This window comes from Muntiacus reevesi, chromosome X (genome assembly GCF_963930625.1).
Source record: "Muntiacus reevesi chromosome X, mMunRee1.1, whole genome shotgun sequence".
Lineage (NCBI taxonomy): Eukaryota > Metazoa > Chordata > Mammalia > Artiodactyla > Cervidae > Muntiacus > Muntiacus reevesi.
Genome location: NC_089271.1, coordinates 115705607 through 115777695, shown reverse-complemented (window position 1 = coordinate 115777695; position 72089 = coordinate 115705607). Strand labels below are relative to the sequence as shown.

At 40.1% G+C, this 72089-nt stretch overlaps 2 protein-coding genes across 2 annotated transcripts; both read left to right on the top strand.

Moving 5' to 3' along the window:
• The first annotated feature begins 45132 nt into the window (after positions 1 to 45132).
• BRS3 (bombesin receptor subtype 3) lies at positions 45133 to 49447 on the top strand. The gene is made up of 3 exons (XM_065916449.1): positions 45133 to 45566; positions 47151 to 47502; positions 49034 to 49447. Exons 1-3 carry the CDS (start codon positions 45133 to 45135, stop codon positions 49445 to 49447), a joined length of 1200 nt encoding a protein of 399 aa, XP_065772521.1.
• Positions 49448 to 53963: 4516 nt separating this feature from the next.
• HTATSF1 (HIV-1 Tat specific factor 1) lies at positions 53964 to 70691 on the top strand. Its single transcript, XM_065915756.1, has 10 exons — positions 53964 to 54121; positions 54321 to 54561; positions 56287 to 56467; positions 57144 to 57191; positions 57657 to 57811; positions 59732 to 59895; positions 61071 to 61170; positions 66915 to 67004; positions 67752 to 67889; positions 68419 to 70691. Exons 2-10 carry the CDS (start codon positions 54376 to 54378, stop codon positions 69676 to 69678), a joined length of 2322 nt encoding a protein of 773 aa, XP_065771828.1. The 5' UTR covers positions 53964 to 54121; positions 54321 to 54375; the 3' UTR covers positions 69679 to 70691.
• The last annotated feature ends 1398 nt before the right edge of the window (positions 70692 to 72089 follow it).

Below are 72089 nucleotides of genomic sequence, written 5' to 3'. Positions count from 1 at the left end.
AAGGTAGAGTTTGGAGCAGGTTTCCATCTTTCTTACTTGTTTATTGTGGGGAAAGATCAGAAACTGTTTTGGACACATGGAGATGTCTATTAGAAATCCTGGTGGAGGTTATATTGAGTAGGAACACAAATCTGAAGCTCGAGGGAGAAGTCTGGGAGTCATGGCCATGAGACTAGGTGAGACTACCTGAAAAAGGGGTGGAAATAGAGAAGAGCTTTAAGGACTGAGTCCAGAGGCCCCACTGTATCAGAGATAGGACATAGCCCGCAGAGACTAAGGATTAGTGAAGCTGGAGGAAAAGCTAGACAGTGAGGTGTCCTGAAAGCTGAGGAAGGAAGCGTATCGAGGAGGGAGTGATCCACTGTCTTCAGTGCTGCTGATGGGTCAAGGACGATTATGACTGAGAAGTGACCTATGGATTGGGAATGTGAAGCTTATTGGTGACTTCACTGGAGCAGGTGTTATAAATGGTGGAGACAAGAGCCTGGTTGGAGTAGTTCTAAGGAGAAACTGGAGACAGGAAGCAGAGACAACTCAATGGTGTTTGCTGTGAGTGGGAAGAAAGAAATGGGTAGTAGATGGCAGATGATCCCTTAGCCCCCTCCTCTGTAAAAAGGGATTGATAATATCGTCTATCTCTTGGCAGGGCTTCCCCAGTGGCTCAGAAGTAAAGAATCTGCCTGCAATGCAGGAGCCACAGGAGATGCTGATTTGATCCCTGGGTCTGTAAGGTCCCCTGGAGGAGGACATAGCAACGCACTCCAGTATTCTTGCCTAGAGAATCCCATGGACAGAGGAGCCTGGAGAGCTGCAGTCCATGGGGGTCACAAAGAGTCGGACATGCCTGAAGTGACTTAGCACACACACATTTCTTAACATTAAGGACAAAATTAAAGACGATTCAATACAAATTTTTGAGTACGGCGATAGTACGTGCAACATGTCTATCACAAAATCAGCACTCAATAAAAGGTAGTTATTATTATTATATTGTTTATCCATTAAACCTTATAACATTAAAATAGAATTAAAAATATACTCCAATACCTTTTTAAATAATACAGACTTTAGTATCCTAAACCAACAGATGAGTCTTTGTGTGGGGGGAACAAACAAACAAAATCTTAGAATAAGTTTTGTTGTAATGCACATCAAACCACATCTCACAAGATGACCTCCAAAGAACACATTGGCTGAGTTTTCATCACATTTGTGTTCCCTAGGATGTGGTAATTATATGTAACTACCAGAGGCCTAGGAAAAAAGCTTCTTTCAAAAACACAATCTTCTCTCAAAATGAAACAAGCATCTCCATTAGCGAGCATATTTCTTGAATGTGACAAGGCCATAAAGTTGGCCTCCATTTTCCCTGTATATACATTATATTTTTCCTCTCTCAGCCCCTAATTGCCAAGTTAAATGTCACAGAAGTAAGCTGACATCTGAGAATTTCCTCCTGTGCAAACCAATACTCCTTCTAAAACCGTTTTAAGATAGTGAACAGACAATATTACATAAGCTACAAGTTGGGAAGCCTGAGCAGGCCCGAAGAAAATTTAACTGTGAAATAAAATAAAACTTAAAATGAAGTTGAAGGACTTCCCTGGTGGTCCAGTGGTTAAGACTCTGCACTTCCACTGCAGGGGGCACGGATTTCATCCCTGGTCGAGGAATTAAGATCCCACGTGTGTGCGCATGGTGCAACCAAAAAAAAAAAGTTAAGCTGACAAGTATGTATTAGTATACACAATAGTTAGCATGCCACATGCTAATTAGGCATAAGTGGTGAGCTATTAGCATGAGTGATTCAAATTAGTTATTCTTCTACACAGCCAAGCCTGATTACATCTTTCCTCTTAGCTAATTTCCCAGGCACTAATATTTCTATTAATGGTGAAGATGTTCTCCAAAACATTACATTCTATTCTATTGTGCTTGTTTACTTGTTAATTCCTTTCTGTTTCCATGAAAAGGTGTTCCTTTCTAAGAAACACATTTCCATCACCTCCTGAGAGATCTATCTCCAGCACCAAGGACCTGCTAATTAACTGATCTAATTACTTCCTCTCAGCCCATATCCTTTTCAACCTTTTGTAGTGTTCCAAAGTATTGATGACCCCTCCATGCTGAAATTTTGTCTTGCCTTAGCTTCCTTGGCACCATCCTGTCCTGGCCCTTTTCCCACAGGCATTCTCTCCTCAGTCTTCCCTTCTTGTGTTGTGAATTCTCCCTGAGACAGAGAATTCTCTCTATGGCTTTTGTTAGCAACAATATGCTTATAGATTTCATGTCTGTATCTCTAGCCTAAACCTCTCTATTGAACTCCAGCCCTATTTCCACTTTTCATTGAAACGAACATCTGCACCTAAATGACTCCTAGACACCAAGTCAACATGTTCATGCCCCAACTCCTCTTCACCCCATCTCCCCAAATGAGAAATCTAAGAGTCATTCTCATGTCTTGCCAATGTCTGGCCACCCACATTCAATTTGTTCCCTAGTTCTGAAATGCCTCTGGAGTCCTTACTTCCCTCTTTTTCTCCAGGTGAACCATGAACTTGATTCGGTGTCTCTGCATCTTTTACATGAATCTCTCCTCCCCCTCCCAGCCCCACCAACTCTACTGGCTTAAACCACATGGAACTACATAGCCATCCCTGAAAGTCCAATCATGTCTTGCATTAAAGAGGAGAGCCTAGCTTACTTCTATTTCTCAAGTGTATTTCTTATATTGTAGAAAATGCCATCTGTGTTCAACCTATAGTATATGCAGGCTCCAAGCCAATTATGCCGCATTACTGAATATTCAGTGCAAGGAAGCTCTGGGGCTGCTGGGCTGCGATGTGCTTTGTTGTATTAACAGGGCCCAGATGAGCCCCTTTGGGTCCCTGGCTTGCTGGCCTGAGACCCCCTCCCTCTGCACTACTCTGGCAGTATTATGCAGATTATGAAAGACTAATGACCAGATTTCATTCAGGGGACTACTACTGCCTTATTCTGTGCGGTGAAGATCTGTAAAAGGAAAATGCCCATTTTCTCACCCAAAGCAAAATGGAACCCCACGGTGAGCTGGAAAATGCCAGCCTAATTCCTGGTAGCAGCCTTTCCCCGTGCCCTCCACTCAATCCATTTGGAGAGAATGGGTTTGATTGCAGTTTGCTCAGCTCATTGTCAAGGGGCATTCAGATTTGACAAAGTGTATTTTAAGGATATCTCTGTCTCATTGTCACACTTCTCTTTCAGACAAGAAATACTAGCATAGTACGGTATTTCTTAGATCTTTCCCTCTTTTCTCCAGCCATAGCCCCTGTGCAGATCTTAATCACATTATTCCTGGGCAATTATCAGGTCTCCCCACCTCCCATGTTAGTCTACATGATTCCTCTTTCCAAAGCCATTCATTTATTTACCCAGTCTGCCTGTTGGTTCATCAGTCATTGAACAAGCATTCATTAACAGTTATGCCCTGGCCACTGTGCTAGGCCCTGAAATAAGGGAAGGGGGGGGGATGATATAAACTAAACCAGACCCCCACAGAAGGTCCATATTTCAACGCAGGAGAGAGACATCTCTGCCTGCAGAGACACCGTTCTCCTCTCTGTGTGAGTAATTAATTTTTCATGTTTCAACTCAACACTCAAATATCACAGGCAGAGGGGTTTGCTGCTCCTCTGCACTTCCCCCGGCACTTTGTTAACATCTTCACTGGCAGTGCCTGTTGCAGTGGAGTGGATATTTTCTTTTATCTTGAGACTGTGACCTCCTTGAGAACAGGGGTTATGAGCTTTAGATGAGTAGGGCTTAATGCATCAGAGATGGTTCAAATAATGCCAAAGGAAGTAGTACAAGGAGAGTTCAAGTTTTTTCCACACTGAGTTCCAAGCAGAGTGCCATCTTCTTTACTCTTTTCTTTTATCTCGAGACTGTGACCTCCTTGAGAACAGGGGTTATGAGCTTTAGATGAGTAGGGCTTAATGCATCAGAGATAGTTCAAATAATGCCAAAGGAAGTAATACAAGAAGAGTTCAAGTTTTTTCCATACTGAGTTCCAAGCAGAGTACCATCTTCTTTACTCTGAGTGCCCTCTTCTGCAACTAGACAAACCCGCTTTCCAGTCCAATGAATAAGCATTGATTGTCCTGTCTCCAACTTCAAAGAATCCTGTTCCTAGCCCGGCTCCTGTTTGTAGCCCGGTGTTTCTCAAACTCAAATGTCCACACAAATCAGTTAGACATCTTATGATAATGCAGACTCTCAGTCAGGAAGTCCAGAAGAGGGGCCTGAGATTTTGCAAGTCTAACAAGCTCCCAGGTGAAACCCATGCTGCTGGTCCAAGGACCAGACTTTGAGTAGCAAAGACTCTAGCCAGTTTTCCCTATTCTTAGACTTGCTAGTTGCTTTAATTGGGACCACTCCACATGGCTGTGTAGAAATGACCAGCATAAGGCCCCCAGTGGAGGAGGATAATGAGGGTTGAAAGCTAAACTGTGCTCATCAGACCCTGCATCCTGGCACTGGTCACATTGTTGGCAGGAAGGGGTACCCTCCACCACTTTCCCCCTTCCACTTTCCCCCTTTTTCTATTTCCCACAAAGGCTCTGTAAGCTCCGTGTACCTCCAGGACTGCATCCATCAGAAAGGAACATCTTTTTTTATAATTCACACAAAACTGCCCTATGGTCTAGCAGCCTCGGCCATGAGTGACACCGCAGCCCACCTCACCTCACCCCTGTATCTTTTGTTCCTTTCTGACTGATCACTCAAGTTGCTGATTCTGTATACAATTAGATTTTGCTCTACTCCTTTCATGGGTGCCCAGTATTTGTTGATATGTGAGAAGTGACACGATGTTAAAGAGCACTGTACTCTTCCTCACAGGACTTTGTCTCTAGCCCCAGATCCTTTTTTACTCACCTCAGACAAGGCACATAAATCTTCTGAGCCTGGGTTTCATCATCTATCAAATGATAGATCTATCAAATGATTGGTAAGACCTAGTGTACTGGCTTCTATTGGTTATTGTGAGGATAAAAAGTGATAACATAGGGGAAAGCCCTTTGTAAATTGTAAGGTTCTGTACAAATGTTAAGGATTATTATGAAGGGGTTAGGTGGCATATCTTTAAATCCCTTTGTAATTCTCCTCAGCTCAGAAGCACAATGCCTTGCACTGTGTTGGAGTCAGAGCCTACTACTGGTCCACCAGCTGACTCCAGAAGAGCGCACACTGCAGATTCTCTCTAAAAAGCCCAGAGACCTTGGCGCGTGCGCTGTGGGCCAACTTTGGAAGGCGCTGTAACTCAAGCCCATCAGCTTGCAGAGTCAGCAGGAAGATAACATCTTTCATGCAATCACATTGGTTTCACAAGAATTAGTCAGTATGGAAACACCAAAATAAAGACACCACATTCCAGAAAGTTGCTTTTAAAGGTAATCTTTCAGTGATCATTTTTTTTCAGATATGGAAGGTTGACTCACTTGTTTATATGCTAAAAAGAACCCCTTATTTTGATTTCTGAATACTTTCTCTCCTAGTAGTCAAACTTATTATGGAATAAAACATTTTGATAATTGCTTTTTAATATGATGAAAGGTTGGAACCTTTTCCAGTGACAAGGAAATGAGAGAATATAATGGAATGATGTCTTGTAATTTTTATAACTTCCAAATAGCAATGAGAGAGTCGTTCATTTATTCACTGAAGTTTCCTTCCAGAATCACAGAATTACTCCTACACAGCAATTAGGAGGGGGAGATGAATGTTTAAGCGTTAGCTGTAACTTGTCTTTCTGGGGAGGAGGGGACTAGGTTTAAGCTGTTGGCAATGGGAAAAGTTAATTAACAAATAGAAAATGTTAGTTATTACTTCCCTATGTTCTGAGAAGGTTTTCCAAATTGAGAAGTTAAATAAACCATCACTGTAATTTTCAGTGGTTTTCTTTTTAAAAAGGAACTCAAGGTAAATAATCTAAATGATCATATTTTCAGTGTTAATATTTGTTTTAAAAACATGATTCTTTGGAGGAAGCTTTCTTATCTATTACTTGTCAAAGTTCATGACTGGGTGGCTCAGTGGGAGGAGCACAGAGCACAGAGCCAACAATTCCACATGTTCAGAACCTTGTAGACCCCTCAACTTCCCTTCCCTCCTTCTCCAGGTCATAGCCAAACCTGCCACTGTGGGGTCACCACTCACAAAGGGCAATGGCTAAGAGAGTGGGAGGGTTTCAAAGAGAGCCATCCTCACTCCTGGAGAAACAGAATTGATAACTTACTCTTGGGGCCATGTTTTCTTTAGACAAAGAGAGATTTGTAACCCCTTGTGTATTATTTCCTTGACTGCCAAGAAAGCCAGCTACTGTACCTTTAATTCTACAGTATCTAAAGGTAAATTTCTACCTTTAGGTCCCAGTCCATTCTTGTTCCTCCTTTCCTGATGGAGTTGCTGATTTTTCTTCCTATCTTTCCTTAATTTATTTATTTTTAGCCATACCATGTGGGATCTTACTTCCCTGACTAGGGATCAAACTTGTGTGCTCTGCATTGGTAGCATGGAGTCTTAACCACTGGACCACCAGAGACGTCCCCTTATCTTTCCTTTTGCTTGCTTGGGAATATGTTCTCTCTCTGTCTCTGTCTCTCTGTGTCTTTCTCTCTCTCTTACAGTAAGCCTCTTTAAATCTTCTTTAGAAGTTGGTGGCTGTTAGATTTAAGGACAGCTGACTCACTTAACAGCATATCCCAGTGGGCAAAGGTTACTTCATCTTTTACCTTGAATCATTTTTTTTTTTGACACTTCTCTTCTTTGTCTCTCCTTGACATTTGTTTTCTCACCTATGTACTTTACCGGTTAGTGCTGAGAAAAGAATAACAAAAAATTAACGAGAAAGGACGTGTGTGTTAGTATCCTGTGTCTTTGAGCTCTTCTAAGAGGGTTACTGTTTTGCTAAAAGTTGTGTGCTTCTGTCAAGAGTGAAAAAGCAGAAAATGGGATTTTTGAAGATGGATTTTTATTTCTTACTGCTTTAAACCAAGAGACTAACTGCTACCACAAAAGTTGCTCACTTTCTGTTCTCTTCAGCAATGTTCTAGCTTTGTATTTGTCCTTATGTAAATATATGTGACTTTCAAGCCGTGTCAAGTCCTTTTGGGAAAAAGATGGAGTATAGATAAAATGGAGTGTCTTTTTGTTTTTGTTTTGCCTTGCCAGCTGGTTTAGTATTTTATATGCTGTAGTTTGTCTCTGGTATTCATTCATTAACTCCTCATTCATCAGTCATTCATTCATTCCATAAACACTTTGTGCCAGTTCCTTTGCCAGGCCCTGAGGACACAAAGATAAACAGGACAAAGATTAAAAACTCCCTGTCCTCAAGAAAGTAGATATAAGAAAGAAACAAAACTGCTCTCATAGAGCTTACACATTAGTGAGAGATGCAGACATGTTCACAAATAACTACAATATGACACAGAATTTATGTGCTATGAAGGGTACAAGTAAAACTGATAGCATAGAGGATGCAGTGACTAATTTTAGCTTGAGGAGGATGAGGAAGGTTTCATGGAGGAGGTGACTTTTAAGTAGATCCTTGAAAGATGAATTGATTTCTGTGAGCCAAGGTGTACAAGAAAGGTATTCCAGGCTGAGGGAACAACCTATGAGAAATCTCAGTGGTACAGAAGAACTTCTGGGATTCATATTGTTAGGTGGGGGGAGGATGGTGACAGAGGAGCCTGGAAAGAAGCGGGAGCACTCAGAATGCTAAGCTAAGGTGTTTGTAAGGACCACTCAGCACTCCTGGGCCTTCTCAACCTGCTCCCAATCTTCTTTTCATTCTGCTCTCATCCTTGTGTCCCATTTTCCACCCCACTTTTGCTTATGGGAGTATAGTGACTACACTAGTTTCCCTAGCTTGAGTCTCAGTTCTCACAAGTTGCACTGGTGCCTCTGCCTCTTCCTATTCTTGGGAGCTTTGGGTAATTCCCTGTCTTAGCCTCGAGTCCTTGGGATCCAAATCCAACCACCTTTGTCCTGGTTAATTCTTCTCCCCCAGGCCAAACTTCCCTACACTCAAAAGGAGGGCCAGGGAGCAATGTGATCAGATAGGAATTCATCTAACAGCATGGGACTGTGAGCTGATGACTAGTTTCCTATGCAGCCTAGCTAGATGCTGGGATGGGAGAGCAGGGCTGGGGAGTTCTTGCACCAAAGATCACCCTGAGAGGCAGAATAAGATTGCAATTCATTTGATATTTTAGGAAACTGAGTTTTGAAACCTCAAGATTCTAAATTTATATAAGGGCAAATATCACACCAGTGTGGCACTAGTGAGTGGTGCACAGAAAAGAAAAAAGGAAAATATGGGTGATTGAGAGGAAGTAAAGATGACCTTATTTTCACCTGAAATATAGCTATTTCCTGGGTTTTTCAATTATATTTGGGGTGGGAGAAAGTTTGGAGAAACATTATTGATATCTTCAGGCATTTTCATGTAATAGTTTGTATTCATCCACTGCTGTTTTCCTTCACTTTCTTTTCTTTTTTCCCAGGTTAGCAGAGTGAACAGCCTGTAGTGTGGGTTTAGGAAAGGAAATCTGTATTTGAATTCAGGCTTTGCCACATTTTAGATGTGTGACCGCAATCAAGCCATTTAATCTCTTGGAGCCTTAATTTCTTCTTCTATAATATGGAAATAACAAATAGTACTTATTTTATAGGGATGTTGTGAATAAGATAATAAATTAAATAAGGTAATGTATATAAGGCATTCAGCAACAATGCCTGACAGATAGAAAGTATTCAGTAAATATTTATTTTTGTTGTTGCTATTGTCATCATTATCCTTGAGTAAGAAGAGTTGGGCTACAGCTTGCAAGAACCTGGGTTTGGTCTTCATTGAAAGAAGGAGATAGTCTTCATTGTATCAGGAAAAAGGAGAGGGCATGTACAGATGAAGGCAGAATTGTGGATTTGGTGATGAGACCATTCATTCACTGAACACACACCAGGCACTGTTCTGGGCTCTATCTCAGGAAAATGTGAAAAAGACAAAGTCCCTCCTTTCCTGTCATGGAATTTTTGTTCTAAGGGAGAAGACATATAATGAAAAATTAAAAGCACAGAATATATAATAGAATTTCAGAAAAAGATAACTGTTAGGAGGAAGCATAAAATAGGTTAAGAGGTCACTGAGTGGTTGTGTGTGAGGGGGAATTGAAGTAGTTATTTTTCCAAGTTAGCCTCAAAAATGTCCTTTGTGAGGAGAAGAGACCTAAAAGAATGTGAGAAAGTTTCAGAGAAATGGAACAATGAGCAAAAAAACCCTGGGGGAGAAACATGCTAGGAGCACTGATGAAAAAGATAGGAGTCAGAGCTGGAAAGGTGGGCATGGGAAGTTTATGATCACCCTTACAGACCTTGGTAAAGACTATGGATTATATTCTAACAGCAATGAGAAGCCTTTTCTTTGATAAAGGATCAGTTTGGCTGTTCTGTAGGTGATAGATTGCAAAAGAGCACGGGAAGAAGCAGGGAAACTAGGTAGGAAGTAGGTGAGATATGATTGTACCTTGGACTGGGATGGTGCTGTAGAAAGTGAGAAGGAGGTTGATTGGCTATGACTTGGATAGTAGAGTTGAGGGGCCTTGTTGATGGATTGAGGTGAAAGCAAGAGAGTAACCCAGGATGACTCTTCAGCTCTTGGGCTGAACAAATGGATAAATGGTGATACTATTAACTAAGATGAGAATGACTAGGAGAAGAATAGATTTTAGTAGAAAAATCTAGAGTTGTTTTTTTAATGTTAAATTCAAGGTCTATATTAGACAACCAAGTGGAAATGAAGAGACAGCAGTCAGAGAGATGAGTCTGGAGCCCAAGGGAGAAGTCATAACTGGAGACATCAATTTGGGAGTCATCAACTGATGGCTGGCACTTGAAGCTATGGGCACTGATACAACACTAGACAGAGAAGAAAAATAATCTGAGGAATGAGCTCTGGAGTACTACAAAACTTAGAAGTTGAACGGATGTGGAGGAACTAGCAAGAGAGACTGAAATGAAGGGGTTACGAAAATAGGAAGCAAACCAGAAGTGTGTGGTTTCCAGAAAGTCAAGTATATCAAGAGGGAGGGAGCCATTGTGCCAAAAATGTCTTCGATGCTAACTAAGATGAGGGCTGAGAAGTGAGCTATTAAGTCACATGAAGGTCATTGGTGAGATTATTAAGAGAGATTTTGGTGGACCAGTGGAGGTGAAATCCTGATTTAAGTGAATTCAAGAGAGAATGGGAGGAAAGTAACTGAAGACAGTGAAATTCTATAACTCTTGAGTTTTGGTGTAAAGAGAAGAGAAAAACAGTGACAGCTTGAAGGATATTTGACTTTTCTATGATGAATGATACAACACATTTTTGTATGCTGATGGTAATAATCCAGTACAAGAAGAATATTGATGATGCAGAAGGTGGGGGCGTATATGTGGAGCTGTATTCTCCAGTAGACAAGGGAGGATGGGATCCAGTGTACAGGTAGAGAGCTTGGCCTCTTGTTTATGTGTAACTTAATTACAAGGGTAGAGGTAGGTAAGTTGGTAGATTTGGTGGTAGAAACAAATAAAACTTTTTATCATATCTATTTTCTCATGAAATAAAAAGAAAAGTTATCTTTCAAGAGGTAAATAAGTAAAGAGAGTTTTGGAGGTTTAAGAGGAGAAGCTGTGAAATAATCGCCTGAGAGAGTAGAAGAATGGCTTGACTAGAGACATGTATACAATAAGACAGACAGCCAGAACTAAGGGCCCACGTGAGGTCTTGGCAAAAATATTAAGTGAGACCAGTTAATATGGTTGCATACTTTTCTCCAGACAGCTTTAGCTGCTCAGGAACCAGCTCAGAAAAGGTGGAAAATTGGGTTTAACACTGAGGTTTTGACAGGCAAGAATGATGGTGGGAGAAAGGCATCAGTCCTTTGAGGATATATGCAAGGGGGTAATCATAGTATTGAATTGCAGAGTCTAAGCTGGAGAGTGAAGCCATGAGAGTTTCAGTTGGTTGGTGAAAAAGTGGTAGGGTTAATAGATTAGAGGTCTAGATAAGAGTCAAAGAATGGTTGGCATGGGGCACTAGAAAAAGTGAGCTGGAAGGGTTGGAGATGGCAATCAGAGAGATGCTTGCATTTGGTGAATATTTGGATAATGACAAAAGTCAAATGACAAAAGGTTGAAGTGGAATGGAGGGAAAGATCACAAAAAGAGAAAGGAGGTCATGGATCTGAGCAGCAGCTAGAGGGTTGGAGGGATCCTATACTTAGATGCTGAAGTCACCACAAATATCAAGAGTTTGGGCTGAGGGGATGTAATTCAGGTACTGAAGTCTTCAGTGAAAGACTAGGTATTGCAAGGAGTGGGTAAAGACTGATAACTGCAAGAAATAGGGGATTCCTGTATGGGGGTTTCTATTATCTCAGTGAAATATAAAGTGAGGTTATCTGTTGAGAATGAGGAGTACAGCAAGTTTGAGGAGAGAGGAGAGATGTGAAATCAATATTTTGAAGAGTGATAAAATGAATTTATCAGGAAAATGTACCAGAACTGCCTAATGGTATTAATTGCCTTTTGATACTGGGCTTCCCTGATAGCTCAGTTGGTAGAGAATCCGCCTGCAATGCAGGAGACCCCAGTTCAATCCCTGGGACGGGAAGATCCGCTGGAGAAGGGGTAGGCTACCTACTCTAGTATTCTTGAGCTTCCCTTGTGGCTCAGCTGGTAAAGAATCCACCTGCAATGCAGGAGACCTGGGTTTGATCCCTGGGTTGGGAACATCCCCTGGAGAAGGGAAAGGCTACTCACTCAAGTATTCTGGCCTGGAGAATTCCATGGACTGTATAGTCTGTGGGGTCCCAGAAACTTGGACACGACAGCGACTTGCACTGCTTTCACTGGTGATCGTGAACTGAAAGTGAAGGCAAGTCTCCCAGTTCTGTGATTATCTCCAAACACATTTAGTGGCTCTGGTGCTGAGTTCAATCAGAGTTGGATTTTTGACAGGGAAATACTATCGGGGAGGAGACGGGGAGAAAAGGTAGAGAGATAGAGAAACCAGAGAGTTGAAAAGAAGTGATTATAATAGTGGTTCATGGAACCTAAGCTAGACAAGGAAGGGATGATGGGAGGAGTAAAGAACTGAGAGAAAGTGATGGCACGATAGAGTGGAGAGCTCAGTGAAGTTACAGAATTTAGCATGTCTGAATCCTAACTTTGATTCAAACCTGAATGACTCTACCCCACCACACACACACACACACACACACACACACACACACACACACACACACACACACACACACACACTATTAACTGAGCCAAATCCTTGGACCTATCCAGACAATTGGATCCATTATGTTGCAATTGATTATAAGACATTTGTATAATGGCTGATATAGTGGAATATTTTTAATTCATTGAATAGTTATATAGCTGTTGATTTTAGCTATATAATCGCAAGTACTAAGGACCCAAAGACCTTCTGGAGTCTACTGAGGAATGGTCGAATCCATTCAGATTTTGCAAATATTGTTCCCTAAGTTCCCACCAAACTTTAGGACATGCACAAAATTTGGCTCTGAATCCTGGTAGTACACAGGTGTGCTACCAAAATTGCGTGAGTTAACTCCCTGCTTGGCAGTACACTTTGTAGAGTTAGAAGTTCTTTTAGGATCTGCACTAGAGAGCTTTTGATTGAGACCACTCTGGGTCCACATGCATTCTTGGATGACTTCAAAGTTGAGACCAAAGACACAAGAATATTCTCTCTCTCTCTCTCCCTTCTACCCTTCCTTCCCTTCTTTTTCCTCTCTTCTTCCTTAGAGTGTGAGTCCTCCATCATCGTGGGGACTACTTGACTCCCCAGCCAGAGGTTAGGGCACCCTTTGCCTTCTACTTTGTCCCAGAATTTTAATCCTTGTAAAGGAAATGCAATCTCTAAATTCCTTTTGTGATTCCTCTCAAGAGGCCCAGTGGTCACTGTAGAAATAGGAATCCTTATGTTCTAGCTGATCAGCTCAGAGTTTCTGATGTGCCTTTGCAGATTAAGTTCCTACCATTATTCTTGCTTTACTTTTTTAAAAATTGATCAAAATACCAAGAGATTCTTTTTAAGCCAGTTCACTATAACTGTATCTTAGAAAGTTCATCGGTTAGAAAGTCCTTATAAGGAAATTAATGCAACAACAGTTAACACATGAACTTTGCGAATAGAATGAACCAGGCTCTGCCACTTACTAGGTGTGACCTTTGGTGAGTACCTCACCTCTCCAAGTTTCAGTTTTCTCATCTCTACCATAGGGCTCATGACCACTGCAAAGAGTACCACATAATTACAGAGCATGTCAGGCACACTGTAATTGCTCTACAAATGTTTTTCATTGTTATTATGGCACTCTATAAAATGCAAGTACTAGAAGAGCAGGAAATTTTTTTTTTTCTGTTTTGTTCACCGCTGTGTCTCTAGTGCCTGGAATACAGTTTGGTATATAGTAGACATACATTAATTATATATTGAGTGAATGAGTAATATGTGTATTACTTTGGTAATTCCCACAGTGTTAGGTACATGTAAATGTCTATTAGCAAGAATCTTGAAATATTATAGCCATTAAAAATCTGAGAGAATCAAAACCAACATTTTTATCTTACAGAAGAGGAGACTGAGGTTCAGGGAGATTGAGTGAGTTGTCCAAAGTCATAGAATCAGTTAAAGGCAGTGTGGGTGGCTAACAGCTCAGACTTCAAAGTCAAACCACGTAAGTTCAAATACCTACTCCCACTTACAAGCCGTCTGAATTGGGCAAGTTACTTTACCTCTCTGTACCTCAGTTTTCTCATGTGTAAAGTGAGGATAATGAGTAAAATCCCCAACACATAGAGGTTTTATCAGCATTAGACAAGTTAATATACATGCCTGTGTGTGTGTATGCTTAGCCACTCATATGTGTCTTACTCTTTGTGACCTCACTGAATGTAGCCCCCCAGGCTCCTCTGTCCATGGAATTCTGCATGCAAGAAGACTGGAGTGGGGAACCATTCCCTTCTATGAGGGATCTTCTCGACCCAAGGATCAAACCCAGGTCTCCTGCATTGCAGGCGGATTCTTTACTGTCCGAGCCACCAGGAAAGCCCATAGATATGCCTCAGTTCAATTCAGTTCAGTTCAGTCACTCAGTCGTGTCCGACTCTTTGCGACCCCCTGGATCGCATCACACCAGGCCTCCCTGTCCATCACCAACTCCCAGAGTTTACTCAAACTCATGTCCATTGAGTCAGTGATGCCATCCAACCATCTCATCCTTTGTCGTCCCCTTCTCCTCCCACCTTCAATCTTTCCCAGCATCAGGGTCTTTCCAAATAGATATGCCTGGCATATGATAAATGCTTTGTGTATTAGCTATTATCATTTATTAGTTATAGAGCTAGAAGTCTTCCTACTTTCAGTCCAAGGGGTTTTCTAATACATTGGTTGGTTGAGTTAGGTATTTCTCTGCTGGAATGAATTTCTCCAGGTTTCTAGAAAGTGTATAATTGCTTCTGTGAAAGGCAAAGCAGATTAACCTGCCTCAGAGCTTCATCCTGTCTGGTGGCTTTTCACTGTAACATTTAGATTGCAAATGCACCATTGTTTACCTTGTCATCTGGAATGGGAATATGTACTTTTCTTGGTGCTGAAAGTGTGTCTTGTACAAACATTATTCAGGGTCTTCATCATCTTTTAATTCCTAGTGTCTGGCACATATTCAAGTTTGGTTAAATATTAGTTATATGTTGAAGCAATGTACCCTCCTTTAAATCTTTTGTCATATGATCATGCAGAAATAGCAGGAGTCAGAGAAGTTTTCTCTAACGGACCAAATAGTAAATAATTGGGGCTTGAGGGTCATACAGTCTCTGCCATAATTACTCAACTTTGCTGTGAAAGCAGCCAGAGGCATAAACAAGCAGGTGTCTCTGTGTTCTCATAAAGCATTATTTACAAAAACAAGTGACTGGTCTTGGGCCGTAGTTTGCCAGCTCCTGGTTTCTAGAGTAGCAAGAGATTTAGAGACCAAAATGGATAAAAGTGATGAATCTGTTGCAAGCATGTACTCAGATAAAATTTAAGCATTTAATTTTCATTAAACAAGTGAACAGAGGTTTAAACCATAAGCAAATTCATTTGAATTCTAAGCTTTTCTATTGGATGTTGTCTGGACCTGTTTTATCCCTGTTGGTAAGTGAACCAGCTAACAAAGACCAAAATAAAATTAACAAGGTACAAATTAGTATGGGGGCCACGAGTGAACTTGAGCAAACTCTGGGAGATAGTGGAGGACAGGGAAGCCTAGCATGCTGCAGTCCTTGGGGTCACAAAGAGTCAGACACGATTTAGTGACCGAACAAGAACAACAACACGAGTACAGTGACTCAAAGTTGGGGTTTCTATTCTTCGGGGTTCTTATGCTTGATTCTTTTTGAGAACCAGTAGTTGTCGACCATATGACTTAGGGCATGGTTGGTCAGGGGCTCAGAGGGATAGTAAAACACGACTGAGGAGTCCTGTTCATCCTCTGCCTGTTACTTCGACTCCAAAACTTGCACACCAAAGTCTCTACTCTAGCTTTTTAAAATGTGGCCGACCACAATAGGGAGAGGGGACTTAGTCATTCATTTGACAACCTACTGGACGTCTATTCTATGACAATGCTTATGAGAATCTACAGAAGGAAGCTAAAAAGATGAAAAGATACATGATTCCAGCCTTTACAGTGCTCCCAAGCCAGTGGGGGAGACAGAACCACCAATAAGCAATAACACTTGAACTAGAGTGTGATATTGTTAGTGTCATTGGAAAGCATTGACTACTCCAAGAGTTTTAAAATCATAGTATGTTATTTGGATTCTAAAGATTTACATGGGACTTTGAGGATGTTCAGACCCAGTAGTTAGTATAAGCAAAATTAATTGCTGTTATAACACTTAATTTTATAAGCATATGGATGAACTTTCAATCAAATCTCATCCCTAGAAACAATACACTCAGAGAAGAAAGAATTTTTCTCATTTGGTTACTTTATGAAGTGACCATTAAAAAATCCCAATTTGTTTGACATTTGTCTGGAAAGATAACAAACCAAAACAGACCCGAAGAGAAACAGAGTCCTTCATTGTCTCATGATCAATACTAGACTGCATAGAACAGGGTGCAGAAAATAAGGAAGAAATACCCCTCATTATAAATATGTCATGACTAAATCCTATCTGACATATTTGGCATTGGAGAATAATTAGAAATTCTATTTATGGTCCTATTTACACTTCTATTGTCAAAATTAATGATTCACTATAAGTGAGAAGTTTTGCCTATATTCATCACCATCAGTGCCTGTGACTAAATTAAAATGTGTATATATTTCCACAAACCTTGATTTTCATTGCAAAGTCCCAGACTCAAATTTTACCATTCATGACCAATGGCCTCAAAAGTCTTCCCTAAATTGACAAATCCTTACCTTTCAAAATAAACATTCATTTTTGATAAGTTTTATTAACTACTGAACAGATAGAAATGTCTAGCATAGGTCTAAGGAATGACAATGAAACAAACCCTGAATATCCACCATCAAGAAACAAGAAATGGATACATTTTAAAAAATTAAATTTTCCTTTGTATAAGTAATGCATTACATGCTATAAATTCAGAATTTACAAGAGGGTATACATACATTGATAATTCTATCATTTTCATTTTTGTAAAGTCCTTCCTTATTCTTTTTATGACTGCAGAGTATTCTATTTATAGGTGTAGTATCATTTATTTACCCAGTCACCTATTGATTTGTATTTTGCTTGTTTCTAATATGCTGCTTTTATTTTAAAAATGCTGTGATGACTAACCTTGTGTGTAAATCATTTAACACATATATGAGTATATCTGCAGAATAAATTCCTAGAAGTGAAACAATTTGGTCAAAAGGTATACATATTTTATTTTCTGTTTTTTAAGGCACTATTATTTTTATACAGAGAAAATGTATGCTTCTATCAGCAATGCACAAGAGTGCTTATTTCCCCGCACTTTTAAGAATGAACTGTGTCATTAAGCTTTGTCAGTGTTACAGGTGGCAAAAATTATATCATGGTGTTTACATTTGCATTTCTCTTATTATTACTGAAGCTGAGCATCTTCTTTTTTTCTATATGATTCCATTTATATGAAGTTCTCCAAGAGGTGAAACTAATCCATGATGATAGAAATCAAAATAAAGGTCTGGGGCAGAGATAGACTGGAAAGAAGTATAAGAAGTATAAGAAATTTTTCCAGGGCAATGAAAATATTCTCTATTTTGATAGGTGGTGGGTATGAATGCTACTTCAATTTAAGGGAAAAAAAGATAAGCACTTAAGTACTGTGCACAGTGTCTGCTTTGTAGCAGGTGCGTGTTAAGGACTGCTGAATGAAATGCCAATGCCCTGAGCAATGAAGATGAGGGAGGATGGATTCATGCTGAACTTCTCACAGGTTCCACTGCCTCCCAAGGGCAAGATCTGGCCATGACCCAGGGTTGCACTTAGGACCCCTCTGAGTATCTTTTCATATGCCAATAGCCATTTTTATTTGCTCTTCTGTAAACTGTGCATTCATCTTCACCTATTTTTCTAAGGCTTGTTGGTCTTTTTTCCATTGATTTGTGAAAGCTATTCATTTGGGGAACTTTGCTCTTTATCTGATATCAATTCTTCTCCCCAGTTCATTTATCTCTTAACTTCGTTTAGGTGGTTTTGCCATACATAAATTCTTTATTATTGTGTAGTCTAATGTATCCATCTTTTTTATGGTTGGGGGTTTTCTGAGAAAGTCTATATTGAGAAAGTCCTCTCCAAGAGTGAAAAACAACAAATACTGAAAGAGAACTATAATTCTTGACTCTTCCTGCTATCCATTGCAAATGCTATTTTACCTGTAGCATCTCTACAACTGACCTCAAGCACTGAAATGGAATGGCTTGGGTATAAAGAATTCTGCATGATGACACTTCAGAAACCCAGGTGCTATGGAAATTTGATCCAGTTCTGTTGTTTAAAAAACACTCATCAATTGTCTATTATGAGTAAAACACTGTGCCAGGCAACTTGTGGGATACAAAGAGGGAAAAAAATGGGTCCTTCCCTACAAAAACTTGTGATACAGTGTGGGAGATAGATTTGGTTAGAAATATGAATCATCAATGTTCTTCTTTTTAAAATTTATTTTATTGAAGTATAGTTGTTTCACAATGCTGTGTTAATTTCTGCTGTGTAGCAAAGTGATTTAGTTATACATTCTTTTTCATATTCCTCTCCATTATGGTTCCCTGTGCTATACAGTAGGACCTGGTTGTTTATCCATCCTACATATAATAGTTTGCATCTGTTAATCCCAAACTCCCGATCTATCCCTCCTCCATCACCACCCGCCCCTTGGCAACTACAAGTCTGCTGTCTATGTCTGTGAGTCTGTTCCTGTTTTGAAAATAAGTTTATCTGGGATGATTGATATTCTTGTTATGTAGAGCAGGGGTCAGCAAACTTCATTTGTAAAGGGCCAGGTAGGAAATACTTTCAGTTTACAACTATTCAATTCTGTCTGAACAATGAGAGTATCTGCGTTCCAATGAAAGTCTATTTATGGATACTGAAGTGTGAATTTCATGTAATTTTTATGTTGTGAAATATTATTCTATTATTTTTTACTTTTTATTCAAGCTATAAAAAAAGTAAAGTGAGTGAGTGAAGTCACTCAGTTGTGTCTGACTCTTTGCGACACCATGGGCTATAGCCTACCACGCTCCTCCATCTATAGGATTCTCCAGGCAAGAGTACTGGAGTGGGTTGCCATTTCCTTCTCCAGAGGACCTTCTCGACCCAGGGACTGAACCTGGGTGTACTGCATTGTAGGCTGACACTTTACAGTCTGAGCCACCAGGGAAGTCCTGAAAAAAGTAAAGACAAAAACACTTAGCTCAAGGACCATACGAAAACAAATGGGAGGCCATATTCTACTCACTGGTCATAGTGAACCAACCCCTGATGTAGAGGGACAACTGTGAAATTCTATACTAGGAGGAAAGATGCTTTGGGGGAAACCTATCAATTATTGAAACCCTCAAAAATAACTCTATGTGGTACAAACCATTAGGTATAATGGGTTTCCCAGATGGCGTTAGTGGTAAAGAATCCACCTGCCAATGCAGAAGACATAAAGACACCTGGGTTCGATCCCTGGGTCAGGAAGGTCCCCTGGAGAAGGGCATGGAAACCCACTCCAGTATTCTTGCCTAGAGAATCCCATGGACAGAGGAACCTGGCAGGCTATGGTCCATAGGAACACAAAGAATCGGGCACGACTGAAGTGACTTAGCATGCATGCATGCATTAGTTTAAGGTATAATATAAGCTACAGGGATAGATTGTACAACACAAGGAATATAGCCAATATTTTATAGTAACTATAAATGAAGTATAATAGCTAAAAATTGTGAGTCACTATGTTGTACACCTCTAACCTATATAATGTTGTACAGCAATTATAATTCAATAAAATAATAATCATTTTTAAAACTCTAAGTTCATCCCTTTAAGCTTTGCAAAAGGAATCTGGAAGCAATGAATGGAGAAACAGTGGATATGTGACCTGCTACTCAGCTAAACTCTGCTTCAAGCTGGAGAGGATGGAGTTCTCTGAATCGAATTCACCGATTCCTTCCGTTAAACTGCCTTTCACCTAATATTTCTGTCAGAGAGTCTAGAAACTATGGTGATTGATGCCATAGAAACACACACCGAGAGAGCAGGGTGATGAGCTTGTGGATTGTGGCACGGCTGAGAGGCAAAAAGCTTTTTAGCTGCCAATCTCTAGGTAAAGTAATAGAATAAAATACAATGCAGCTAGCATCAGAGGAGTTTTGTTGTTTACAAAGCACTCTTCATGTATATTATCACCTTTAATTTTACACAAAATTCACAATAACCCTGTGAGGTCATTATTTTGATGATTTTTACAGATGAGAATCTGACTTCTTTCTTATGGCCCTATTCACATTGCCCTAAGCATAAGGACCAGATGTTTCTCAATACTAAAGGTAAGACCACAATTAGTAAATACGTATTTTCCTCCATTTACAATGGGGTTGCATCCCGATAAGCCCATTATCAGTTCAAAACAAATCAGTGAGTCCAAAATGCACTTAATGCACCTAAACTACAGAGCATCATAGCCTAGCCTACCTTAAACATGCTCAGAACATTTATGTTAGCCTGCAGATGGGCAAAATCATCTAACACAAAGCCTCTTTTATAATAAAATGTGGAGTATTTCCTGTAATTCATTGAATTCTAGGAACTCTGCACTTTCACAGCCGAGGGTGCAGATTCAATTCCTGGTTGGGGAACTATGATCTCATAAGCTACTCGATGTGGTGTCCCGTAAAAAATAATTAAATGATTTTTTCAAATGTATTGAATACTACCTGAAAGTGAAAAACAGAATGGTTGTCGGGGTACAGAGTGGCTGTAAGTATATTGGTTGTTTACCCTCCTGATCATGTGGCTAGAGAGGAGATGTGGGGGCTGCCCCTGCTCAGCATCACAGAGAGTCTCCTGCCACATATCCCTAATCCGGGAAGAGATTGAACTCCAAATTGGAAGTAAGATTTCTACTGAATGCACATCGCTTTTGCACCTTCCTAAAGTTGAACCATTGTAAGTTGGGGGTCATCTGTGATGGTGAAGATGATGATAGTCAAAGCCTGCAGATCATGGGATGTTGGTTGTGTTCCAGACATTAAGGCAACTGACATATGTCTCATTTTGGCCCCACAACTGACATATGCTTCATTTTGGCGTCATTATGGCATTGTGCTTTTCATCACACACATTTGGAGTCAGATAGATCCATATTCAAGCCTTTGTTCTGCCACTTAAAGCCCTGTGACCTGGGGCAAGTTACAGGATTTCTCCAATTTTCAGTTTCCTGAACTATAAAAGGTAGGTGACATGATGCTACCCATTTCTTCTGGCTAGAGCATGAATCAAATCGGATAATGAATGTAAAATGCTTAGCACAGTAGCTCACACATACTAAGTGCTTGATAAATTTTTATTATTACTACACAGAGCTTATAATAACTCTGATGATCCTGCAAAGATGATGAAGATAATTTAATGGAATCCACACACCTGGTATTCAGACGATTAACAAAGCTTTGAAATCATTATAGACTCACAGGAAGTTGCCAAAATAGTAGAAAGATCTGCACATGCTGCCCTCAGCTTCCCCCAACAGCAACATCTTATATAACTGTAGTACAATATCAAAATCAGAAAATTGACACTGGTATAACATTGTTAACTAAAGACTTTATTCATTTTCCACAATTTTTAAAACTGCATTCACTTATGTGTGTATAGCTCTATGTAATTTTATCCGAGTATAGTTTGTATAACCACCACCACAATCAAGACACAGAACTGTTTCCATTACCACGAAGTAACTCCCTGATGCTCTGTTTTTGGATTTGCACCTAACCCCCATCCCTCTCCCATGGCAACCACTAATCTGTTCTGTATCTCTGAAGTTTTGTCATTTTAAAGTATTGTATAAATGGAGTCATACGGTATATAACCTTTTGAGAATAATTTTTTTCACTAAGCACGATGTCATTGAGATCCATCCAAATTGTTGCATGTGTCAATAGCTCATTTTTTTCTTTCTTTCTTTTTTACTGTATTCCACCATATACCAGAGTTTGTGTAACCATCACTCACTGGAGAATATTTGAATTATTTCCAGTGTTTGGCTATTGCAAGTAAAACTGCTATGAACAGTAGTGAACACTTTTTTGTGTGGACATAAGTTTCCATTTCTTTATGCCCAAGAGTCTGATTGCTGGGTTGTATGGTAAGTGTACATTTAAAATGAAAAGACATTGCCAAACTTTTTCCCAGAGTGTCTGTACCATTTTACATTCCCACCAGTGGTACATGAGTGATACAGTTTTTCCACATCCTCACCAAGTATTATCACTAATTTTTTTACTTTTTTTTATTTTTTAATTTTTTCCCCAATTATTTTTATTAGTTGGAGGCTAATTATTTTACAATATTGTAGTGGTTTTTGCCATACATTGACATGAATCAGCCATGGATTTACATGTGTTCCCCATCCTGATCCCCCCTCCCACCTCCCTCCCCACCCCATCCCTCTGGGTCATCCCAGTGCATCAGCCCTGAGCACTTGTTTCATGCATCCAACCTGGACTGGCGATCTGTTTCACACTTGATAATATACATGTTTCGATGCTGTTCTCTCAGATCATCCCACCCTCGCCTTCTCCCATAGAGTCCAAACGTCTGTTCTATATATCTGTGTCTCTTTTTCTATCTTGCATATAGGGTTATCATTACCATCTTTCTAAATTCCATATATATGCGTTAGTATACTGTATCAGTGTTTATCTTTCTGGCTTACTTCACTCTGTATAATGGGCTCCAGTTTCATCCATCTCATTAGAACTGATTCAAATGAATTCTTTTTAATGGCTGAGTAATAGTCCATGGTGTATACGTACCACAGCTTTCTTATCCATTCATCTGCTGATGGGCATCTAGGTTGCTTCCATGTCCTGGCTATTATAAACAGTGCTGCGATGAACATTGGGGTGCACGTGTCTCTTTCAGATCTGGTTTCCTCGGTGTGTATGCCCAGCAGTGGGATTGCTGGGTCATATGGCAGTTCTATTTCCAGTTTTTAAAGGAATCTCCACACTGTTCTTCATAGCAGCTGTACTAGTTTGCATTCCCACCAACAGTGTAAGAGGGTTCCCTTTTCTCCACAGCCTCTCCAACATTTATTGCTTGTAGACTTTTGGATAGCAGCCATTCTGACTGGCGTGTAATGGTACCTCATTGAGGTTTTGATTTGCATTTCTCTGATAATGAGTGATGTTGAGCATCTTTTCATGTATCACTAATTTTTTTTTTTTTTGCAGTTTTCTTTTTTTTTTTATTTTATTAGTTGGAGGCCAATTACTTCACAACATTTCAGTGGGTTTTGTCATACATTGACACGAATCAGCCATAGAGTTATACGTATTCCCCATCCCGACCCCCCCTCCCACCTCCCTCTCCACCCGACTCCTCTGGGTCCTCCCAGCCCACCAGGCCTGAGCACTCGTCTCATGCATCTCACCTGGGCTAGTGATCTGTTTCACCATAGATAATATACATGCTGTTCTTTTGAAACATCCCACCCTCACCTTCTCATGTATCACTAATTTTTAACTGTTCTAATAGGAGTGTAGTAACAACTCTCGGTGGTTCTAATTTGCATTTCCCCAGTAGCTAATGATATTTAACATTTGTTCCTATGCTTATTTGCCACATATCTTCTCTTTGGTGAAATATCTGCTGATGTTTTTTACCTGTTTTATGATTGGATGGATTTGTGTTTTTACTGTTGTTTTGAGAGTTCTTTTTATATTATGAATACAGAGATTTTGTTGAATATATGATTTAAGTTGTAGGTTTAATTGTGTTCCCCCTGAAACCCCAGTACCTATGACAGTGAGCTTATTTGGAAATAGGATCTTTGCAGATATAATCAAGGTAAAATGAAGTCATACTGGAGGAGGACAGACTCTAATCCAATGACTGATGTCCTTATAAAAAGAGGAAAATTTGGGCACAGACACTTAAGGAGAACACCATGTGGCAAAGAAAGTTGGAATTAGAGCAATGCATCTGCAACCAAGGAACAACAAGTATTGCCAGCAGCCATGAGAAATTAGGAAGAGGCAAGGAAGAATTCTTTGCTTACAGTCTTCAGAAAAAGGCTGATACCTTGATATTTGAGTTCTGGCCTGCAGAACTGTGAGGGAATATTTTTCTGCTGTTTTAAACCACCAAATTTATGATGATTTGTTATGGCAGCCCCAGGAAGTGAATCCATCTTATAAATAAGTTCTCCCAGTCTCTACTTGATCTTTTCACTCTCTTAATGGATCTTTCCAGGGAAAATTTTAATTTTTATGATGTTTAATTTATTAATTTCAGAAAATTTTGTGGATCAAGGTTTTAGCATTATGTCCTAAGAACTCCTTCTCTAGCCCTAGATATCAAAGATTTTGTCCTACGATTTCTTCTGAATTTTTAAAATTAATTTTGTTTTTATTTAAATCTGTTATCATTTGAAGTTAATTTTTGTAAATGGTGTGAGGTTTAGGTTGCGGGTCATTTTGGTTTTATATATGGATGTCTAATTATTTTAGCATCCTTTATTGGAAATGGTTTTCTTTCTTAATTGGATCACTTTTGGGTCTTCATAAAAAATCAATTGCACCTATTTGCATTCATCTAGTCTAGGATCCTTATTCTATTCCATCGATCTATAAGTCTATTGTTCACACACTGTGACCCAACTATTTTTTTGATAGTCAAGATGCAAGGTTGCATAGATCTAGTGGCACATACTCAAGGAGGAACTATCAGAACTATTGATATACTGCCTTGATTACTATAGGTATATAGTTAAGTCTTAAAATTAGGTAGAGTAATCCCGTCCACTTTATCCTTTTTCAGAATTGATTTAGCTATTCTAGTTCCTTTGCCTTTCCATATATATTTTGGAATAATCTTGTCTGTAGGTATAAAACATCTTGCTGGGATTTTGACAGGAATTGCATTTAAATCTATAGATCAATTTGGGAAGAATTGACATCTTTACTATGTTGAGTCTTCCAATCCATGAACAAGGTGTATCTCTCCATTTATTTAAATCTTTGACTTCTTGCATCAGCATTTTAAAATTTTCAGCACAGATATCCTATACACATTTTGTTAGATTTATACCTACGTGTTACATTGCCTTCAGAATGATTTAAAAAATGGCTGTAAAAAAAATGGCTGTATTGTTAATTTCCTTCCACATGTTTGTTGCTACTTTGGAGAAGGAAATGGCAACCCATTCTAGTATTCTTGCCTAGGAAATCCCATGGACAGAGGAGCCTGGCGGACTACAGTCCATGGGATCACAAAAGAGTCATACGTGACTGAGCGACTAAACATCAACAATTGTTCATTTCCTTCCACATGTTTGTTGCCATTATACAGGAATGCAACGGAATCTTGTGTGTTGCTCTTGTATCCTGCAACCTTGCTAGCTCATTAATTTTACTAGCTTTTTTTTTTTTTTACTAGCTTTACTATTCCTTGGTATTTTTTATATACTGTGACCAAACTTTTTTTTTTAATAATCAAGATGCAAACTTTCACCGATCTAGTGGCACATATTCAAGGAGGAAGTATCAGAACTATTGATATACCAGCTCAGAGTTATAACTCTACCTCCTCTTCATTCACTGAAGTCTTCTGAGGGTGCAGCACATATGAAAATTCTTAGTTACAAAAATTTGCTAAGTTAACATTAACTTACTAATATAGACAAAAGACTTGTCTCACAAGTATACATTCCTAAGCTAGACTATGTCTTAGCAGCTGAGTTCAGTTCCACTGATCAGTCTGGGGAGCCATGTTCATTTCCTTCTTTCATTCATTCATTCAACAAATAATTTCTGAGAGATTACTTTCTTGGTGGCTCAGTGGTAAAGAATCCACCTGCAATGCAAGAGACCTGGGCTTGACCCTTGGGTCAGGAAGATCCCCTGAAGAAGGGCATGGCAACCCACTCCAGTATTCTTGCCTGGAGAATCCCATGAACAGAGGAGCCTGGCGGGCTACAGTCCATGGGGTCACAAAAAGTTGGACATGACTGAGCGACTAACACTTTCACTACTTTGCATAAAGTCACTGGAATAGATGCTATGAACCCAGAAATAAACAAGATACATATATTCTCAAATGTATTTGCCAATCAACATCTTGAGCTCAAAGTCAAAATTTTATAAAAGGATGTTTATGCTGCTTCTGTTTATTCTGCTTCCCTGGTACCTCAGTTGGTAAAGAGACCGCCTGCAATGCATGAGAGCCTGGTTCGATTCCTGGGTCGGGAAGATCCCCTGGAGAAGGGAAAGGCTACCCCCTCCAGTATTCTGGCCTGGAGAATCCCATGGACTCGAAAAGAGTCAGATACAACTGAGCAACTTTCACTTTCACATGCTGCTTCTAGTTTGCTGAAGATTGAATTATTCACTCAATTAACCAGTGAGTTCCCAAAGTGTTTTATGATGCGGCATTTCCTTTAGGAAAAGCATGAGTAAGAACATTGTAGTTATAGGTCTATTGTCATAATGCTATATCTTTATTTTTTTTTAGATTTTATTTTATTTTTTTCTATTTTTTTCCATTTATTTTTATTAGTTGGAGGCTAATTACTTTACAATATTGTAGTGGTTTTTGCCATACATTGACATGAATCAGCCATGGATTTACATGTGTACCCCATCCTGAACCCCCCTCCCATCTCCCTCCCCATCCCATCCCTAATGCTATATTTTTAAAAGCAAAAAGAAAAGGGAACAACCACCCACGTTGTAGTTTGATCAATGTGGTCATTTACCATTCCCCTCAACCCTACCTTTAAAAGCCCTAACTCATTCCAAGGGTCGTCAGGCCTCCCTTCTTGCCAGGTGATGATAATTGGACCTTAAGTTCCAGACGTAGCAACATCTCCAGGCCCTAATATTGGTCCCAGCTCTTGTCACACATTAGGAATCAGCTTGTGAGATTTTTATAATACAGGTTTTAGGGATTTCTCTGGCAGTCTAGTGGTTAAGAGTCTGTGCTGCCAATGCAGGGAGCACAGATTCAATCCCTGGTCAGGAAAGTAAGATTCAGTGCGGTGCAGCAAAAATAAAAAAATACAGATTTTAGGGATCCAGACCAGACCAACTGATTCAGAGCCTCTGGGCCTGAGGCTTAGGCACAGGTATCTCTTAACAGCTCTCGAGATGATGCTGTGGTGGTGTGAGAGCTAAGAATCAGTGTAAATCTAACACAAACTGCTGATTATGGTTGTAAAAATCAAGTCTTTGTAGATCAAATCGTATACTTATATTTTATTAAAGTTCCACTTACTATGTTCCAGGTACTGTATTAAACACTTTACACACATAATTTTGCCTTATCCTCATGAAGTATTTGAGGTGGCTTGAAGGATATCTGGGGAAGGAAAGTTTTAGCTTTCTTCCCATCTCCAGCATATTTCTGAATAGTAACTCCAAATAATTATATGAACATAAAAGGTTAGTTGCTCAGTCATGTCCGACTCTTTGCAACCCCGTGGACGGTAGCCCGCCATGCTCCTCTGTCCATGGAATTCTCCAGGCAAGAATACTGGAGTGAGTTGCCTTTCCCTTCCACCAGGGGATCTTCCTGACCCAGGGATCAAACCCAGGTCTCCCGCATTGCAGGCGAATTCTTTACCATCTTAGCCATCAGGGAAGCCCAAGAAAAGGCCCAGAGAGGTCGCACAGGTGGGACCAGGGTACCAGTGTTTCCCTTTCTGTTTCCACCTTCCCACAAAATACTTCTAAAAGTCCCTAAACATGGCCAGCCTCTGGCCAACCAGCCTGAGCTGTCTGCCAGCCCAGCACATGAGACAAGGATCACTACTGATGGAAAATTTTCTACCACAAATCACAACCACACTGCTCCCTTCCACACAGCTTAAGCTGGAACATGATAGAAATGCTATGAGTAATTCCAGGCACCTGCTTCTGTACAGGCAGGAACACAGCTGCTGCGGCCCAGAAAAGGGATCTCCCACACTCGCTGGTTCAAGGCCAAAATGTGTTCTCAGTGATGCTGCCACACTCTAGAGGAGCAATATCAGAGTTCCCAGGCTGCGTCTTCACACTGAGCCTCTCTTTCATAGGGGTAACTCTTGGGAAGGAGCACTAATGTGGACAGGGCAGCAAATTTGTCTCTGCTGTTGCCACTTTTTTTTTTTTTTTGCCTAACACCAAATCTCCTTGTCTGTACCATCCAACCACGTCTCCCTCTGGGCTTCCTCCTAACCATCTAGTAAGGGGAGGATGTCTCTTGATCCATAGCCCTTCATCAGTGCATAACTGCTTCTGTTGGAAATAGATCTGACTCTGGAAAAACTGAAAAGCTGAAGCTATTTCCAGTTCCATTCAATCTCAGAGGACAGGGGTCTGCAGAGACCCCAGGCACATGGCAGCAGAAGCTTGTGAGTGAAGCTCCAAGATCTTACAGGGTACCAACATTTCCTCCACTGTTAACTTGCTTTCTCTGGACCAAAGCTCCCTTTAATTCTCCCTTGGGGCTGTCTTCCACCCAACAAGCAAGGGGAAGCTGACTTTTGACCTATCCCCTAATGATCAGTGACCACCTGCTTCTATTGGAAAGAGATCCAACTCTGGGAAAATGGAAAAGCTGAAGGTGTTTCCTGGCTCCAGGCTCTGTAAAGACACAAATTCAGCTCCTACCAATGCAGGAGACACAAGAGACTTGAATTTGATCCCTGGGTGCGGAAGATCCCCTGAAGGAGGAAATGGCAACTCGCTCCAATGTTCTCACCTGGGAAATCCCATGGACAGAGGAGCCTGGCGGGCTATAGTCCATGGGGTCAGAGTCAGACATGACTGAGTGACTGCAGACACACAGCAGTGAGGTGAGACAGACAGCTCCACACGCCAGCCTGTGAGAAGTGGAGTCTGGACTCTAAAGGACCCTAGAGTGGCTGTGTTGGCAAATCTTGTTCAGGCTCTTCAACTTCTCCCCCTTCCATACTGGGGACTATTGTTATCAGAAAATCTTTTGAAAGTCTTCCAAGAGATCATCTTTGAGAGTATGTAAGTAATTTTGCTTATTGATGTGCCCTCAAACTTGTGGTGTGTGTGTGTGAGAGAGAGATGTATAAAACAGTTCATTTCATTACCCTGGCAATAAATATTACTAACGCAGGCTTGTTACATACTCTTAAAGACAGGAAACGTGGAGGTGTTGTGGGGAGTCTTGCTTTGGCAGCATTTTTGTCATCTTGCTTCGCTTAACCAACCTCAGGTTAATCTGGGGATGTTTACTCCCCAACCTCATATCCACCATGAACCCCTACTTAGCTAAGGGCTATGAGACTCAGAGATTTGGTGTAAGTCCAAACCCTCACCCAAATAGGCAGCCTGGAACACAGAACTTTCTCTCCACCTCACACCACTTGAAGTGGGCCTGCCCAGTGCCTCTGAGGATCCGTCAGGGGTGTCTGAATTCCGAACAGGGAGGAAGAATGAGAACTTTGGTCTGTCTAACAAACTGCATGGGAAATTCAGTTCCTGGGTGAGGTGGCCTCTGGAGAGGAAAGGCCAGATGTGCCAGGAGCTCCCAGAGTCCTCGCTACCCCTGCTGGTGCCGAGATCACATGCTCTCCCCTCCCCTGGTATGGCAGGATCTGGTCCCTTTGCTCTTTCTTACTCTTGGCAAGTGAGGCAGGGAGCTATTTTGCACAGCGCTCTGCTGGAAAGAAAGTGGATAATGTGGAACAGACGAAGAGCATCTGAGAAGCAACAAAAGAAAGAAAACATGAACTGAAGCACCATCCTGTATTTACAAAGCCATGGTGGTCTGTCTTGCTTGCCAGGAGTTCACGGTCTACCTTTTATTATTATTTATGTGCCTCTCCAGAGCTTCAAATTATCATTATTACTCACAACTATTAGCTCCTCTTTATGTTTATGTTCCTAGGGTTGATAATTTGCTTTGTCTTATGACATGGGACATTCTGTTATGCAGGTTCTCTGCACTTTAACGCTCAGTAGTAAAGATGACATGGACCTGGTCCCAAGAGACAGATGTTCTCGTCGTAAACCCTGCCCAGGAAAGTCACTAAACTCTTATACTGGATGCTAACGCACTTCCTCTGGCCTGTGAGAGGGACAGTGTGGATCCTGTCACGTTCTCAGATTGTGACATCCTCCTATCTCCGTTCCTGGGATCGCAGGATGCTCACATATGTATTAAGTTCCAGCTCTCAGTTCATACCCTTTTGAGGAAAAGGGGTATGTATGGAGCTTGAGCCAGGTGTTGGGGGTTCAGCTTCAAGCTACCTTTTTCACTTTCAAGGACTCTAGAACCAGCTACCTGGATTCAGCAACCTCCTCATATATAAATGAGGGAGAATTGAATCAGTCAACTGAGAGCAGCAAGTGAGACCACCTTGATGTGAATAGTCGTGAAGTCCATTTCAAGAGTCAAGATTAGGTTGCCAAAAATTTAGGGGACCAGATCAAACAAATAAAGAGAGGACTGATTCATGTATGTAGGGAGACAACCCTAGAGAGTCTCAGGTAGATTTAAGGAACCATTAGAATCCTTTCTAAAAAAACATGAGTGCGCATGGGGGGGGAGGTGGTGTCAGTGCCATTGTAATCTGGATATTGGAAGATGAGAGACATTTTTTATTGAGGTATCACTGATCTACAACATTATGTTAGCTTCAAGTATATAACATAATGGTTTGATATTTGGATATATTGTGAAATGATCACCACAATACCTTGAGATAATGTCCGTCACTATGCATACATTTTTTTCTTGTAATGAGAAGTTTTAAGATTTAAGAAGACCTTATTTTTAACGTGCATGCTTATCCTACCCTGTGATTCTGGCAGCACCTCACAAATCAGTTGTGCTCCTTGGAGACAGACTGCTATGCTTGGTGGGGCAGAGGGTGGGGCACCCAGTGGAGCAGCCACAGGACTGATGGCAATATATTAATCATGAACATGATTAATGTTCGTGAGCATAGGGAAGACACTAGAAAAGATCTCGAAGGGCTAAAAAATTGCCACCGACTCTAGGACAATCTAAGTCCCAAACGATAGCTAAGATCCCCATCCTTAGGGGCTGCAGGAAATACTTGAGGTGCAGGACTTTGCTCTTGCAAAGTTTAGCTTCTTAGCTAAACATCCTGTGTGACAAATGTCTGTACGTGCCCGAGAAATTCAGGTGTCCTGGGGGTGTCCTTACCTCCTCTCCCTCATCATGCTCTTTGAGGACAAGCGGTTTGTGCTACTCATTTCTGTGTCTCCTCAAACATGAGCCCTAGTCCTGGCAGAAGGCTGCAGAGCAGAGTCTGGTACTGGCTGTAGCAGCAGCAGTACCAACCAGAGCGGCCTCAAATCCTCTGCATCACCATCCCTCGGGCAGGAAATGGCATACTCACCTCTATCCCCCAACAGCACCCAGCCTGGGACTTCCTATTTTTTTTTCTCATTTTTCAGCTTTCTTGAGGTACAATTTACATACCACGAACTCACTTATTTCCAGTGTACAATTTGAGTTTTAATAAAGGTATGTGTGCACGTGCTAAGTCGCTTTAGTCGTGTCTGACTCTGTGCAAACCTATGGACTGCTGCCCGCCAGGTTCTGCTGTCCATGGGATTCTCCAGGCAAGAATACTGGAGTGGGCCGCCATTCCCTTCTCCAGGGGATCTTCCCTACCCAGGGATCAAACTCATGTCTCTTAAGTCTAACCTGCCTTGGCAAGCAGGTTCTTTACCACTTAGCGCCACCTGAGAAGCCCTAATAAAGGTATGCCATTACACAAACATCATCACACCACATCATTACAAACATTTCCATTAGCCTCAGTTTTTTCCTTGGACTCCTTAGCAGTCATCCTTGCCCCAGCCTCCAGACCCAGGCAAACACTAATGTGCCTTTTCTCATCATAGCTTTGTCTTCTCTAAAAATTTCATATTAAAGAATCATACAGAATACTGTTCTTCCCCGGTGGCGCTAGTGGTAAAAAATCTGCCTGCTTATGAAGGAGACCTAAGAGACAGGGGTTCAATCCCTGGGTCAGGAAGCTCCCTTGAAGAAGGAAATGGCAACCCACTCCAGTACTCTTGCCTGGAGAATCCCACGGACAGAGGAACCTAGTGGGCTACAGTCCATGGTGTTGCAAAGAGTAGGACATGACTGAAGCGACTTAACACACACACACACACACACACAGAGAGAGAATATCTAGTGTCTTTTATTGAGTATGTTTGCGATTCATCTCTGTTGTCACATACGTTAATAGTTTATTCTTATTTGGGATCAGTGGCCACTCTGAACTCATGAAAAGTTAGGTGTTAATTTGTAAGAAAACTAACTCTCCCAAGTTATTCCAATCCTACGGTAAAGGTCAAGGAGGGAATGGTCAAATGCATTTAATATACAATTTCCAATTTGTAAGAGTCACCATTTTTATGTGGAACAATTCCCACTACAGATGATAGATCATGAAAGGGTTTCGTGTTGCTAACTAAATAGCTACAAAATGGTAATTTCTGTCTCATAAAAAAGTAAAATTGATAATCGATAAATTGGATTTGAAAATAATATTGTTGTTTTAAAATTTCTGATTAGTATTCCACGATATGGATAAGTCACATTATGTTTACCTGATTGCTAACTGATAGACGTTTAGTTGATTCCAACTGATAGACTGGAAACTGATGTTTCCAGTTTGATTTTATGAAAAATGCTTCCATGTACATTTGCATTCAAGTCTTTGTGTGGACATATGTTTTCATTTATTTGAGTAGATATACCTAGGAGTGGAATTGCGGGGCCATATGGTAAGTGTCTGGCCTTTATTGACTTGACACGTGATTAAGGGTATGTGAGAGAATTCTAGGAAAAAGGAGAAGGTTATTGAGAGGCAGAAATGCACTGAGAGATAAATTCATTACTTCATAATTTGTACCTCAATATTTAGGAAGCCTAGGACTTCCCTGGCACTCTACTGGTTAAGATTGTGCTTCCAATGCAAGGGGCACAGCTTCGATCCCTGGCCAGGGAACTAAGATTCCACATGCTGTGCAGTGTGACCGAAATTATGTGTGTGTGTGTGTGTGTGTGTGTGTGTGTGTGTGTATTTGTGTGTATTTATGTATATGTATACGTGTGTGTGTGTGTGTGTGTGTTCAGGAGATGTAAGAAATGGGAGTTCGATCCCTGGGTCAGGAAGATCCCCTGGAGGAGGTCATGGCAATCCACTCCAGTATTCTTGCCTGGAGAATTCTACAGACAGAGGAGCCTGGCAGGCTACAGTCTATAGGGTCACAAAGAGTCAGACATGATGAAGTGACTTAGCACGCACATATTATATATATATATATATATATATATATATATATATATATATATATGAAGCCTAAACATTTTGTATGATGCAAAACTGCCTCCATCTATTACAATTTGAGAATTTCACACTGACCACAGCAAAGAATATGAGGCATGTGTGGGCGGACAAGTGTCATATCCTTTTGCTTTTTCAGACTGTTCATGGGGTTCTCAGGCAAGAATACTGAAGTGGTCTGTCATTCCCTTCTCCAGTGGACCACTTTTTGTCAGAACTCTCCACCATACCCATCCATCTTGGGCGGCCCTACAAGGCATGGCTCATAGTTTCTGAGTTAGACAAGGCTGTGGCCCATGTGATCAGTTTGATTAGTTTTCTGTGATTGTGATTTTCATTCTGTCTGCCCTCTAATGGATAAGAGGCTTGTGAAAGTTTCCTGATGGGAGAGATTGATTGTGGGGGAATCTGGGTCTTGTTCTGATAGGTGGAGCCATGCTCAGTAAATCTTTAATCCAATTTTCTATTGATGGGCGGGGCTGTGTTCCCTCCCTGTTGTTTGGACTGAGGCCAAACTATGGTAGGGGTTGAGTTCAGTTCGATTCAGTTCAGTTCAGTCGCTCAGTCATGTCCGACTCTTTGCAACCCCTTGGACTGAAGCACACCAGGCCTCCCTGTCCATCACCAACTCCCAGAGTTTACTCAAACTCATGTCCATTGAGTCGATGATGCCATCCAACAATCTCATCCTCTGTCATCCCCTTCTCCTCACACCTTCCATCGTTCCCAGCATCAAGGTCTTTTCAAATCAGTCAGCTCTTCATATCAGGTGGCCAAAGTGTTGGAGCTTCAGCTTCAGCATCAGTCCTTCCAATGAATATTCAGGGCTGATTTCCTTTAGGATGGACTGGTTGGATCTCCTTGCAGTTCAAGGGACTCTCAAGAGTCTTCTTCAGTACCACAGTTCAAAAGCATCAATTCTTCAGTGCTCAGCTTTCTTTATAGTCCAACTCTCACATCCATACCTGATTACTGGAAAAACCATAGCTTTGACTCTATAGACCTTTGTTGGCAGAGTAATGTTTCTGCTTTTTAATATGCTGTCTAGTTTGGTAATAGCTTTTCTTCCAAGGAGCAAGTGTCTTTTAATTTTCTGGCTGCAGTCACCATCTGCAGTGATTTTGGGCTCTAAATGGTAGGGGTAATGGCAGTAATGGCAACCTCCTTCAAAAGGACTTATGCCCACACTGTTGTATTCAGTTCAGTGCCCCTGACCCCACAGCAGGCCACTGTTGACTCATGCCTCCGCTGGAGACTCCTGGACACTCGCAGGCAAGTCTGGAATCAAGATTGCCAGGAGAAATAACGACAACTCTTGAGAGTCCCTTGGACTGCAAGGAGATCAAACCAGCCCATCCTAAAGGAAATCAGTCCTGAATATTCATTGGAAGGACTGAGACTGAGGCTGAAGTTCCAATACTTTGGCCACCTGATGTGAAGAACTCATTTGAAAAGACCCTGATGCTGGGAAAGAATGAAGGCAGGAGGACAAGGGGACAACAGAAGGTGAGATGGTTAGACAGCATCACTGACTTGATGGATATGAGTGTGAGCAAGCTCCAGGAGTTGATGATGGACAAGGAAGCCTGGCTTGCTGCAGTCCATGGGGTTACAAAGAGTCAGACATGACTGAATGACTGAAATGACTGAACTGACTGGGTGGACAAGTATCGGGATCAGGGCAAAGAAAGGCATCAAAATCTGAATAACTTACATGGTTATTCACTTTTCAGGAACCACTATGTTTAACCATGACAAGAATTTGCTTTAACAAAAAATTCCACTTAAAGATTCGGGTGGAATTTCTGCTCTTTGTAGAGCCCACCATTTCATAATTTGTATTTTTTTTAACCTGGTCTCTAAAGAGGCCACTCTGGATAGTAGTCTCCCCTTGAAATATAAAATTAGACTGATTATGTTTTGGAGCAAGAAATTATGAAGGAGATCAGAGAACTCTGTGATGACAGGAATCCCTATTACATAGATCCAAATACACCCACAAGTCAAATTTGTCCTCTTTAAGTTGATCTAACCCAGTTAATTAATAACAAAGAAATCCATCCTGTTTCCCAGTCCAAGAGCTTTAAAAAAGTGGAGAGAACCTCTGTTGTTGGAGACTTACAGACTGAGAGTTCTAGTTATTCATTTTTCACTTCTCAAATATGCAGACAGAATTTGAGCTTGAGTCATAGGCCAAAATCTAAACTGTTTCATCTTTCTCTCATTGGAAGATCACCCCTAGAATCCTGAGTAATTTGAGCACAGGAACCCGATGGTTCACTAGATGTTGTTTACCTAGGGCTGATATACTTAGGATTTTTTTTTAACTTTAACCCACTCCAGTATTCTTGCCTAGAAAATCCCATGGACGGAGAAGCCTGGTAGGCTACAGTCCATGGGGTCTCAAAGAATCAGACATGACTGAGCGACTTCACTTTGACTTTTTTTAAATTTATTTATTTTTTAATTGAAGGATAATTGCTTTCCAAAATTTTGTTGTTTTTCATCAAACATCAACAAGAATCAGCCACAGGTATACATATGTTCCCTCCCATAGGGAGGATTTTTGAAGTATCCATCACATCACAGAATTCCTTCTTATTTTTATAAAATTAATTTATCTTTTCCTTTTTAACTTTTTATTTTATATTGGAGTATAGTTGATTAACAATATTGTGTTAGTTTTCAAGTGTACAGCAAAGTGATTCAGTTATACATATACCATATATATATATATACATATACATATATATATACCATATATCCATTCTTTTTCAAATTCTTTTCCCATTTAGGTTGTTATATAATATTGAGCAGAGTTCCTTGCACTGTACAGTAGGTCCTTGTTTGTTATCCATTAAAAAAAAATTATTTGGCTATGTCAAGTCTTAGTTGTGGCATGTGGGATATTCCTTGCGTGAAGCAGGATCCTTTCATTGTGGCACATGGATTTTTATTTATTTTATTTTTGGCTGTGCTAGGTCTTAGTTGCTTTGTGCAGGCTTTCTCTAATTGTGTCGAACGGGGCTTCTCTTGTTGCAGAGCACAGGTTCTAGGCGCACGGGCTTCAGTAGTTGCAGCAAGTGGGCCCAGGAGTTGTGGCACACGAGCTTAGTTGCTCTGGGGCATGTGGGATCTCCCCAGGCCAGTGATTGAACCCGTGTGCCCTGTATTGTCAGGCAGATTCTTATACTCCGAACCACCAGGGAAGTCCAGAATTCCTCTTTCTTTAATAAAGACCTACAGAAATCTCTCTTTGATCTCAACTGGTCAACTGGATTATTTTAATTTTTATCATATTAAGTGATTCTCAGAGTGTGGTCTCCTACCAGCAGAATCAGTTATCACCCAGGAACCTGTTAGAAACACAGATGCTCAGGCTCCACGCCAGATCAGTTAAATTAGAAACTCTGGATATGAGACCCAGCAATTTGTGTTTTGACATGCCTTCCTGGCGATTCTGAAGCAAACCAAAATGTGAGAGCCCCTTTCCTGTTTAACAATGGCTGAGGACGTTAGAGTCAAGTTTGCAGCCTCTCTTGAGCAAATGTCTTCTAATCCCTCTCACCACCACTTTAGAGGTAGAGTAGATTTCTTCAGCACCCTTAGATTCCCAGTTCCACGGAGATTTTTTTAAAGATTTTCCTAACATTAAATGAATTTGAGTGAAACCATGAAAGCTAACTTTAAAAATCGGTAATTTATCTGTTCAATGTGTAAATGGCAACCCACTCCAGTATTCTTGCCTGGAGAATCCGATGGACAGAGGAGCCTGATGGGCTACAGTCGAGGGGGTTGCATAGAGTCAGACACAACTGAAAAACTACAGAACAAATCTACAACCAAGAAGCTGATTTTGAAAACCTTGGATGATAATATTGACCTATTGTGTACTAAAGACAAACAAAAAGGGACTTAATCATTTTGTTCAGTCTAAGTGCCTTGCAACTTGAACTACAAACAATTAACTAGACATGGTTATGCTTTGTGGGTGAATTACAGGGTAAAGTTCAATTCAGTCACTCGGTTGTGTTCGACTCTTTGCGACCCCATGGACTGCAGCACGCCAGGTCTCCCTGTCGATAACCAACTCCGGAGTTTACTCAAACTCATGTCCATTGAGTCGGTGATGCCATCCAACAATCTCATCCTCCGTCATGCCCTTCTCCTCCTGCCTTTAATCTTTCCCAACATCAGGGTCTTTTCAAGTGAGTCAGTTCTTCATGTCAGGTGGCCAAAGTATTGGAGTTTCAGCTTCAGCATCAGTCCTTCCAATGAATATTCAGGACTGATTTCCTTTAGGATTGGCTGGTTGAATCTCCTTGCAGTCCAAGGGACTCTCAAAAGTCTTCTCCAACACCACAGTTCAAAGCATCAATTATTCAGCACTCAGCTTTCTTTATAGTCCAACTCTCACATCCATACATAAGTATGGGAAAAACCATAACTTTGACTAGATGGACCTTTGCTGGCAAAGTAATGTCTCTGCTTTTTAATATGCTGTCTAGGTTGGTCATAACTTTTCTTCCAAGGAGTAAGGATCTTTTAACTCCATGGCTAAAGTCATCATCTGCAGTGATTTTGGAGGCCCCCAACATAAAGTCTGTCACTATTTCCACTATTTCCCCATCTATTTGCCATGAAGTGATGGGAGCAGATGCCATGATCTTTGTTTTCTGAATGCTGAGTTTTAAGCCAACTTTTTCACTCTACTCTTTCACTTTCATCAAGAGGCTCTTTAGTTCTTCTTCACTTTCTGCCATAAGGTTGGTGTCATCTGCATATCTGAGGTTATTGAAATTTCTCCTGGCAATCTTGATTCCAGCTCGTGCTTCATCCAGTCCAGTGTTTCTTATGATGTACTCTGTATATAAGTTAAATAAGCAAGGTGACGATATACGGCCTTGACATACTCCTTTCCCAATTTGCAACCAGTCTGTTGTTCCATGACCAGTTCTAACTGTTGCTTCTTGACCTGCATACAGATTTCTCAAGAGCAGGTCAGGTGGTCTGGTATTCCCATCTCTTTCAGAATTTTCCAGTTTATTGTGATCCACACAGTCAATTTTCCACAGTTTGTTGTGATCCACACAGATGGGTCATGATAGAGAGTTCTGACAATATGTGTTCCACTGGAGAAGGGAATAGTAAACCACTCCAGTATTTTTGCCTTGAGAACCACATGAACAGTATGAAAAGACAAAAAGATAGGACACTGAAAGATGAACTCCCCAGGTCGGTAGATGCCCAATATGCTACTGGAGATCAGTGGAGAAATAACTCCCGAAAGAATGAAGGGATGGAGCCGAAGCAAAAACAACACCCAGTTGTGGATGTGACTGGTGATGGAAGCAAGGTCCGATGCTGTAAAGAGCAATATTGCATAAGAACCTGGAATGTCAGGTCCATGAATCAAGGCAAATTGGAAGTGGTCAAACAGGAGATGGCAAGAGTGAAGGTCGACATTTTAGGAATCAGAGAACTAAGATGGACTGGAATGGTTGAATTTAACTCAGATGACCATTACATCTACTACTGTGGGCAGGAATCCCTTAGAAGAAATGGAGTAGCCCTCATAGCCAACAAAAGAGACTGAAATGCAATACTTGGATGCAGTCTCAAGAATGACAGAATGATCTCTGTTCATTTCCAAGGCAAACCATTCAATATCACAGTAATCCAGGTCTATGCCCTGACCAGTAATGCTGAAGAAGTTGAAGTTGAACACTTCTGTGAAGACCTACAAGATCTTCTAGAACTAACACCCAAAAAAGATGTCTTTTTCATTATAGGGGACTGGAATGAAAAATTAGAAAGTCAAGAAATACCTGGAGTAACAGGCAAATTTGGCCTTGGAGTACAGAATGAAGCAGAGCAAAGGCTAATAGAGTTTTGCCAAGAGAAGGCACTGGTCATAGCAAACACTCTCTTTCAACAATGCAAGAGAAGACTCTACACATGGACATCACCAGATGGTCAACACCAAAATCAGATTAATTATATTCTTTGCAGCCAAAGATGGAGGAGGTCTATACAGTTAGCAAAAACAAGACCGGGAGCTGACTGTGGCTCAGATCATGAGCTCCTTATTGCCAAATTCAGACTTAAATTGAGGAAAGTAGGAAAAACCACTACACCATTCAGGTATAACCTAAATCAAATCCCTGATGATTATACAGTGGAAGTGAGAAATAGATTTAAGGGACTAGATCTGATAGAGTGCCTGATGAACTATGGATGGAGGTTCATGACATTGTACAGGAGACAGGGATCGAGACCATCCCCAAGAAAAAAATGAAAACAAAGCAAAATGGCTGTCTGAGGAGGCCTTACAAACAGCTGTGAAAAGAAGAGAAGCAAAAAGCAAAAGAGAAAAGGAAAGATACACCCATTTGAATGCAGAGTTCCAAAGAATAGCAAGGAGAGATAAGAAAGCCTTCCTCAGCAATCAGTACAAAGAAAGAGAGGAAAACAATAGAATGGAAAAGACTAGAGATCCCTTCAAGAAAATTAGAGATACCAAGGGAACATTTCATGCAAAGATGGGCTCATAAAGGACAGAAATGGTATGGACCTAACAGAAGCAGAAGCTATGAAGAAGAGGTGGCAAGAATACAAAGAACTGTACAAAAAAGAACTTCACAACCCAGATAATCACGATGGTGTGATCACTCACCTAGAGCCAGAAATCCTGGAGTGCAAAGTCAAGTGGGCCTTAGGAAGCATCACTTTGAACAAAGCTAGTGGAGGTGATGGAATTCCAGTGGAGCTATTTCAAATCCTAAAAGATGATGCTGTGAAAGTGCTGCCCTCAATATGCCAGCAAATTTGGAAAACTCAGCAGTGGCCACAAGACTGGAAAAGGTCAGTTTTCATTCCATTCCCCAAAAAAGGCAAAGCCGAAGAATGCTCAAACTACTGCACAATTGTATTTATTTCACATGCTAGTAAAGTAATGCTCAAAATTCTCCAAGCCATGCTTCAGCAATACGTGAACCGTGAACTTCCAGATGTTCAAGCTGGTTTTGGAAAAGACAGGGGAACCAGATATCAAATTGCCAACATCTGCTGGATCAGCAAAAAAGCAAGAGAGTTCAAGAAAAACATCTATTTCTGCTTTATTGACTATGCCAAAGCCTTTGACTGTGTGGATCACAATAAACTGTGGAAAATTCTTCAAGAGATGGGAATACCAGACCACCTGACCTGCCTCTTGAGAAACCTGTATGCAGGTCAGGAAGCAACAGTTAGAACTGGACATGGAACAATAGACGGGTTCCAAATAGGAAAAAGAGTGTGTCAAGGCTGTATATTGTCACCCTGCTTATTTAACTTATATGCAGAGTACATCATGAGAAACACAGGACTGGATGAAGCACGAGCTGGAATCAAGATTGCCAGGAGAAATTTCAATAACCTCAGATATGCAGATGACACCAACCTTATGGCAGAAAGTGAAGAAGAACTAAAGAGCCTCTTGATGAAAGTGAAAGAGTAGAGTGAAAAAGTTGGCTTAAAACTCAGCATTCAGAAAACAAAGATCATGGCATCTGCTCCCATCACTTCATGGCAAATAGATGGGGAAATAGTGGAAATAGTGACAGACTTTATGTTGGGGGCCTCCAAAATCACTGCAGATGATGACTTTAGCCATGGAGTTAAAAGATCCTTACTCCTTGGAAGAAAAGTTATGACCAACTTAGACAGCATATTAAAAAACAGAGACATTACTTTGCTAACAAAGGTCCATCTAGCCAAGGTTATGGTTTTTCCCATAGTCATGTATGAATGTGAGAGTTGGACCATAAAGAAAGCTGAGTGCTTTCGGTGTTGGAGAAGACTCTTGAGAGTCCCTTGGACTGTAAGGAGATCCAACCAGCCAATCCTAAAGGAAATTAGTCCCAAATATTCACTGGAAGGACTGATGCTGAAGCTGAAACTCCAATACTTTGGCCACCTGACATGAAGAACTGACTCACTTGAAAAGACCCTGATGCTGGGAAAGATTGAAGGCAGGAGAAGAAGGGCATGACAGAGGATGAGATGGTTGGATGGCATCACTGACTCAAAGGACATGAGTCTGAGTAAATTCCAGGAGTTGGTGATGGACAGGGAGGCCTGGTGTGCTGCAGTCCACGGGGTGGCAAAGAGTCGGACATGACTGAGTTACCGAACTGAACTGAACTGAACACAGTCAAAGGCTTTGGCATAGTCAATGAAGCATAAGTAAATGCATTTAGAGTATCTATCATGATTTGTTTGTTAACCTGGAGATCTCTTATTCTTTAGTTAACGAAACAGATGGAAAACCTAAGTCCACAAGGTGAATGAGTGAATATGGTTAATGGTTAGGAGCTGAGGGTTTTTCGGCACTTGTCACTGATTTTTAATCTTCAGAATCCAAAGGGAACTTATTTTCATGTTTACTCTGCTACAGAATGCTTATGTGACCTTGCATGAGAAACTGTCCCCCTCTGAACCTCATTTTTGCCTCTGAAAAAAAATTGAGGATTTGATGTCATCGTCTCTAAGATCACTTCCATCTCTGATCTGCTTGAAGTCTGGAATTCTAGAGAGCCCAAAACACCAGCAGCATCCGGGACATCCTGCTTTCTCCTGACCTCTTCAGACCAGAGGGCAGAGGAAGGAGGGAAGACGCACTGGTGGCTGCAGCCCGAGGCAAGTGTGCCTGAGATCTTTGGAATTCAGATAATTTTAAAACTCACACACAAGGGTTTGTTTCTTACTAAACAGTGCTGTGCAGCCATCAGCTGAGGTGTGAATTGGGGGATACTGTTTGCTCTCTGCTAAATGCTACGTAGGAATCCCAAAGAGATTTTTATCATTAGCTTTGTGAGAACAAGATGTGGACAGTATAGAGAGCTGTGTTCTTTTTTTTATTTATTTATTTTTTAATTGTTGGAAAATAGCTTTACAATTTTGTGTTGGTTTTTTGCCATATAATAAGCAATATATATGTATATATAATTATGATTAATTCATGTTGTTGTATGGCAGAAACCAACACAAATACACACACACACACACACACACACACACACACACACACGAAAGGGTGAAGTTGAAAGGGTCAGTCACTCAGTCGTGTCCAACTCTTTGTGACCCCATGTAGCTCACCAGGCTCCTCTGTCCATGGTATTCTCCAGGCAAGAATACTGGAGTGGATTACCATTCCCTTCTCCAGGGGATCTTCCCGATCCAGGGATCATACCTGGGTCTCCTGCATTGCAGGCAGATTCTTTACCATCTGAGCCACAAGATATAACCCTTCCCTCCAGAGCCTCCCTCCCTTCTCCCCATCCCACCCACCTAGGTCATCACAGAACACCAGACTGGGCTCCCTGCATTATTTATCAATTTCCACTATTTTACACATGATAGTGTGTATATGCTGATGCTACTTTCTCAATTCCTCCCACCCTTACCTTCCCCAGCTGTGTCCACAAGTCCATTCTGTATAAGGTTCATCAGTACCACTTTTCTAGATTCCATATATATGTGTTAATATACAATACTTGTTTTTCTCTTTATGACTTCACTCTGTATAAGAGGCTCTAGTTTCATCTACCTCACTACAGTTGACTCGAATTCATTCCTTTTTATAACTGAGTATTATTCCCTTCAGAATGGGAGAAAATAATTGTAAAAACAACAACTGACAAAGGGTTAATCTCCAAAATGTATAAGCAGCACATACAGTTCAATGTCAGAAAAACAAACAATCCAATCAAAAAACAGGCAGAAGACCTAAACAGATATTTCTCCAAAGAAGACATACAGATGGCCAATAAACACAGGAAAAGATGCTCAGTATCACTCATTATTAGAGAAATGGAACTCAAAATTACAATGAGGTATCACCTCACACCAGTCAGAATGGCCGTCATCAAAAAACCTACAAACAATAAATGTGAGAGAGGATGTGGAGAAAAGGGAACCCTCTAGCACTGTTGGTGGGAATGTAGACTGATACAGCCACTGTGGAGAACATATTGGAGATTCCTTTAAAAAACTAGGAATAAACCTGCCATGCTGCATGCTAAATCACTTCAGTTGTGTCCAACTCTTTGCAACCCCATGGACTATAGCCCACCAGGCTCCTCTGTCCATGGGATTCTCCAGGCAAGAATACTGGAGTGGGCTGTTGCCATACCCTCCCCCAAGGAATCTTCCCAACCCAGGGATTGAATCTGGGTCTTCTTATGTCTCTTGCATCGACAGGTGGGTTCTTTACCACTAGTGCCACCTGAGAAATCCAAACCTATCATATGACCCAGCAATCCCACTGCTGGGCATATACCTGAGAAAATCACAATTCTAAAAGACACATCTACCCCAGTGTTCATTGCAGCAATATTTACAATAGCCAGGACAAGGAAGCAACCTAGATGTCCATCAACAGATGAATGATACAATGGAGAGCCATTTTCTGTAGAGCAGATCTTAAAGGGGCAGCCCAGTGCGTGAAATTACTTACGGGTATATACATCAAAGTTCAGGGGTTTGGGTTTATCCAAACATCCCCCCTCCTCATTCCCATCAAAAACAGCTATTTCACTGGGTAATTCAAGCCGTGAGGATGATTTCATAAGGGGGTGGAGAATAGGTGTGGTTTTGGTTGTTCAAATTAACCAGATAATTGATTTGATTCAACCAATTCACTTTCCCTGTAGAATGTATCGTGCTTATTATTCTGTCTGTATAAAAGCCATCTTTGTTTGCTGGTCCTGTTCATTGGATAACCAAATATATTACTGTCTTTACAAAAGTTTCTTCTAGCTGAGAGATTATCCTCTGAGTTTGATCATTTCAGAGGATATTTCTGAGCAGGTTAATATTATCCAATGCCTTTAAACTGCTGGCCTGCCACTCCCAAACAACCCCCCACCCCTCATATGCACACAGAAATCACATACACTTTCTGTAACAAGGGGCGTTTCTTGCTGGTACTAAGAGGATTGCTTTTATTTTCTGCTTCCTTGGGTTAATGTAAATATTATCTACATGCCCATAACTTCTAGAATAGCCTGAGGCATTCCCTCACTTGAAAAGAATGATTTTCATTCTTACAAGTCCTTTTGCATCAGAACCTTGAGCTGTGTTCTCCATTATTTTATTTTGCAACTAGGCAGGCTCCTTTTAACCATTTCTAAAGGGAGAAACCCTAAACAACATTTACAAAAATACGTGGCATTAAAACAGCAAGTCAAACAGTAAATGGTGTTTTATTAGGACATTTAGAGACAAAGCAACTGGTGGTTTGCCTGGATTTGGCATCTCTTAAAGATTGCTTTGATATTGTGTAGCAGGGCCCTGGTAATATGCAGGATTGGAAATTACCATGCGTCAGAGTCAGGTGATAAGCCCAGGTCACCTGAATTATCCCTACTTGGTTGTGACATGATTTGTTGCTTCAGCACCTCTCTGGTATTAAACCTGGAGGAGTGGATTCAAGTTTGTGCTTCAGGGGACATACATGTTTATTTCCTGTAAAAGAGAGCACTAGACCACCTGCTGAATGCAGAGAAAAGGATGAAAATTGACAAAATCCATACAGATCTTCGTGGCTAGATATGGAAGCAGAGTGATTCTAGTAAACAATGAGTATTATTTAATAACACCTGGGTAGTCCTAAGACTCCCCAACAGGAAAGAATAAGCAACTGCAGAGCATTTCCCATACTCCCCTCCTTCTGTCATGGAAACGTCAATAAAACTCCTCCACCTCCCACCCTCTAGTGCCAGATCAGTAAGCATTTAGCCAAGCATGCTGGGAGACACAGAACAACTGAAGGAAAGGAGTATCTGAGTGTCTTGGATTTGCCTGCCACTCTGCTCTGTTCCTCTACCATCTCATTACTAGACGTAGGCATTAGACGTGACAGTCAACTACATTTGAACTGAGCAGAAGAAATATTCAAGGCATAAGCTTTAGAAGAAATGTCTCAAAGGCAGCCTCAGTCACCTAATCAGACTTTAATTTCAACCACAAATGACACAGAATCATTGAGCTCCATCGTCCCTAATGATTCTACAAATAAAAGAAGGACCGGAGACAACTCTCCAGGAATAGAAGCATTGTGTGCCATCTATATCACTTATGCCGTGATCATTTCAGTGGGCATCCTTGGAAACGCTATTCTCATCAAAGTCTTTTTCAAGACCAAATCCATGCAAACAGTTCCCAATATTTTCATCACCAGCCTGGCTTTTGGAGATCTTTTACTTCTGCTAACTTGTGTGCCAGTCGATGCAACCCACTACCTGGCAGAGGGATGGCTGTTCGGAAGAATTGGATGTAAGGTGCTGTCTTTCATCAGGCTCACTTCTGTCGGTGTATCAGTGTTCACCTTAACAATTCTCAGTGCTGACAGGTGGGTTTCTTTTCTCAGTTCTATTTGCCAGGATGTGAAATTAGACAAAAAGAAAGGAAAGCTTGTATGTAACGTTCACTGGCTACTCTGTTGCTTTTCTCACACTCTGTAACCTGGATGTGAGATTGGAAAATTGAGAGGCATTTTAAATAAAAGTTGATACGAGAATGTTAACATTTCTGTGTTAGCATCGGAGAGATTGAAACTGTGTGCTTCGGGGATCGTTTATTTATTTTTTTTTTGAACTGTAATTGTTTGTTTGAAAGAATACGGAATGGTCTCCCCCCTCCCCTCAGTTTATTAAGGCAAATTGTTCCAGGTGAAAAAGAAAAACAATTTATGCTTTATACATTAGTGCAGCCTAGTGGTGCAATATTGTCAACATTAAAACATCAGCATAGGTGTGAAATTGACCGCATATACATCACTGTCTACCGGAAGAATGGTAAAAAAGATACATGCATCTAATTTACTTGAAATGAATCAAATTAATTAACGGTGAAGAAACGGTGAGGCTTTCGCCTTCCTGGTAACTCAGTATAATGTCGTGACTTAATTGTATTTGTTTTTTTCTATAGGCGTTCAATGACATTCTCGTTTCCAGAGACATAAATTAATCCCAGTTCACTTTTAGAGCTATATGAATGAAGCATGTGAGAACCTCTGGCAGTCAGGGTGTTTGGACTCTGTTAGGATATTTTCAACCTAAGTACTGTGTTTTTCTGTGTGCCTATTGTAGAATAATAACTGTGAAGGCATAAAAAAATTGAGGCTCCAAATGTTTAAAATGATGCTTTAAAAAGCCTGCAAGAAGCCGGTAAGTAATCAGTGTCTGGCAGTACCAGAAGGAAAAGCTTCTTCAGATTCCAGGATCTGAGAGGAAGAAAAGCTTTCCTTGTGTCTTTTATGAAATTTTTTCTTTGACTGGTTTTATATTCTGTTTGAGGACAGATTTACTTAAAGGCTTTATAGATTTTGAGATAGATTTGTCAGAATAAGGAGGCATCTTTGCATGGGTATAGGGTTTTTCGATTTCACCCTTGTCTTGCCCTGAAACTACCTACAGATTGGCTTGGGCAAGAAATTGGCATTTGAACAGGGAAGAAATTAACCCTCTCCTCTTTTCTACATAAACTCATAGAATTCTTTTCTAGTAAGGTTGATGACTGCTCACTCATGAAAGAAAGGAGAATTAGATTTAATATCAGTCACTTACTTAAAAATGAAGTCTTTTAGAACACTTAAGGTAATACACAGGTAATGAATTACTCTCCATCACACACAAAATCATGCCTAAAAACATTTATTTGCTCTAAATAGAGGATCTACAAGAAAATCATATAAATTGCAAATCTGGAATATCTCAACAGTGTATAAAAGGGAAAAGTGATTAGCATAAATAAAAATTATTGGAATGTATTATGTATATTTGAAATCCTAGCCAATTTCAGCTGGTTGATGTTGACTTGGTTATATACATATGGATAGGAGGTACAACTGGATGATCACTAAGATTACTTCTAATTTTTAAATTCTGTCATTTTGATATTGATTTTGCCTTTTGCTGTGATTATGTGTTTCTAGATACAAGGCAATTGTGAAGCCCCTGGAGCGTCAGCCCCCCAATGCCATCCTGAAGACCTGTGCCAAAGCTGGCTGCATCTGGATCCTGTCTATGATCATTGCTCTACCGGAGGCTATATTTTCAAATGTATATACTTTTCAAAATCCTGACAAAAATGTAACATTTAAAGCGTGTGCCTCTTACCCTGTTTCTGAAAGGCTCCTGCAAGAGATACATTCTCTGCTGTCCTTCTTAGTATTCTACATTATTCCACTCTCGATCATCTCTGTCTATTACTCTTTGATTGCTAGAACTCTTTACAAAAGCACCTTGAACATACCTACTGAGGAACACAGCCATGCCCGCAAGCAGGTATGTATTCATCAGGATTCATGCATGTATTTAGAAGGGAAATGCCTCCTTTTGCACCTTTGGACAATAAATACAATAGCAGTATCATATTTTTGCTATGATCATGGGCTCTGGAGTCTGTCAGACCCAGGATTTAATTCCATACCAGCTGAACAATCTTGAGCAAGCTACTTAACCTCTCTGAGCCTCACTTTCCTCATATATAAAATGAAAATGAGGACTGGATGATATATATGAAATGCTTAACATAGTTCCTACTGCATTTACTGTTCAGGTAGGACCGCTATTATTAGAAAAGGGGCAGCTGAAGTTTGGGGTAAGTCAAAAATCACCCCATAGAACCGTGAGAAACATCACACAAGGTGAGACTATAAAGTGAAGCATCTTTTGTTTTAGAAAGTATAACAGAATGATAGAAAAACGCAGGATGGTAGAACTGGCAAGAAGCCATAACATTATTCAATGCAGACCACTTCCACACAGATAAGCAGACTTTGGTTTGGGGGGGGGGAGGTCTCGAGGGACCCAGTGCCAGTGGCAAGAGAACACAGTGACTCACAGGAGCTTGATTAAGACCATTGCAAGACCCAGGTGTGCTCGCCTCTCATAAATATGAATGGATAAAAAGAATATTGGCAAAACATTGTTCCACTTAATTAAAAAAAAAAAAAGCCCAACAGGATTTCTATCTTTCTTGGGTAGGAGATGATTTCATTCACCTCTTGACCAGTACATGGAGAACTCAATGTTTTTTTTTCAAGCTAGTCCTTTCAGTTGGTTCAATAGTGGTGCTTAGGAGGCTAAAGTTGTATTTTATTTATTTATTCACCATGTTTTTAATTTATTCACCATTTTATAAAGTCGCATTTTCATGCCCACGTGAACAGTTTTTTTTTGCTCTATCTGTGACTACAGGCAATGTCCACTTCATTTGGGTCATTTCTTTTATTAAGAAGTGTAGGTAGGATTATTTTCATATATGAAGGATGGCACATTGGTTTTTATTCCTCTGGCTATATGGGTAGAATTCCTATATATTAAAAACAATTTTAGGGAAAAAAATAAAATAAAAACAATTTTAGGGACAAGTTTGTCAACTTTCACAATCCCCATAAGACTGTTCAAACTTAGTCAGCCTCTGCTGATGCAGTTAAAACAGTTTTGTACAGCATTTATTTCTTAATAAAATTAAATCTTCAATGGTTCTACAACACTCCTTGAGATAGTTAGAGACACCCCAGAGTATCTCAAAACCAGGGGTAGGAGTCTGAATTAGAGCTAATCAGAGGCCAACATCACAGGTTACTATGTCAATTCACTTGCTGTATTCTATAGCCACAGGCTGCCTTCCCACACTTGCATATGCAAAGAGACACTAGCCTGTTAACTATAAATTTCTCAGTTAATCTAGAAAATGGCTTTTTAAAATCTCTGCCAGCTCAATGTTTTCTTTTTGTGGGTATTTTGTTTATTTTGTCAATGGGTTCTTGGTTTCTGGTTGTTGTTGCTGTCATTTTTCTTCTCTCTGTAGATTGAATCCCGGAAGCGAATTGCCAGAACAGTTCTGGTGCTGGTGGCTCTCTTTGCTCTCTGCTGGTTGCCGAATCATCTTCTGTATCTCTACCACTCATTCACTTCTCAAACCTATATGGACTCCTCTACCGTTCACTTAATTGTCACCATCATCTCCCGGATTCTGGCTTTCAGCAATTCTTGTGTAAACCCCTTTGCTCTTTACTGGCTGAGCAATACCTTCCAGCAGCATTTTAAAGCTCAGTTATGCTGTTGCAAGGCAGGGGTGCCTGACCCTCCTGCTGCTAATACCCCTCTTGACAACCTAGCAGTGATGGGAAGGGTTCCGGGTGCTGCAAGCACTCAGATGTCTGAAATTAGTGTGTCCCTATTCAGTGGCTGCAGTGTGAAGAAGGAAGATGACAGAGTCTAGCTTTTTAATTAAAAATGGTATTTTTTCCTCCCAGAGTGTCTATTCAACTCTGAGCTATGTGTAGGTATATGGTGTCAGGACTTTCAGTGCTTTGTAAATTGTGGTGAAATCTTAGGCGGGAAGGATCGGACAAATCATAGTTTTCATCAATGTACAAGCATTAACGTTACTGGGCTTTCTAAATAAAATGGAGCCTCACTAGGTATAATGACACATTTGTCTATGTCAGAGGCCAATATGAGGTGAAGTGAAATACACATGGCACTTAAAAACCTAATATGTTTCCATCACATCTCTGATGCTTATAATTTCTCATATACTCTTGTGATTTACATAAAACTGTGTTTGTGTTTATTATGTGGTGTAAATCTAGAGATTATACTTTGCATATGAAACAGGGATCAAAGAGAGGTAAAACATCTCTTCTGCAATTTTCTTAAAAAAATGAAGTCCTAAAAAATAAAATTTCACACAATTTGTTCTTGACTACACTTTTCCATTAATCTCTAGTCCACTGGAACTAAAGTTGTGCACTGGCAATGACAGCGTTGAGGGGTCAGTGTTATGTAAGGATCTGGGACTGGGTGTTTGCCTTACTAGGTCAGCACTTACTGACTTAAGGTAGTTCTGGAGTTACACCTCCCATTAACTGATAATTGGGCAAAGTTATCTTTCACAGATACCGTGAAGAACCTATCTCCTTCATAGGCAGAATCACTGGCCATGTTTAGTGTCATTTGAGGGCTCCAAAGAAGGATCCCTGTCAAAAAATCTGCGAGGTTGTCACTATCTGAAATTCATCTTTTAAGAAACTTCATTTCTTTCTGGTAAGCAGTGCCCTCTTTCTAAAAAATGCAGAAGTACCACGTGAAATCCCTAACACCTGGGTGTTTAGTTGTTATCAGATCATCTTTCTGCTTGACTATCTTAACCCTGATGTGTGCCTAAGTCCTCTAATAAGAGTGTGACCTAACTAATCTCTGCTCTTGGAAATCAGATGGAAGGTTCTGATTTTCTATCCTCTGTTCCTACTTGCTAACACTATAAAGTTGTAATAAATGTTATTTCAAAAAACTTGTCAATAGATGTGTCAGTTTTAGATCTGTGGTTTCAGAAAATGTTTTCTTGGGGCAAATTAAAGCCTTTAACTGTCAATAGTTAAATTTGTATTTTAAAAAACTTGACTTTGGGGTGTGCTTTTGATAGCTTTGAGCTTTCCTTAAATGGCTTGTGTAACTGTGAATTTGTGCTTAAAGATGTGGCTTGTAAAGGGGATATAATATTAACACTAGAGTTTACATTTAAGCAAAATTGGTTTACTTAAAGTAAGGGGTGTTAGAATTGTCTTAATATTGTTTTGAGTTGGATGGTGTAATAAGTGGGGAGAAAAATAAATATGAAATAAAGTTTTCAATGACTTTGTGTAACTTTATATTATAAAAACAGTACTTCTAACTGAATATCACTGAGAACCCATTTTAACTCCAAAGGGTATTTTCAAGTCCTCAAACTCCAAAATATCTTACTATTTTCCTTACTCTGGGTAAAAATTACACCTTTCCTCTCCTAAGGATAACATTTTAGAAATAACTTGACAAAAGTACCAGATAATAAAAGCTAAGCAAGTTTTTTAGCAGTTGATAAAACTAGAGCTCGAAGAACTTTGATTTTTTTCATCCTGAGTAATCCCTAGGTAACTTAGGGATCTGATAGAAACTGATTTAATTGGGATTAAAATTCATGGCTTTGCTTTTTGTTTTGGAGGGGGTGGTCTTTTAAAAAAAACAGATTATCTTTGTCAGAGCTAACCTTACAAGAAATCCACAGTTTGTTTCACACTGACTATTGTGTTCAGAAAAGTTACTATGGGATTATTTCTTTTATTTTTTTTCGGACAGGGTCCCAAATTGGGGGTGCGGTGGGGGAAGGACACATGAAAAATAAATTTTGTATACTTCTCAATTTTGTTCAGAGTCTGCCCTGACCCAAGACTTAGAATAATGGACCATAATAATTTTTTCCTGCCACAAAGCAGGAAAACAAAGTCACAAACTTAGATTAAGACTTTGTCATTGAGGTTGATAGTACCACAAAACATTGAACACTGGCATTCCTACTGACAATAGCAAATTTGGGTTTAAATAATTTCTGCAATTATAACCATCTTAAGTCAGGGGGCCCATCACTTTTTTGGTCAAAAGTTACTTTTATTTGCACTAAATCTTGGGATTACAGAAAGTGAGGAGAGGAAAAGCCCCCAACAGAGTGAGCCTGAATGGGCCATTAAAAAAAAACCTCTAGTTTGGTATAACCCAGTCATTTTCCAGAAAGATTAAGTAGTCATTTTTCAGAAAGGCCAGGTAGTCTCTGCTTCTGTGGGTTAATGAATTTTTATACACCAAGAAGCTGGTGGCCTATTATGCCAGGAATACTGCACAGATCACCCTTCACAGAGAACAAGAGAAGGATGAAGAGGATAGTCAGGGAGAAGCCAGCTGACTGGGTTCTGGGTTCCTGGGTCCAGCAGCCCCTTGTATAGCCTATCTACATTCCAGTCCTAGAGTTTCAGGAGGTACCTGCTATCTGTATAATAACAAAGGACCCACCCCTCCCCACTTTTGTTGTTACCTGGACTATTTCTTGCAAAAAATCTTGCGGGGGTGGGGTGGGGTGGGGATGGGAACAGATTATAAAGAGATACTTCCACATTAACTCAGTTACTAGGGGTTTAATTCCAGGAATCCACAAGGAAATAAAAACAGGAACCAGGTCTCACAGGGACAATAGCATTCTTTAAAACAGTAACAACGAAACTGTGGGGCCCAATGGCCAAACAGAATGCTATCGTAGATACAAGCATGTTTAGCTCCCAACTCCACTACAGTGGTGACTCAATGACCCTCTATCACTGCCTCAGCTTCTCTCACCCAGACAGAACTTGGCCACAGAAGACTACTCTGACCATGCCCCCATTTCGTACTCATCCCTCTTTCTGGGAGAGGCTTACTGGTTCAGTGAGACAAACAGTCTAGAATGCGGGGCTACCCTACCAAGTCACCTCACAGGCCTCCAACTGGGTCACACAGGAGCTAAACATAAACTTTCGGCCACCTGCTCAGAAGGGCCTGTGGATACAGCAGGCGCTCAGAGAGTCACATGCAGCAGGGTTGCTTAGTATATTATCACCTGTGCTGTGAACCTACTCAGGAATGAAATGGAAGCCCAATAACTCATTGCTGAAAACAGCTACATACTATTTTTGGATCCTAAAAGAAATATTTAGCAAAACTTATATGAGCGTAATAAAACTCATGTTATCTATACTATAAATATGCATGCAAGTTCTATTACATGCACTTTTTCCCTAAAAAGTCAAAAAACGTTAGTGGGCCAGTAAAGGTGGTGTGAGCGGCGAAGAATTGATACTTTTGAACTGTGGTCTTGGAGAAGACTCTTGAGAGTCCCTTGGACTGCAAGGAGATCCAACCAGTCCTTCCTAAAGGAGATCAGTCCTGGATGTTCATTGGAAGGACTGATGCTAAAGCTGAAACGTCAATACTTTGGCCACCTCACGCGAAGAGCTGACTCATTGGAAAAGACCCTCATGCTGGGAGGGATTGAGGGCAGGAGGTGAAGGGCATGACAGAGGATGAGATGGCTGGATGGCATCACCGACTGGACGGACATGAGTTTGAGTAAACTCTGGGAGCTGGTGATGGACAGGGAGACCTGGAGTGCTGCGATTCATGGGGTCGCAAAGAGTCGGACATGACTGAGCGACTGAACTGAACTGAAAGGTGGTGTGTACACTGGTTGTTACAGTGTAACATATTTGTAACATATCAGATTTGGAGCTTGAGCAACTCTGAATCATGGAGAACAAGGGACAGGCAACTGTTGCCCTTCCTTTCCACAGTCATCTCCAGCCTGAGGAAGGTACCGCAAACATAAAAGGACGGAGCAGAGGCTTGGAGAGAAGGTTGGTCCTTCCACTCACCATTCGTTCGTTCATTCATTCACTCACCACACACACACTATACACCAGACCCTGTACTAGGAGCTCGGGCTAACCCGGCTCTCCTAGGGAAATCTTCACGAAACAAGTTAAAGACTTGTTTCCCACGCGGAGGAGGGGCCTCCGGGAGAAGGAGGCGCATCTTTCTGTCGCAGCGCGACCTGTTCCGCCCGCCCCGTCCACTCCCCCAAGATGGCGGCCGCTTCGACGCCTGCTCCGGCGCTGGCCGAGTGGGAATCTTCCCACGCCTTTGGGCTACCGGCTCGCTGCGGACCCCGCGGAGCCCAACGTTCCCAGGAGGCCGCAGGCCCTGCGCTCCCCGCGGCCCCCGCGGCCCCCGCGCCAGGACAGCCCCGCTGAGCATCACCGCTCTGCAGCAGCGCAGCCCCCAGAGCCCCGCCTCCGGGGCCCACGCCGCTGGCCCGCGTCGGCCCCTACTGACGCCACTGGGGGCGTGTCGGCGCGACCCGCGACGTCGCGACGCGCCAACAATGGCGACTGTGTCATCCTGAGCGGGCCTCAGGTTTCCAAAGTGGTTTCCCAACGTTGACGCGGGAGCCGCAGCTGCCTCAGACCCGATCGGCGGCGGCGGCGCGCCTGCGCGCTCCCGCCTCGACCCGGATCGAGCGGCGGCTGCGAGGCCCGGCGGGGCGAATCAGGTGGGCGGTGGCGCGGTGGGACCGGAACCTGCGACGCGCGCGCGCGCGGCGGGCGGGCAGCGGGCGGAGCGGGGGGCGGTGCGGCCGGCGAGTGGCCCTGACTTCCCGGGGGCTGCTGGGGCGCCGCGGGGAGGCGGGCCGGGGGGCGGTGGGGAGGGGGCTGAGTGTGGCCAACCTCCTTTTCTCTGTTCCCCTCCAGCATCAGCTCGGCCTCTTCACTCGACCGGAGCTTGCCTCTAGGCTAAGTGGTCAACATGAGCGGCAACAACTTGGATGCGAACGACGAGTTTGATGAGCAGTTGCGAATGCAAGAAATGTACGGAGACACCAAGGACGACGACACCGAGAAAGATCCCGGTGCAGAAACCGATTCTTTCGGGCAGCAGCCGACTGACACCCCGTACGAGTGGGACCTCGACAAGAAGGCTTGGTTCCCCAAGGTAAGAGTCGCTCGGGCGCCGCTGCACAGCGGGCCCACCTGGCCAGCCTCGCGGGGCGCTCCTTTCACGTTCTTTGCAGAGGTCCTGGGTTAGAGCCCCTCTGGCTAGTGACGTTTCTTTTTGTTTTATCTGTGGCAGAACCGACGTATAAAGGAACGGATATCTTTAGGGAGATGTCTTCAATGTAATGTAATTCTTAACTCCTTTTTATGCCGTATTAATTTTATCTATGACGGTTGCAGTTGGTTTTTGTCAGTGACTGTTTTTTATTGCAAAGAGGAAAAACACCAAGAGCAAATTCAATCGATGTTAGTCTCGGGTAGTCTCAATCTTACTTATCCTGGGAATTCAGATGGTTAACTGATGTGGTAGGTGCAAAATGCAACTTCTTGAGTTGAAAGAAATTGATAAATTGGTAAATTTTTACTGATTGAACTTTGCATCTTTTTTTCTTCCCTACTAAAGTTGGTCCTAGACACGTATATTTGAACCATATCACTACAGGAATATGACAGGAGGAGCACAGAATTTGGATGGAAAAGATCTGTGCGTATTTATTTAGAGTACCTGTAAATTGTTAAGCATTCTGTTTAAGCTTGGAAGTAAAATGACCGATGTTAAACTTGGTTCTGTAAACTTTTTGGTCAGAGTACCCTGTTAATCAAAGTCTCGTGGTACAGGTGGAAAACAGGATACTTATCACACACCAATAGACTTGCAAGCCAGTGATGCAAACTGTGTCTGCATTGTGTAATTTGAGTGTTATTTTTTTAATTATTTATTTCAACTATTTTCTTTCCCATTTTTTGTGTGTATGTTCCAATCCCTCTGAATTGTTAAACATAACATTTCACTTGGTTACTGGTGGTGCCAGCTAGAGTGCAGATTTGGTTTCTTCAGCCTTCTGAGTACTTCAACAGTCATCTGCTAGTAGAGTAATTTTTGGCTCTATCTTTTTATGTTATGGAACCCATACCACTTCAAACTTCCAAGTTTTAAATTTTCCTCATTCCTATGTGTTCCTCACATTGACTGGTATGAAGATATAACTACGTTTGTTTCATTGTGCAATTGTGTCTTTTTCTTTAAGAGCCAGGACGATGGATGTGAGTTGGATTTGTTCTTGGTTTGTTTTGACATTAAATGATAATGTGATTTAATTCGTAATGGTGTTTAAATAGCTTTTAATTTTGTAATTGTTAGCCCCATCCTTTATACATCAAATCAGAGTTCTAGTCTTTGTGTTCTCTGCCTACAGGTATTTAAATATTTAGAGTGCATACACTTATGTTCATCTGTGTAATAAAAGAAAATTTGATTCTGTTGTTAGGTTATTAGTTGACTGTTGGTTTTTATTCTGTTTATTGTTATCTGGTACTTCCTTTGATATATGTTTGTAGTCTTAGTCAAGTAGACTACAGAGATAGTAATTTACGATTGAAACAACTAGGAAAGGTGCCAACGTCACTTAAAATGCCTTTAATAGTATCTCAGACTTTTGTGTTGATAATCCAAGTACCCATGTCTTAATTTTTTTATTCTCTTTGGCAGTTTTCTATGTAGGTGACTATTCTTCATATATGCTTTAATTACTGTTATCCACAGAAACACTCAAATGTGACATTGTATAACTGAATATACTGTTATTTAACACAGTGTAGACTTTTCACAGTAGGAAATCATTTTTTAATTTCTGTATGTGTGTGTACTAAACTTCTTATTTAGATCACTGAAGATTTCATTGCTACATATCAGGCCAATTATGGCTTTTCTAACGATGGTGCATCTAGTTCTACTGCAAGTGTCCAAGATGTCAGTGCTAGGCCTGCAGAAGAACCTCCGCAAAGACAGCCCCCTGAACCCAGTGATCCAAAAAAGAAGGGAGAAAAGAGAAAGGCTGAATCAGGCAAGTAGATTTAGCTTGCAAAACATGAATATAAAAGTTAAAAATATGAGTATGTGTATATGTATTTACTTTTTGGAGAGTTAGAACTTTGACAGAATCATAAGATGGGTATTTTTAATTATTATTATTATTATTCAGGTTCATGTGTTGACTCTCCCACTAACCTGTAGACATCAAACGGATTGTTTCAATTCAGTTCAGTACTCAGTTTCTTCCTTTGCAGAACAGTATTCTTATTAGGAGATTAAAGTTCTGTTTATATGGTTGGTTTGGGTTTTTTTTTTTTTTTTTTGGTACTTCTAATTAAATTAAACAAGTCAATTTTGCTTCAGCTTGGCCAGGTCTGACACAGTAGATTGGAGTCAGAAGCAACGTATGCCAGCTTATAGTCAGAGCAATGGTAAGGTTTTTTTTTTTTTTAAGGTAGTATCAGATTCATAAAGAACCAAGATAAGCTAGCCATCTTTTTTCAGACAGGGCTCTGAAGTGAATTACTTGTCCAAAGATCCAAATACTTCGAAAACTAGCCAGTGATTTGATTAAGTCTGTCTTATTCTAAGGGTAAGAAAAAGTTTCTGGAAGTTTTGAGAAACTGCCACACTGTCAAGATTTCATAATGGGACTCTTACCTTTTCTTGCATGTGTTTTTATTTATTTACTTGATTTTTATTTTTAGGATGGTTTCATGTTGAAGAAGACAGAAATACAAATGTTTATGTGTCTGGTATGTATACCTTTTAACCACATTTAGAATGGAAAATATTTGATTTTGAGATTTTTCACAAAGTTATTTTTAGATTTCCATTTCTTTGAATTCTGTTATTTATCATTGTGTCATTTATTTGTTTAGCCATTTACATTAGTGAGGAATACGTTGTTTTTTTATAAAACTAAGAAAAAGTACGTGTATATAACTGCATGCCATCCTTTCTGACGGCTTTAGGTAACTCAGCAGTTTGCCCCTTCAGATTCATTGATACAAGGCCTAATCAAAGCATGATTTTAATGTATATTTGAATACATTAAAATATGAAATTTCTTCAAGTCTATAGATGTGAGATTTTTAGAAAACCAAAATTTTGGTGCACTCATCACTCATCCAAATTACAGATTTTGAATTAGTAGAAACTTAAGTAACCCTCACCTTTGTTATACATGCCTTTATAATTTTTTTTCCTTAACATCACAGGTTTGCCTCCAGACATTACAGTGGATGAATTTATACAGCTCATGTCGAAGTTTGGCATTATTATGAGAGATCCTCAAACAGAAGAATTTAAGGTCAAGCTTTATAAAGATAATCAAGGAAATCTTAAAGGAGATGGACTTTGCTGTTATTTGAAGGTTAGTTATGTGGTCGTGTAAGTTTCTTCTATCTCCATATTCAGCTCAGGAACCAGGGCTATAATTTTGTATAGTTGATAACCAAGGGTGAGGGCTATTCAGAACAGGATGGGAAGAAAACTCTTGATTCTGATTGTGCTTGTGTGTATCACATTGATAAAGTTATTTAGTTGCTCTTGTAAGAAACTATGTTACCAAGTCAAGGTATTACGCAAGTCATAGGACAGAGGTGCTTCTTTTGTCTTAAAAGAATTCTTGCTACAAGTATCTCTTTAGGAGTGTATGCATGTAATCAGTGCAGAACACATTCAAAAAAATCCACAAAGAAAAAGTCTGTAACATTTTATTCTCCCATTGGAATGAGTTAGACCAGGGTTTGGCAAACTTCTGCCCACTGCCTATCTTTGTGAATGAAGTTTTATTGTAACACGCCCACATTGATTCATTTATACATTTGTCTATACCTCCTTTCACATTTCAGCAGCAAAGTTAAATAGTTGCAACACAGACGACATGACCCACATAGCCTAAAAGATTTACTCACCAGCCCTTTACAAAAGAAGTTTTCTGACCCCTGAATTAAACCATAAAGGAAGTGATAATTTAGGCTTAGTGCTTTGAAATATATTTTGAATGAGAGAAGAGAGGGTAGTATTAACAGACATTTGCAGAACTTTATATATTCATGGTACCATAAATTGCACAGGGGAAAGTTCAGTGTCAAGGCAGCCATTATTTTTGGAACACCCATCACCTTAGGAGCATGTGTTAATATGCATTATTGCAGGGTACAAAAGAAATGGGCACAATGATGGGATATTACATATGTCTTGGAACCTGAAAATAATTACAAAGTGAAATCAAAGTGTTAAAATAACAGTACCAATGTCACGAGTGTGTTGTGAATATATAGCATTTCAGTGAAATCAGAGGAGGCTAAGAGTAAGCTGACAGCATTGGGAAAGATAGGTTTTTGACCTTGTTCTTGAACATGATGGGGATCATACAAGACTGTGACCATTATAGGAAGATATTTATGTAATTTTCAAATGTAAGGAGCTTGAACACTTAATAAGTTCTTCAGGGTTTACTAAAAATCTGTGAAGAGTCTTAGGGGGTTTCCTTGGGTTTTAAATTTTTTAAAGAGAAAAATAGGGTTTATATATAAACTTTATATATAAAATTTATGATCCATGAAAGTACAAGATTACCAAACCACTGAACTGAGTTCCAGAATAACATAGTTAATTGTTCCAGGATCCATATTTGATTGTGTGGCTGAATTCAGTTGTCCTTTTGAGTTTTCCTCAGATCTTTGAATCAGTGCAGAGCTGACAACGGCCCTCTTTGTATAGGACCCAGAATGCACAAATGTGTGTAATGCTCAAGCTGTCAGATAATCGTCTTCCTAGTATATCACAGACCTACATTTTAATTGATGAACAAAAAAAATTAAAGGCTGACCAAACTATTCCAAGTTTCTTCAGTCATCTAGTCTTTTAAGTAGGAAACTTTTAGAATTTTAAAACTGGAATGCACCTTAGAAATCACGCAAGTCCATTTGCCTCATTGTACAGATGAGAAATTGAGACTCCAAAAGGCAAAACTGCAATTCCAGTAATGGTATAACTTTAATTTTGTCAAGAACTCTGCAAAGAAGGCATTTCCATTCACATTTTATAGATGAAGAAATTGGGGCTCAGGGAGCTTGAATAACTTGCCTAGCTTCATATAACCGGTTGGGGACAATTGTGACTTAAATACAAGTTTCCTGATAGGCATTCTGGAGTTCTTTATTCCCATGTAGGTAGTTACATTTAAATTTTTATTTTGTGTATAGCTATCATTCATCTAAAACACTCCTAAAGTTTCGTTTCAGTTTGTAACTTACTGATTGTAATTTGTTTTTGCTTTACAAAGAGAGAATCTGTGGATCTGGCATTAAAACTTTTGGATGAAGATGAAATTAGAGGCTACAAGTTACACGTGGAGGTGGCAAAATTTCAGTTGAAGGGAGAATATGATGCCTCAAAGAAGAAGAAGAAGTGCAAAGACTACAAGAAAAAGCTGTCTATGCAACAAAAGTTGGTGTTTTTTTTTCCCATTTTGAAAGTTTTTGTATAAATATTCTAGAGTATGTTTTTGCTAATAACTGCATAGTTTTGTTCCATCAAATATGCCTGCAGATTATTTTTAAAGAATTTTCATTTAATATACACCTGAAAATAACACATTATAAATCAACTATATGTCAATATAAAATAAAAATTTTTTAAACTTTAACTAGATCCTCAGAAGCCTTCAGTAATCTGTGTAATAGGATGTTTGGCAGTGATGGTGTTTTTCATTTTCTCGGGTGTTCATTTTTAATACAACAGGGACTTAAATAAAATAAAGCCATCTCTACAGAAAATGTTGAATATCAAATTAAATAAGATGGTTCAGGTTTATATATGAGAGCCATTAGTTCATTTTTAATGTGGATGGAATCAGCGTACCAGGAGCTAAATTTTTACATTCATACTAGTTAGTAGGAGTTAGAACTTAGAAATTATAAGCTTTATCATTTTTCGTGTACTATGTGGTTGTATATAATATACACATGTCATCAAGTTTCTATTAATTTATTTAATGTTTTTTGAAATATACTGGTTTTAAGAAATGAGCCAAAATGATGAGCACTTAGATCATGGTGAATTCTAAATAAAGCTTCTAACACTATGCTTAAACTAATGGTAAAATGGTTATAAAAGAATTTAGTTGTGATGCCAATAGATTTTATAGGAATAAAGTAGATACCTAAGCATTTTATAGACAAATCAGTAAGATTTAAGATTGTAACAGAGTAGTTTTACATATTTCAGTGCAATTGTTTGTTCTTTATAATTATAAAATACCTAGAAACTAGTACAATTTGAGCATTTCCTTGACCTCGAAATGTCTCTTCCTAGATAGTCATAGATACTAAATAATTACCAATTTTCCAGGAGTCTCATTGGAATGTTTGCAACCAGACAGCAGTTCTGAAAAATATACTTACTCTGAGCATTTCAGATACTGGGTCCATCTTTCATCTGCCCATTATTTTTATTTCAGAAAACTGTGCAGTAACTGTGACTAAAATACACATTGTTTTGGAATCAAATAATAATCATTATTAAGCATTCAATAAAGGATTATATTTATAGCTGGCTTTTTCCTCTCTCCAACAAGTCTGAAATGAAATTCACAACTTCTTGTTCCTGCTTTGTCGCCTTAGGCAGTTGGATTGGAGACCTGAGAGACGAGCTGGCCCATCCCGAATGCGCCATGAGCGAGTTGTCATCATCAAAAACATGTTTCATCCAATGGATTTTGAGGTAGGAAGAAGTATTCTTACAGTTAGAAACACAGATATTCTTTCTTTCAAGAGAACCCAAAGCTTGCCTCACCGTATCTTTCTCATGTCACATTCTGCTTGTTCATGAGTTGTCATGGTTGGAAAATGGAACCAAGAATCAATTGAAGGTTTCAGATTTTCCCAGGTTTAGCCCAGTGTTCTTTTAGTCATATCCCAAGTAAACCAGTCTAATACCCATACTGTGGCCCCAAATGGCAGCTGCTATATTAAAAATATAGTCTTGAAAAGATTTCTGTGAGTCACTTGTGGATGTTAAGTACAGTTCAACAATACAGGCTTACTTTGGTGGGGAGGACCAGTTTCACAATTGGAAATGAAAACCTCACTTTGGTGCTGAAAGTTTGATCCTTAAAAAACCTTAGCTTAGTGAAATACTGCTGCTGCTGCTGCTAAGTCACTGCAGTCGTGTTTGACTGTGCGACCCCCACGGCCAGCAGCCCACCAGGCTCCTCTGTCCACGGAATTCTCCAGGCAAGAATACTGGAGTGGGTTGCCATTTCCTTCTCCAAGTGAAATACAGTCCCCGACATTTGAGTAGTGGAGGGTTTTTTTCAGAATCTAATTTTTACAAAACTCTTTAGTGGCTATTAGGAGGACTTCGTAATACTTGATGTCCATGGACGATTCTAGGAACAGCAAATAAGAGTGAATAAAGGAAGCAGAGCTACTAGAGAGGATTAAGGAATATTAGTTGTCATCAGGGTACCTTGTGTTACATTCTGCATCTTGTTCTTTTCTGTGTGTTTTGGCCTAGACTCATGGGATCATTCATGGAAGAACAATTCTTTATTCTCTGCCTGGATTCTGAAATTAATGATAACAAGTTACACATAAGAAAGCAATGTTCCTAATGTAAAATTCCAGACAGTTTGCATATGTTCTTGTTCCTACCAAAGCCCACTCTTGTTCCTTTTGTGCACTGAGACAGAATCAGAGTAGCAATATCATTTTAGCCCCCTTTGAGAGACCTCCAAAATGGTCTGTGAAACTCCATCTCTGTAAATAGTGAGGTGATAGGATTTACTGTGCATCTATGGAGGCTGTATCTTTTGAGGTCATTGAGAAGATACATGTGGTCTATTAGTACTGTGTGGTGTCTCTTCTAACTCGAATCCTGAAGAATCTTGAAATACAACAGAGCCAGTTTAGACTTGCAGTGATAATGAACTATGTTTTTTTTTTAATGCATGGACTTTTAATGGACTTTCCTGGCGGTCCAATGGTTAGGACTCTGAGCTTCCACTCCTGGGGGCCCTAAGTTCAGTCCCTGGTCAGGGAACTAAGATCCCTCAAGCTGCAAGGATGGCCAAAAAACCCCCACACGTGTTCACATGCACACTAAATGCTTTTTGAAATGCTGTCCCTCCCAGTTGGGTCTTTGAAAGGCATGTGTAAATGGATCATGGTATCTAGTCTACTTGGTGCAACTCCAGAATTCCTTGTGATTCATCTACATTTTATTTCCTTGGCTTATAATTGTTTTTTTTTAGTTAGGTGACCTATTAATTTCTGTGACTCAAGACCTTAGACTCACAACATTCTATACTCCTAACACTTGAACATGAACATAAATGTAAATTTAATTGATTAAGTATCCGGCCTCTCTGCAAGTTGAAGTCTGTTGAGTAATTACCTTTAACCTGTTTCTGCCTCCTGCCTTGCTCATTGAGACACTTACGTCTAGCTATCACCCTGGGCAGACTTAATTTTTCCTAGCGTAAAAAATAATCTTTCTTCCCAAAAGCACATTTATTCTTCTTTGACTCCTACAAATTCCCTCCAGTGGACGTTTTTAAGAATAGAAATTTTATGCATGTAAGTTCTTGATTGTTTAAAAAAGAAAATCTTGATTGGTTTAGTATAACTTTGGAATTATAGAGCCTTTATATTAACCGGTTTTATTTTATTCATAGCATTTATTATCTGAAATTATTGGATCTTATCTGTTAGAATATGAGCTCCATGAGAGGCAGGGCACTGTCTACCTGGTTTGCTGTTATATTCCCAGTGCTTAGCATATGGAAGGCCCTCAACATTCATCTGAAGAAGTGAAAGAATGAATGAAACCTCTTTTACTCACAAGGCAGAGTGTTTTCATTCACTCAATGAATAGAATATTTTCTCTTGAGCATCTTTGCAAATGAAGGAAAGTTTTCAGACAGCTGTGCCACAGAGGCTTGGGAGGGCAGTGATGGGCTTCAGAGTTCTTGGGCAGAGAAACCCTTGGTACCGTCTTTGTTTGCCCATCTACCTGGACTTGTGTGGTCTGCCGAGCTTGATGAGAGCCTGTCAGCAGTTTCTGTGTTTTTGCTCAGTGTTTCGTAGGCCTGAATGTGAAAGTGTATCAGTATAGGCCTGTCCACTGTAGTAGATTGTCCAGTGTGGTAGACTATAGCCACATGGGGTTTTAATAAATTAATAAATTTTAATAAATTAAATTTATTTATTTTATTATTATTATTTTTCCTCTTTGGCCATACTGTGTAGCCTGTGGGATCTTAGATCTCTGACCAGGGGTTGAACCATTTTTTTTTTTTTTTTTTAAATTGAAGGTTTTGTGGCAACACTGTGTGGAGCAAGCCTGTTAGTACCATCTTTCCAGTAGCATTTGCTCACTCTCTTTCTCTCTATCACATTTTGGTAATTGTCGCAGTAGTTTATACTTTTTTGTTATTGCTCTATTTGTTATGGTGATTTGTGATCAGTAATCTTTGTTACCATGATGACTTGCTGGGGGTTCAGGTGATGGTTAGCATTTTTTAGCAGTATTTTTTTAATTAAGGCATATCTTTTTTTAGATCTGTTGCATTTGTACACTTAATAGACTACAGTATAGTGTAACGTAACTGGAAAACCAAAACAGTTGGTGTGACTTGCCTTATGGCAATATTTGCTCTATTGTGCTGTTCTGGAACCGAACCTACAGTATCTCCAAGGTATGCCTGTATGTCCAAAGAGCAGATTAGTGTTAGAAGCAAAATGCCTAGAAATACTTTTTGGTATCAGGGTGAACAGTGACGGCTAGTATTTTAAATGCAACTTTAAGGAGTTTTCAGTGTTTAATTCAAAGCTTTTTTTAAAAAAAAACTCATGCCTGGCAAATTTGAATACTAAGAGATGGAAAACCAAAACTCAGATGCAGAGGTGAATTTCTCATTGTGTATAACAGGGCTGTCCAATAGAAGTCTAATCTGAGCCACATTTGTAACTTAAATTTTTCTAGCATCCTCAGTATAAATACAACATGAAACAGGAAGTAAATTTTAATAATGAATTTTCTTTAATCCAATATATTCAAATATTATGATTTTAGTGTATACCATAAAAATGTTAATAAGCTATGTTTCATTGTTTTTTCCCCCCTTTGGTACTAAATTTTCAAAATCCTATATTTAGTTCACATCTGCAGCCCACATCAATTTGGACAAGCCACGTTTCAAGGGCTCAGTAGCCACATGGGGTTATTGGCGACTGTCTTGAATAGGTTTAGATTGGAAAGGAATGAGAAATACGGTTTTTTCCTGGGAAAACAAAGCACCACCCTGGAAAAAAATTAAGTGTTGAACACGGAAGGTTTCAGCTTAAGTCTTGAGTTTAGTCTCAGGTCTGTTGCTTGCAAAGAGCTGTCTTTGGAAAATTTTCATGCTTAGCTAAGTTAAAGATACTTAACCAGGGGAAGGGGTTATTATCTTTAAGTCTCATGATACTATAGCAGTAGAGACACATTTGTTTTTCAAGCTGGTAAAAATGAAAACAGGAGTCTGGGAAGTCTTTGGCTGAAATTTTATGTTCTTTTAGGAAGGGCACTGAGACTTTGATAAAGAAATAAAGACAGGGACTTCCTTGGTGGTCCAGTGGTTGACAGTTCGCCTTCCAATGCAAGGGACGCTGGTTCAGTCCCTGGTTGGGGAACTGAAATCCCACACGCCACCAGGCAACTAAGCCTGCATGCTGCAACTAAAACCTGATGCAGCCAAAAATAAAAATAAAAAAGTTCTTAAAAAAGAAAGACAGTAATGCACCCCTCCCTCTACTGTGGAATCATGCTTAAATTTGTCAAATATTTTGAAACAGTTCTTGTTTTTAATATAATCCTGATTTCCTTTGGTAAAGAAAATAGAGTTATTAGGAACAGTTTATCAAACTGAAAAAGTTTTTATCGACTGTTCATTGTGTGAAAAGACTGTGCTGTGTTCTGTGAGGTATTTGAAATTCAGTCAAGGGAGATTCCTGCTTTCAGAAAGCACCCAGTCTGATAGGAACTACCTGCCACACACACATCACTAGAAGCCACCCCATGGCTTTACTAAATGAGTATGGAGTTTATGCTCCATTCCCCATTCCTCTCAGGTTTGAGAATTTTATATAAAACAAATTGGCATATTCTCCAAAGTTAGATTTTATAAGTGGGAGAAATCCAGAGTCCTGCCAGCTATAGTTTTAGAAGCCTCAGATTTATAGGATTTTTACAGTTTTAATTTTAAATTTGATTTCAGTAACTGCCTACCAGTTGTTTATTTTTGCCTTTTGACAAACTTTAAGGAGGAGAAGCCACTTGTCATTTTTTGCTGTTCTCTTTAGTTGGTGAGGATTCAAATGTTTCCTAAAAAGTGTTTAGGTCTGCTTCAATAGAAATTAGTAGATAGGATATCCTTGTATTGTTTGTATGTAGTTGAAATTCAGGTTGATAATGTAACTTTTTTACAAGCCTTTTTCATGCTTTGGAACTTGAAGAAAAATTTAATTCCCACAGGAAATCTTAAGTCCTTTTGTTGTTGGGGGAGGGGGACTCAAGACCACTAGAAGCAGCAGTGTTTGAGTATTCTTAGTAGACATAGTTGCAAGAAAGCAGTAGTTAAGCACATGTTTTTATTGTCTGGTTAACAGCAGCTCCTTATTTGTGTGTTTCTATTGCAGTGTGGTAGGAGGCAAGATGAACAGGAATCCTTATAAGGGAGGTTTACCCTATGAGTTAAAAATCTCAGAAGCACAAAGAATAATTGTAGGACACTCCGTCAATGAAGGGCTTCCCTCATGGCTCAGTTGGTAAAGAATCTGCCTGCAATGCAGGAGATCCCAGTTCAATCCCGGGGTTGGGAAGATCCCCTGGAGAAGGGAAAGGCTACCCACTCCAGCATTCTGGCCTGGAGAACTCCATGGACTGTATAGTCCATGGGGTCGCAAAGAGTCGGACACGACTGAGCAACTTTCACTTCACTTCATTTCAGTCAATGAAAAGGATATATGTCTCCCCCTTGCAACATTTTAGTAAATAGGAATCTATGCAAAGCACAAAGCAAAGATTTTTCATCTTCACAGTCATTGTAATGCCCATGCAGAACATAAGAATTAGCAGTCTCTGACTTAATATGTGCCACAGGACTTCACCTGTTACAGCTGCTATTATTTGGGATTTTCACTGACATGTTCCTTCCAACTCTCCTTTGCCACTGCATGTTCTCATTGCTGCCTACCATACTTGTCCATCACCCCACCTTAAAGCCAGGCAGACCAGTAGTAGTAGCAGCAGATGTGATAGTCTAACCTCTTTCGACTTTGATTTTTTTTAATTTTGTAGACTGCAGGCAAACATAGCTAATAACCTTAAGCAAAACTTTTGTTTGTTGGTTTGTCAGAGCAATAAATTTCATTCTCAGGATTTATAAAGGGGAAAACCCCTTTTAATTGCGTGTGTTTTTGTAGGATGATCCACTGGTGTTGAATGAAATCAGAGAAGACCTTCGAGTAGAGTGTTCAAAGTTTGGACAAATTAGGAAGCTCCTTCTCTTTGATGTAAGTTCGTGGCTTGAACAGATGATTCCTAAAGCAATTTTTTTTCCATTTTAATAAGTTATTACCAAATGTCAGTATGCCTCCAAGTTTTTGTATTAATGTTTTTATGTAGTAGGTCTGCTCTCTAGTGGTGGTGATCTGTTAGCAGCAATTAGATGAACGTGGATTACAAGCCAAGACTTTGATAGACTTGGTTATTTTCCTTTATCATCACTCTTGAGTATGTATATGGCCAGGTGAAAGTATAAAAGAGTCATCACTTATTGATTGCAAACTACAGTTACTTTACATGTTATCTCATTTAATCCTCCCAATCCCCTGAGATAGGTAGGTGCTATTTACCCATTTTTATTTATTTACCCATTTTACAGATGAGGGAGTTTAGAGATTGAGCACCTTGCCCAAGGTCATTTAGCTGGTAAATGGCAGAGCCAGGATTTAATCCCAAGGCTGTTCAGCTTCAGAGCCCACATTCTTAACAACCATGCTGTCTGCTTCTCCTTTGATACAGTTATGAGCAGGAACATTTCCAAGGATATTATGCTTGGTTTTTGCTAGACAAAGTTAAGCTAAAGAAGTAGCTAGCTGCGTGTCACTGGCTGGAGTAAATGGAAAGAAAGACTTCATACATAAAATCTTTAGCTTAAATGATCAGAAAGAGTACTACTTCCCTACTTTGCCACGTGCATATATTTCTCTTTCAGTTTTCTCATTCATTCCTTCTTTTATCTTCCTTGTTTTTTTTAGAGACACCCCGATGGTGTGGCCTCTGTGTCCTTTAGGGATCCAGAGGAAGCTGATTATTGTATTCAAACCCTCAATGGAAGGTGGTTTGGTGGGCGTCAAATCACTGCCCACGCGTGGGATGGAACTACAGATTATCAGGTGAGTTCTGCAACTGTCAAGGGCACATGAACTCTTTTCATTCCAACAGATACTGATCTAGCAGTTTTTCATGTAAGTTTTCGGTTATGTGTAATCTGTTTAATGTAACAGTACTTTTAAATAATCCTTTACATTCAGAGTATGGAAAGAAAAATGTTTCATTCTTTCAGTTTATAAGTCTGAAGTGTTGAGCTTGCTCAGAACAGCAATAGGGAAAGAACACATTAAGCTAAAGTGTTTCTCTTCTTTTCTGTCTTATGAAGTACAGACAGTTCAATGATTAACTTTTTAATTGATGAGGTATTTCTGCAGTGCTGTGGCATTGGGCATTTATTTAAACGATCTTAAGGTCAGTGCTAGTAAATTAAGGTGTAAAGTTTGGAAAGTGAAGATAGGGAATTGCTTTCATTTCCCAGAAGTGATATCTTATAAAATCAGAGTACTGTCAGCAATATTAGAAATGTTCCAAGACGTTGTTACTTCTTTTGGCCTAAAACATCTCTTAACAGCAGTTTCCATGTGTACACAGGTGGAGGAGACCACAAGAGAAAGGGAGGAAAGGCTGAGAGGATGGGAGGCTTTCCTCAATGCTCCTGAGGCCAACAGAGGCCTGCAGCGTTCAAATTCCATCCGTGCTCCAGAAAGGGCAGGGCCTTCTAGAGTTAGGCATTTTTCTGAGCACCCTGGCACATCTCAAGCAAATGTTCAAGCAGCCGCAACTGAAATGGCATTTGAAGAACCTATAGATGAAAAGAAGTTTGAAAAAATGGAAGATGGGGGAGAAGTTGAAGAAGCTGCTTCTGAAAAAGATGCTCAAGAAGGTGGCCCTGAAAAAGAAGCTGAAGGTCCCCAAGAAGAATCTGAAGAGAGCTGCCTTGAAAGAGAGTCTAAGGAAGGCTGTCCCAAGAGAGAGCGTGAAGAAGACTTCCCCGAGAGAGAGTCTGGAGAAGGCAGCCCTGAGAAAGAGCGTGAAGAGGGTAATCCTAACAAAGAGTCAAAAGAAACTGCCCCTGAAAGAGAATCCAAAAAGAAGAAACTCAAAACAGATCCTGACAAGAACGGCCGTGAGAAGGAGTCTGAAGAAGAAGGCCCCGGCAAGGAGTCTGAGGGGGAGGCCAGCCCCCAAAAGGTGGCTTCTGAAGATGACGACTCAGAACAAGAGTCTGAAGACTGCTCGGAAAAGCAGTTTGAAGATGGCTCTGAAAAAGAGTTAGAAGAAAATGGCCTTGAGAAAGGTTTTGAGGAAGATGCCTCCGACAAGGAATTTAATGAAAACATTCCGGAAAAAGAGTTAGAAGAAAATGAGTCTGAAAAATCAGAATTCGAAGATGACAGCTCTGAAAAAGTGTTTGATGAAGAAGGCTCTGAGAAAGAGTTTGACGAAGAGTCAGATGAAAAGGAAGAAGAGGAAGATGCATATGAAAAGGTATTTGATGATGAGTCGGATGAGAAAGAGGACGAAGAAGATGCAGAAGAAAAGGAACTTGAAGATGCTGATGAAAAGGACGAAGAAGATGATGCAGATGAAAAGGTATTTGAAGATTCAGACGGAAAAGATGAGGAAGATGGAGATGTAAAGGAAGATGAAGACATAGATGAAAAGGTGTTTGAAGATGATGATTCCAATGAGAAGTTGTTTGATGACGATTCCAGTGACAAATTGTTTGAAGATTCTGATGAGAGAGGGACTGTGGGTGGTTTAGGGAATGTTAAGGAGGAAGGGCCCTTGTCCACAGGCAGCAGCTTTGTTCTCAGTAGTGATGATGATGATGATGACGACACTATTTAATCCCTTAAACTTGCTTTTTAGGGAGATTCCATCTCCATTTTGCCTCTGCTGCAGGGTAATTACTCGTAGTGTTACATGAGCGTGTGCATAGAGGTAGGATGCCATCTGATTAATGCAGTGAAGTATTCATGGTTATCTGTACCTAATGATTTTAAATATGTGTTCATTGGCTGTTCAGTTCAAACTCCATAGCATAATGCAAGTTAACTTGCTCCTTGTCCTTTGTCAGATTTGTTAAGTGCATGCAAAATAATATTTTTTAAAGTATTCTGATTGAAGTTTGTGACATTCAGAAATAAAGAAAGTTGTTGATATGCAGAAATGGAAAATTGTACTCAAGTTAAATTGCATTTTTAATTCTTGCTCTTGCTTTTTTCATACTAACGTTAGGTTTTTTTTAAGGACTTGAAAAATCCCTGTAGGTGTCTCCTTGTGTCCACTTTATAATGTTACCACTGATATCCCCATTTCCCCTCTCTAAACCAGAACATGTTACTAAAACTTATGAGGTAAAGAACTCTTCAGAGTTTTTCGCTCCCCAGTCCTCACAAGTTATTTTTTTCTACCCTCTTCCCATGAAAATTGACTCTTAAATGTGCAAAGGTGAACTTCCCAAAGTCCACAGCTTCCATTATTGAAGAAATGGAGGAGATTAGAATTCTACCATTTACTGTTTGGACACCTCTGGAAGTTGATTCAAGTTACAGGACCTTTCCCCAGAAAAATCTGTGCATACACTACACAACCTTTTGTATCCAGTTTGGGGCAGTTCGTGTGCATCTCCTGGAGTTTAAGAACTTTTCTCACGCATATTTCAGATTTTTGTTTTTGGTTTTGTTCTAGAATCGTGGTACCTAGTACTATGGAAATTGTGTAGTTCCAATAAAAAATGTGGCTCTTTTCTTGATTGCGCTTTCCAAATTCAGTATTGATGACTGACTTCTGATGTTGCACTTAAGAAGTTATTCTCATAAATTAGAATTAAAATAAACTGCATTGGTGCATTTTCATTATACCGTCTGTCAGTGTAATCATTACCCTCTTCAGACAGAAAAGACTTGTACTTCAAGCCAACTTTCTGAGAATTTTTTTGTTCATGTCTGGGATCTGTTAAAAATCTTCAGCCTTTTCACCAGGGACAAATCAGTGAAAGAGGTGAAGAAAGTTAAAAATTGCAAACCAAAATAGTGTTCCTTTTAAAGATAAGCCAGAAAAAAAAAAAAAGATAAGCCAGAAGCATTTAAACACTTTCTTGTGTTTTACTACAGTTTATAGTAATTTGGTGGAGAATTGTTTTTCTAAACAAAAAGGAAAGAATGCTTTCTTTTCTGTACACAATGGAACACATAACTACAACATACTTTAGCTCTAAGACTGTTAGAAGGAGGCCATTTTCATTCTAACTTCTTTCCCCTGCTCATTAATTTGGTTTATATCAAATACTCAGACTCTTTCACATAAACATCCTGGAAGCAAAATTCACCAACAGCTGCAAAATGGTAAATAATTTATGAGGTGATACTGGTGAGCAGACATTAAGAGTCATGAAGCACCCACCTGTTTTCCAAATAATCAGGTTTTAACAGTCCTGAAAATGGAATTTATTGTTAAGCAGCAGTACATCCTGTTATTAAAAGAAAATTAAAATGTAAGGGTGGGTGATGAACACAGCAATGCTCAACAATTCCCTGACAATTTCTAAGGAGTAGTGCTTCTTAAAACTGTGTATATAAGTATCATAATGTATCCAACTCTGAGTGCACGAACCAAAAGTTGCTTCAGGAGTGCCTTTGAAAGGTTTAAACACCATGCCCTCTGAGTCTACAAGTACTTTACATAGGAACAAACTTGAAAATTCATGTTAGAAGGTAAGAATATTACTGATCTTGCCAATATCAATGAAATCACTGAAATCATTACCACTTTTTTACTAAAGAGACCTAACAGCAAAACTGGAGTAATTTGTTCCAAGGATCTCTTCCTTCTCAAGTAAGTGGGCTTTTTCTCAAGCCATAAGTGCCCAAATCTGGCCAATTTGGAAGCCACCACCTTCTTCCTTTGTAGAATGGAATCTGTTTTCCTGATGTAAATTATTTGGAGATGCTGAGGCTTGGAGAGAAGGTGGCAGTTAGCTAATCTGAATACACCTTTCTCAGATAATGTCCAGAAGTGCTGCTCGAAGTCCTCTGGTGGCCTAGTGGTGAGGATTTGGTGCTGTCGCTGCTGTGGCCTGGGTTGGGGAACTGAGATCCCATAAGACATGAGCTGTAGCCAGAAACGAAAAGTGCTGTTAACTACTTTGAACAGTGCCGTGGCTTGAACAACAACAGAAGGCTTATACATGTGCCCTTTGTGAATCTTTGTCAGTATTCTTAAACATTACTTTTTCCTTGTTGGGCCTCAGATTTGCA

Excerpts from the sequence above, each read along its gene's own strand:
- BRS3 (XM_065916449.1), top strand. The coding sequence starts at position 45,133 with ATGTCTCAAAGGCAGCCTCAGTCACCTAATCAGACTTTAATTTCAACC. Across the intron at positions 45,567-47,150 it reads ACAATTCTCAGTGCTGACAG|ATACAAGGCAATTGTGAAGC; the intron begins GTGGGTTTCTTT and ends ATGTGTTTCTAG. Across the intron at positions 47,503-49,033 it reads ACAGCCATGCCCGCAAGCAG|ATTGAATCCCGGAAGCGAAT; the intron begins GTATGTATTCAT and ends TTCTCTCTGTAG.
- HTATSF1 (XM_065915756.1), top strand. The coding sequence starts at position 54,376 with ATGAGCGGCAACAACTTGGATGCGAACGACGAGTTTGATGAGCAGTTG. Across the intron at positions 59,896-61,070 it reads AAGCTGTCTATGCAACAAAA|GCAGTTGGATTGGAGACCTG; the intron begins GTTGGTGTTTTT and ends TTGTCGCCTTAG. Across the intron at positions 67,890-68,418 it reads ATGGAACTACAGATTATCAG|GTGGAGGAGACCACAAGAGA; the intron begins GTGAGTTCTGCA and ends ATGTGTACACAG.